The sequence below is a fragment of the Dipteris shenzhenensis genome, chromosome 32 (genome assembly GCF_047967505.1).
Source record: "Dipteris shenzhenensis isolate YYH24624 ecotype China chromosome 32, Dip_SZ_1.0, whole genome shotgun sequence".
Taxonomy (NCBI): domain Eukaryota; kingdom Viridiplantae; phylum Streptophyta; class Polypodiopsida; order Gleicheniales; family Dipteridaceae; genus Dipteris; species Dipteris shenzhenensis.
The window spans coordinates 44,324,550-44,396,638 of NC_141627.1; the positions used below are offsets into that span (position 1 = coordinate 44,324,550).

A 72,089-nucleotide genomic window follows, 5' to 3' on the forward strand; every position below is an offset into this window, starting at 1 on the left:
ACACTACTTGATCTCCCCTTTGGTTGTAACCACCTTGGATTTCTTGATTTCAAAAAGTTTATTGGTTTTCAGAGAGGTCCCACCCTTGTCTATTTGTTGAGGTCCATCTCCTTTCTTTGTGGTCCACCTACTTTCTTTTGTGATGATGTAAGATATTAAGCTTCGTTGAATAGCTTCTGCTTCCTTGGCTCCATGCAGAATATCCTTCTCTTACAGGTGCAAGGTGAATCTATGGAAAAATACAAACCGCCTTGGAATGTCCCCTTGCATGTTCTCCCAACGCATGTCAGTGTCCTATGCTACTTCATGGTCCATTCTAGTTTCCAAAATGAGGGCACCTTTTGGCAGTGAACTCTCAAAGAAACACTCTCCTCACAGTCAGTCACTTCTCTACCTGTCTTGTCACAATTGTGACATCAATTACATTCCTCTCACCTTCAAGCCCTTCCCTCATCCTTGCATCATCCAGCTTATCCCTTCCAAACCCGTCGCTCATTTTCAAAGCCATCTCCAACATCGTACCACCTGCTTTGTGCAAAATGCTTTATGTTTTTGAAGTGCCTAAGCTGTTCTAACAACATCTGATGGGAACTATATTCCCTATCAAGAAAAAGTAATAGACATTTGTTGACCTAACCAACGATATCAGTTCTAGCAACATCTGATGGGAGCCAAATTCCCTATCAAGACAGATCGACAAAGTAAACATTTGTTGACCTAATTATCGATACCAGCACATAGACACATCAAATGGGTAGATTTATACAAAGCTACTAGCCGATGATTCAACATTAGTTAAGTAAAATGAATGTAGTTGCTAATGCTCTAACAGGAAACCAAGTATTAATTACATTGTTGCTTCAAAAATTTGGCCATTCAAAAACATGAAGAACCTTTCTCAAGAGAATCCATATTTTTTTTATACATGAACAATTGGAATCCTATGTCATAATATCCATACAATGATGGATACCTCTTTTATGAAAAGAAATTTCACTTGATCCTTTACACAAATAGTGATGGAAGAAATGCATCAACCATAATATATGGGACATAATGGAGAGATTACCATTCTACAACTGATAGAAATGGAATTCTATTGGCCTACTATCAAGAAAGATGTGGCAAGATTTGTTGTGGAATGCATACTTATCTAAAAGTGAAAAGTTATGTACCCATTCCTACTCAATCTTGGGAGCAAAATTCCATGGACTTTATTACAGGCATGTTTACCATTGTGACTCAAAATGATGTGATATGGACTATAGTAGACTGTTTCTAGTAAGCAAGAATGCTTTATCCCGAGAAAAAAAGAGTCTATTCACTCAGTAAGCTGCACATATTTTTATCAAGATGATCTTTGTTCATCATCATGGCCAGCTGAAAATAATAGTTCAAAACCATGATTATATTTTTGTAGTAACTTTTGGACTGCATTATTTGAGAATCGACTAGATTAGACTTCTCTTCAACATCCAGAATCAAATGCACAACCTGAAGTAATTTTTGGATATGTTGAAAGATTATGCAAGACATCACCCCAAAACTTGGGATTCTAACTATATTCATCTCTTATAGTTTATGTACAATAATACTCCTCATTCGACGCTGTGGGAGTGCACCATTTGAGATTATCTATGGGAGAGTTCTCCCTATACCTATCACTAGATTGACCCATAGAGTTGATGAATTTACCCACAATTGTGACAATAATTGGAAAGAGGTATAGTGAACAAGCCAATAAAAATATCAAGGTTAAGATGGGATTTGGAAGAAACACCTGCAAGACATGGTAGGGGGGATAAAAATTGAGAAGGAAGAGCTACAACAAACTCTAAATAGCTTGGAAAAAGACGATCCTATTTAGAAGAGCGAGAGAAAATACACCTCCAAATGCACTAGCAACATGAGAAAGATGGTCTAGTTGATGCACAGACTAGCTTCCAGCAATCAACTTGACTAACCAAAAAATAGATGGGGAAGGTGGCATGGATGAAAACAAGATTTGTAGCATAAAAGTAGACCTTAAAAAAGGAAATTTTTCACCCACAAGGGTCATTTGCATGGGCTATGAAGGTTAATAGCAAGTTTTACATTGAAATTGGTGAGTGTAGTCTTGCAAATTGAGTAGAGAATGAAAAACAATGCATGCAATCACTGACAAGCATTCCAAGAAGGAAAAAGATAAAGGATTGATGTAACTAAAGTCTAGTGTTCAAACATTAGCGAAGCCTAGAAATATCTAGTCCTCTCATGTCCCACACCAAGTACCTTGACTACCAACCTTTGACCATTTCATTCACTACGAATACAAAGCAACAAACCTTGGTTCACTAATTATATACTCTTATATACATTAATATTTTATGGTCTCTCTAGAGACTATTGTCTGCCAATTCATCCAAGGTCCTACTGTATTTTCACTAGAATTGTAACGCAACTGAGTATCACTAGAGTATATTCTTTTTTCTGTTTCAATAACGATACAAACCTTTATTTAACAAAATTCCGTCTTTTCACAAGTGTACCCATCTAATAGATACTAGTGGAGACCATGCCACTAGTAAATCATACAATGTCAATAGCTTATACCCAAGGTACAAATACTCATCTATTTAGTTATTGAGCCAATATATAGTCTATGTATTTACTCAGCCCCATCTGGGTTCTCAAGTTTGATGTGAGTCAATTCCCTCAGAAGAGATACTCTCTATTGTGCGATAATAATACCCATAACTCCATTGCTAGGCTCAATCAACTAGTACATGTCTGCATGGTAAGGTAAAAACTTGATTTCAATGGAGATCAAACATTCATACTAGATCCTCTTTAGATAGATCCTTATGCTTCTTGGATCTTGATTTAGCAAGTCGTCTTCTACTTTTCAAACCTTGACCAAGAAAGCCCTCTCTTGCTCCTTGTGACATAAATCTTTGCCATGGTCTATCCAAGGAGCATTTCTTCTCAAAGTCGTGCTTCCTTGCTTTTCCCACATGAGCAACTCTAGTCTTTTCTTACAAAGAAAAAAGCTATAATCATTTATATAAGATTAGTCATCTAACTATGACAAAGGATGTCCTTGTCACATCTTATAGAAGTCTATTTCAAAATCTTTCAAACTATGCCAAAACATCAAACCATTTGACATCTTTAAGACTTTAATTATTCATAGGCATGTGATCTAGGCAATATATTACCTCTAGGTATGATCAAGACCTAGGTATCTTTTCTTGTAACCATATTGGCTCTTGGGATTGGGATAATATTGTCATTGGTTTGAAAGAGGTCTATTCTCCGAGACTTAGTAGAAAATACCTACTACTAAGACCTTCAAAGATCTTCTCTTAAAACAGTTTTTTCTTACAATAAGGGGACACAATACCATGGCATCTTAAGTAAATGTTGTGATACCAATGTAGTTTCCTAGTACCCTTATGATCTTCTTAATTATCGCCTTGTTGAACACTAGACAAACTCGAGATGCGCAAAACAAAATCTCGACTATGTAAAATGCATAGCGAAATTCAACACAATAGAACTTGAAATTAAACATCCTCCGAGATACCACTGGAGGCCTTTTAAATTGTACAAGGAATGCTTTATGGAGGAGCCAATATAAGAGATCATATCCCCTCATTTGCACTCATACATTAGTTGGAATCCCACAATGACTCTCTTTTACATATACTAAGAAACTTTCTTAGAAACATTCTTCAAGGCTTCATAGGAACTCTAATGAGTTAACAATCCTTCTCCAAATCTTTTGAACTCAACCTTCATCTTCCAAATGTAATCTTTCTTTTCCATGCACACATAGAAAAAGACCACAAAATTAGAATATAAATTTTCACTACAAATTTGAAATAACATTGTAGATGGACATAAACTCATAGTTGATCATATGGCTCTTCTTCCAAACAAGGCTAGACTTCAAAGACACTAACCTTTATAATTCTCAAACTTAAGGGAAGAAATGCAACATATTTGCATGGGTTAAGAACAAGAAAACCACAAGATGCTTATATCAAACCGTTTCTACTATTTAATATTATAATCTTAACTTCATGCTCTAAAAGGTCTCTCCAACCCTAAAATTGAAGTGGCCTACACCTCATTTATTGTTGCCATGCACACATAGAAAAAGACCACAAGATTAGATATTCACTATGAAATATGAAAAAACATTGTAGATGGACATAAACTCTAGTTAGTCATATGGCTCTTCCAACAATGACACATCAAGGCTAGACTTCAAAGACACTAACCTTTATAATGAGGGAAGAAAACCAACATATTTGCACGGGTTAAGAACTAGAAAACCACAAGATGCTTCTATCAAACCTTTTCTACTATTAATCGATAAAACTTACAAGATAGATATTATAAGCTTAGCTTCATGCTTTCCAAGGTCTCTCCAACCCTAAAAAGGAAGTGGCATGCACCTCATTTATTGTTGCCATGCATTAGCAATGGTAAATCCATACATTTATACACTATTCATTTACCATCCTACTGGTACAAAACCAAAGAATACAACTCAAAGAAAAGTAAATGCAAGAGTACACGAACTCCATGGCATTTATTGAATGTATATCTCAACCACCACCTTGAATTCCCTACAAACTAGTTCCATTCAAGCTGCGCATGATAAGTTAGCATGTAAGCTAATGTCAAACAAGCATGATGGCTGATACTCACCAAGTGTAGAAGCTTACGCCAACCAAGCATGATAACCAATGCTTACTAAGCATATCAGCTGATACAACTGGACATTAATTGACATTGATAGGACATGCTAACTGATGCAAACTAAAGCAAACTGAGCATTTTATCTAATGCAAACTTTGCATATAGGCTGCTACTAACTTGGCGCTATTTTTAATGCTCTGTATGCATATAACTTGGCATTGTAATTGATGCTCACACTGTGCACTGATCAGATGGCAACGAACGCATGCTAACTGTTGCCAACTGTGCATATCTACTAATGCTGATTGAGAAAACTAATTGGCATTGATTGTGCACATAACTGAGGCTAATTGATGCTAACTGTGCACCTAGCTGAGACTGTTCCAGCACACAACTGAAGCTAGCTATGAACAAAGCTTATGCGAACCCAACAAATAAGTGGAAGCTAGCTGTGTACCAAGCTGATGCAAATCAAGCATACAAACTGAAACCAACTAATGCTAGCTGAGCATTAACAGAACTTGGAAGCTACTGCAAGCTGAGGCAGAACTGAGCATGGCTAAAGGCTAATTGAGCTTAGGAGGTACTACAAACTCAAGGCTAGCTTAGCATGTACTTGGGTTTAGCTGAGCTAAGGAGTAAGAAGTTTTTCTGGCCACAAGTTTGCAACGTCATACAGAGTACGAGAAATATCGTCAAATGTGCCAAAAAGTAAAGGTCCCTCGTGAGAAGTTGCCTGGTTTACTCTAGCCCCTTGACATTCCAGCCCAGCCCTTCAAATAGATCACCATTAATTCCATGTGCTTGACAATTTTTGACAGATGCAATAAATTCATCATGTCGACCCCATGCAAGAGCATGATATAACACGCCCAATTGTTTCTTCAATGGTGGTATCCTATATGCCAGTGTGTCAAACCGAGACTCCAATTTACCAGTCAATTTTGGAGAGCTTTGTTTGACAACTTTGGTACAAACAAGCCAACAAACGCACCAGTGAGATGTTGCATACAATTGATTTATCTTCACATTCAAAAGAAAACACTAACAGATTGGGAAGGACTACACAAAGCTTTCGCATAGCAGCTTTGGACCCTTTCTAATCATACAATTGATGTGTCCATAAAGTTGCAGTTACCCACAACATGGACCATGAATCCAGCTTTTCATGTGCCTTGGCTCAAGTGTTATGACTGACAGTTCTTCCAGATATGAGCCCGAGATTGTGGATGAGGTAGAAACTTTTGAGCCTGATAAGATTTGTTCAAGAAAGATACAAACAACTGCCAGCACTTGCAGTCAAGTTCAAGCATCCGGGCTTCCACATGGGTCGATGGGATTTTTTTGCCGATCATCCTCACCTCCTTACGTCATACAAGGAGGCTTTTCATCTTCCCTAGTTTTAGTTTCACCTGAAGGGGGTGTCATGGGAATCTAAGGCCCATGGCGCTATCTCTGTGGCAGCCACACATCGAGCAGCCAGAGCAGTCCATGGGCATATGCAGCAGTCACAGCGCTGGCTCCAGGACGAAGCATCAGCAACAATACAGGCAGGGCAGAGTACCAGGCAGGAGGGCACTCCCCAAGCCTGCTTAGTGCATGTGGATCCAACTGAAGAGATCCTCCGCCAAGGATGTGTATAGTGCAGCTTGCTAATTTCCCCAGAGACATCTAAGTATGCAAGGATCTCCTCTGAAGGGGGTGCGGATATCAATTTTCTTGGACACTCAGATATACGAACAGCAGGGGGAGATTCTGATGCTAGGGGTTTTCACTGCCGGACTTACACCCTGCAGGCAGAGTTCTTAAATCTCCAGGCAGATGCATTAAGAAGATATTATGCATAGCTTTCACCGTATATTTGAGGATACACATGAGCAGGCCACAATTGCAGAGTATGGACAATACTTGCTGGACATCTGCACCTAACCCTGATTGGCCAGATCAGTCTCATAGGCCAGGGGTTACATATACCTTTGTACAACTAGAATATATATACCTTGGAGAGTTATCATTACTATCTAGAGGATTGTGGAGGTTTCCCCTAAAACTTGGTGACACTTGAAACCCATAACCGACAAACTTGCATTTATATCTGTCTATCAAAGACACCATCTTTATTAGTGCTGATTCAAAATTCTACTTATGAACAGTTTCTGAGATATTTCACAAAGCTCCAACATTGAAATGTAATGAAGTAAGATTGTCTCATCCTTTCTGGCAGTTTCATTTTCCACCATTCATTTGCATCTTCAAAGCTTCACGTAAGCGCATCAATAGAGCAACCAAACATCTTCGTTAGTTACTTCCACATGTAAGGATGCGTTCCCAATTTTTGGGTCTCTCGACGATTCTGATATCTATAAATGCAAAACATTGCAACGTGGAACCTCATAACTAGCAGATTTACAAACCATCACGAATAATAGAGACTAGCTACTATAACATACATAACAAAGGTCTCTATACTTAGCTTTTGTCAAGGAAAGCAAACTGATTTTCCATACCAAAGTTTTCCATAAATGCAGCACAACTACAAAGTTGATTTCCTAGCTAATAAAGACTATGGGGTCAAATATTAGAACCATAGGTTTGGCTGGCATACGGCTGCCAAATCAGATTTGTCCTACTAAGTTAGCTAATGCTTTTATGTCAGGGTGCTTTAAGCAACCTGCAGGGGAATTTCGGCATATTTTGCAGCCTGTTACGCCCCTCTATCGCTGGAATATTTCTCCAGCAAAGTGCACTCTGACATACCAATGAAGTTTCACTACATCTCATAATTTCTAACTTGATTTTGGAAACTTCTTGTACATGTCCTCTCATATATGCTCTTATCCCTCTCAATATATAAAAAGGTATGCTACTTTTCCATCCAAAAATGCGTGTGCACTTTCATTCAAAAGCATGTGCAAAACACACAAATTAGATGTCCCAAAATCTATCAAGACACAGAAAATCAGCCCAGCTTGAAAGTTCCTGTTAATGCCATTAGTGGGGCAGCAGATATCTTCCATCACCAATGCTCTCATCTCTCCATTTCCACCCTTGGGGACAACAAACGATGGACGCAATCAGCATAACTTGCCTGAATCTGACTAAATCCATGTTCCCACAATAAAAAACCGTTCCTCTTTTTGAAAATAATAGACATTTTAAGGATTCCATTAATTACTCGGAAGCATGAACCTTTCACAATGCATCATCTATGATACAAAGCCAACTTGTGGCATATATCCTAACATTTGCACATTTAGTACTTTCAGCTTTGCATAAATATCAACACTTTGAGGATGGCTTTTGTCCCCCACAACAAAATTGTGTACCTTGTTGTCAACCTCAATCAAAGCCCTCCCAGGCTCCTTCCATACGTCTGCACAATTTCTAAGGTCTTGTATTTTGACTACATCCTCCCACCTCCCAGAATCTGCATAAATGTTCAACATAAGCACATAAACGGCAGCATCTCTGCCATTCATTGCAACAATATGATTGAAACATTGCCTTCCTAGCTCCACATTGCCATAGATTCTGCAATAGCCGAGCAAAGAAGTCCACCCAGAATTACTGTCCCCGAATGGCATAGTTCGGAGGAGCGCTTCTGCCTTACTCAAGTGACCTGCATGACCAAAAATGTGAGCCATGCAGTCATAATGGTCAAGAGTGGGTGAAATGCCATGGGCTTCTCTCATTGACTTGAAAAGTTTACAGCCTTCATCCACTAGGCCCATATGACTGCAAGCAGATAAAACACAAACATATGCCACATCATCTGGCTTCAGACCTTTTTGCTGCATGTCTTCAAAACACAACAAAGCCAACTTATGATTGTAATTCTCAATGTATCCTGCAATCATAGCAGTCCAAGTCACTACATCTGGATTAGGCAACATGACAAATACTTTATGTGCATCCTCTACATTCCCACCTGTGCTATAGAAATCGACAAGGGCACTCCCAACGTTGACATCTAACTCAAAGCCAATTTCTACCAATTGAGCATGGATTAATTTCCCCTGATCTAAAGCAGTTATGCTAGAACATGCCTTCAAGATGTTCACATAGGTTACACTGTCAGGTTTCATTCCCTCCTGTTGCATGCTTTGAAAAAGACGAAGAGCCTCCAGACTATGCCCATACTGGACAAAGTTTGAGATCATTACAGTCCAAGTCACCACACTTCGTGTTGACAATTTGTTAAACACACTGTATGCATCCTCAAGACTCCCGCAGTTAGCATACATATTAATCAGAGTACTGCCAACATGGATATCTGACTCAAACCCAGTTTCTGTGATGTGTGTATGAAGCAGCTTGCAATGATTGAGATCTGCTATCTTGGTAAAGGCTTTAACAATACTCAGAAACATTACACTATCTGGCTTTATGCCCCCCTCTTCCATTTGCTTGAGAAGTTGAACGGCCTCTGTACCATGCCTGTGATGGGCATATCCTGTAATGATTATGGTCCAGCTTACCACATTTCGCTGTGCCAGTTTGTCAAACGCTCTTCTTGCATCTCTAAGGCTGCCACATTTGGCATACATGTTAATGAGGATGTTGCCTATCACAACAGCTGGCCCACAATAGTTTTTTACGATCACAGCATGGATCATCTTGCCCTGATCTAGGGCTGCTATGCTGGCACAAGCTCTCAGGATGCTGAAATATGTGACATGATTCGGCTCTATTCCCTCCTGTTCCATCTGCCGAAAGAGTCGCAGGGCCTCATGCCCCAGTCTTAGCTGTGCATACCCTGCAATCATTGTTGACCAAGTCACAACATTTCGATCTGGCAACTCGTTAAATACTCTGCATGCATCCTCAATGCTTAGGCATTTGACATACATATCAATGAGGGCATTGGCTACAATAATCATAGACTGAAAGCCACTTTTGACAACATAGTCATGAATTGACTTGCCCTGGGTCAGGGCTGAGTTGCTTGCACATCCTTTAAGCAGAGAGGTAAAAGCATATTCATTTGGTTTGACACTTGACTGCCTCATCTGATTGTATAGCCAGACAGCCCGATTGACTTGCTCAAAGTAAGCTGAAATCGTGACACACCAGGCAAAGACATTTGGATGGGCAACTACGAAATACTTGATTTACCTCAAACAACTCCCACACAAGTCAAATGTTCCCAGAAAGTCATCCGTCTCAAATCCACATCTGATGAGATGATGCAGTTCCATATCTATTTTCAGCTCTTTCTAGCTAATACACTCCTAAGTTAGAAAATGGAGAATGTCACAGGAAACACGGATTCCCTCCTGGTGCATAACATCCACAGGTGGCATTGCCTCTTGAAGGTGTCCTTTTTTCAAGTATACTTATCAAGAATGAATACTCACAAAGATATCTAACTGGACAACCCTGCTAACAAATTTATTCACCACAAGCTTAGCCATTATATCAGTTATTGAAATCCAACAAGCTTCTGAGTATAAGACTGACGCCTATAGGTCCCCCAACTTGAGGAATATGCTAAAATCAATTAATTAGCATATGTGTCTAGATGTGAGGTTGTAGGATGGCGATTGACCTATAATAGGTTTGCACGCTCCCTCTTCTCCTTCCAGGCAAATCTCTCCTTCCTTGCTCAGATCTTCCTCCTTTCGTTCCTCCATCATCTTCATTTTCTTTCACATATGCTTCCCTCTCCTTTCCTTAGGTATTCATGCCCCCCTTAGCATCGATGGACCCCTACTGGCCATATCGTCATAGAGCTTTAAAGATCGCTGAGATCTTTTGGGATCTCTGCACTTAGTGAGAAAGAATCGAAAAGACAGCCCCATTTGCAAAGTGCGTGTCTTGATCTCGAAGAGACAACAGATGATCACAGAGAGGACATTTTTTCTTCACGTTGATTGAAGACTACAATCGTAAGCACTGCACAATTTTCAAGTGCCTATCACGTCTAAACTGAAGAATTGACGATCAATGCAAGTAAATACGCGATTGGTAGAGGAATATCCACTTTCAAGAATTCGGGTTTGTACAGATAAGCAGTAATTTTGCTAGAAGTGACAATGTGCTCCTCTTTGCTTTCATCTGAGACTCGCTGGACTTTGCAGTTCGCATGTACCACCCTCGCTGAAGCAGAAACGCCCGAAACCAATCTGCATAGATCTACTAAGTCCCCTGACATTGAAAATGGGAAAATTAGTAGTGGAGAAAATAAGAGTGAAAAGAAAAAGGGCAGGTCCAATGTTCATACAATATGCTTTCATTCCATGTAGAAGAATTCTTTCGATCGCTAGTTTCATACGATGTAGAAGAATTCTTCTTTTATGGCTAGTTTCATAGAATATGCTTTCATTCAATGTAGAAGAATTGCCATGTGATTTTTCTTAGCTCTCTATTTGACCTAATGAATTCCTAAATTCTATATCTCCTAATCTAAGCACCAATTTCCCATGGGACTTTTTGCATTGTCATCGTAATTTTGAGTACTAACCAATTCCCACATTGAAGTTGAGATTAAAACTAAAGGCAAGAAGAGATTTGCAGCTTTTGGCCAAAAAAATCTTTTATTTCATAGCATAATTTGTTACATAAGGAAGATAGGCTCAAGGGATGGTGAATTTTTTTTCAAATTTATTAAAAGTTTTTTTTTTAATTTCAAAAGCTCGCTCAGCCACCTTCCTCCCCTTCCCCAAATTCCCGATTGACCCCTCCACCTACTACCCCCCACCCCTCCGCCTCGTCACCCACCCCCTACCTCCTTGCAGTTGCAACTGCCTCTACCTCGCCGCCCCCCCTCCCTCTCTTCCCATGTCCTGTGCAAAACTGCCTCGCGCCCCCCCCCCTCTCTTCCCCTGTCTTGCGCTTAGTCCCAGTCCCTCCGCCTCGCCGTCCATTAGCTAACCAATGTTCCATGTCTCCTATTTGTCCGTGAAGCTTCTCGACAAAGGCCAAGAGTGTGCGGTGAATCCAAATATTTCTGCTGTGAATTGCCTCAAGGATGGCGAAGGGCAAATCGTTCACTGTAAGTACCATGCAGAGAAACTCACCATGCAAGAGAAACTCACCATGCAAAGAACACCACATAGAGGAAGACGAGGTAGAGCAGGATCTATGATGGGAGAGGGTAGAGTAGGGATGCCGAAGCATTGGATGCGGAAGGCAGGGTAGCTCATTTCGTTGTTGACGTTCAGCTGTGGAGGGAGAGGGCAAAAGAGGCTCTATTTATAGCAATGCCATGGTGGTTTCAAAAAATCTGAAGTAGCGACACATGGCCTCCCCCTAAGTTCTCTCTTTCCCCCCCATAGCCCCCTTCACCCCCTCCCCCATGAGCTAATTGAATTTTTTCTGTCATAGCCCCCCTCTTGTGATAAGCCATACTAATTTATACATATTGAGTGTAAGAATGATGCCTAGCCTTTGCTCTACAATCCACACAAAGACCTTGCGGGTGTGCTTCTTGAGTTGCAACGCAGCCACAGACGATGGCTACATAATTGACTCTACTTTCTTCTAAAATCTATATATAATGCTATAGGCTTGATTCCAAGCCCAATATTTTTCTAATTTCCTCTAGAAAATACACAAACCCTAGTACAAGATTTGCTAACCTAAGCTCGCCTAAACTAACCTAAGTGTGTAATTCAGCCTAACCCAGCAATGCAGTTTAGCCTAATAGGAGAGGACAAGGGAGGGAAAGGAGAGGGGGAAAGAGAGGCATAGCGAGGGCAGGTGTCCTAACCTGAAATAAATACTCTCTCACTATTCTGCCTCCTGGATAACTACCCTTTAACTCTCAAAATTTTACGAACTCATGAACTACCACAAGCTCTTTTAGACTACCACGGGCACTTAGACTACCACCCTTGGACTCTTAGATTACCATGGGCTCTAAGATTGTGCCACGTGCCACCCTTGGATACTTGGACTATCACTACCTCTTGGATTATTGCCCTTCGACTCTTGTACTATCATTACCTCTTAGATTACCACCCTTGGACTCTTGGACTTTTATGGACTCATGAACCACCACAAGCTCTTGCACTACCACCCTTGGACTCCTAGACTACCATGGGCTCTTGGACTACCACCCTTGGACTCTTAGACTACCATAGACTTCTTGTCCTTAGTTGTGAATCCTTTCTAGATTGTAGAAAACAAATAACTTGGTGTCTCTTTAATTGCTTGTTGTGCTAACCAAACAAATCAATGACACCTACTTTTGTACATTCTGTCAAGGCAGACTAGAGTGACATGTTCATGTCTTTCAGGATTGCATAACAACAAAAGCAATATAGAACAAAATAAAGAGTGGGTTAGAGCCGAGCAATATCAAATGGAATAAAGAGATATTTAAGACAAGCTAATCTACACACAAAGCTGAACTGGAAGCATTCTCTATTAATAAATGTTTCCACAGCATAATAATGCCCTTCACTATATAAGGATACCTATTATTTAAAAGGGATTGTAGTGAGTAAGATCAATGTACTTAGAAATGGTTAACCATTACATATATTAAAGCAAAGCTCGTATTGAAGACCAAAACATGGACAATGCATGGATCGAGTTCATGATCATTCACCAGGTGGCAACCACTTATTATCCACGTTGCAATGGCCAAGCCAGGTCGACCAATAAGGTTATCATAAATTCTCACCAAGATGGTCAACATGCATCATCGAGATTGGGATACCAAGTTGAATGTGACACTATGGGCATACAAGATAGCTTACAAGGTCTCCACGAACCTGGCCCATGTAGGATCGATTATGGCTTGGAAGCCGTGGTCCCGTTGGAATTCCTAGTACCAGCCCTCCGAGTAGTAGCTAAGCATCATATAATATAATATCGATAGAACTCTAATGTGGGTTTCCCTAAGTCGATAAGGATTATTTACCCCTAGACTTAGATCCCCATCAAGAGTTCTCCACATTCATAACCATCTACCCCATGTATACCACATATGCATGCATATCGCACCATATGTACATGGATGATGACCATACTTCAAGACTTCCTATCATTGAATGGTTTCTATATCACTTAGACATAGGTAATTTTCTAGCTTTTCAAACATGAGACAAGGATTTCATGAACATCTCTGCTACCTAGTCCTCGTAGAAATATTGAGCTAGTTGAATAGTTTTGTCTTCCACAAATTGTTGGATGAAGTGATAGCGAATGTCCATGTGATTTGACCTTTCATGATCTTTTGGATTCTTTCCTACTCAACAAAACTCTAATTATCCCCAAATATCACAATAGCACCCACTTGGACTACATCCCTATTCCCTAAGAGCCATTGAAGCCAAATTGCTTCACATGCACATCGAGCAACAAAGCTATACATAGCCTCTAATGTAAATAATTCCATGGTGGCCTGTTTCTTGCTAGACCTCAATACACATTGAGAATTTGGCATGAATGTGTATCCTAAAAGAGACTTGCAACCGGGACCACCTCCCAATCTATGTCATAGAACCCTTCAAGCTATGTTTTTATGCATATGGTCTCTCTTCTAGATATGCCAACCTATGATTGACTAAGGTGCTAAACATCTGCCTCACTTGATTCCAATGGTGGACATACGAGCTTTTCCATAAATTCTCACACGTCTCACTACATAGAAAATATCAATCCATCTCAATCTCATCAAATAGATGACATTACTAACAGCTTGTTGGAATAATGGGACCGAAAAATGGAGTGCTTCCTAACTTTTGTGTTTTGTGCCTAGTCTCAATAGGTTTACTCAATCTTATGAACTCAGGAGGTCCTAAAAAATCTATGTTGCTCATCATTCGCACTCCGGTGGAGTTTACAAACAACTCTGTTTCCAAAAACGTATTTTAGTCCATGTGTTGGACCCAGTGATTGAGACCACGGTTTCCAAAACCGTCTGTCCCATTGCATTCCGGACGCCCAAAAACCCCTACCTATCAGTTCTTGCATGATTTGGTGGAGTATTTTTAGAGTTATAGATCTCTCTGTATTTGATTTCATCTCTCTGTTATGCATTTTTCATTCTAAGGTTTTGAAACCTTAGATTTATGCCACATGGCAGTGGATAAGTGTTGACTCCCATTTCTCATGCATCGGTTGGGATTTTGGAGTTCCGGCAGAAGAGAGATATTTGCAGATTTTCTTGCTGAGTCCAATTATGCAATGGCGCCCATGTTTTGAGGCATCTCAGGTTCTATTTTCAGAAGCGGTCTTTTCTATAGGACCATGATTTCTTGAGCATACCTTATGTAGATCACTCTAGTTGCAGTTTGAGCCATGTGTGCTCATTTGTGGTGTGTGTTGGATTGCAGTGGATGATTTATAGGCCATTTGGATGTATTGCGATCCTTATTAAATGCGCTGATAGGCCCAGATTGCCTTATGGGATGCTATTTTTATGGATACTTTACACATGGATGCTATTTTATGCTGAGGGACAGCTTTGACACATTGCAGGTGATGCACTGATAGTGTTATGCTCTCTTGGATGAGATATTGCATATGCCCATGGACGGCGTTTATGCTTGAGCCATTTGGCACTTATTGGCATTTTGGATTGCCATTGCAATTGGCATTTTCTTTTGGGCCAGATTTGCTCATATGGATCCATAGTACATGCACACGAGTCAGGTGTATCTTTTGATGCTTTGAGCTTTGAGTTTTGGTGATATTTCACTCTATTGTGGCATACACATTTGGGTGCACCTAGTATTTAGTGTGATTCTCTCTTGCAAGCACTAGCATTTGGGATTTTGCTTTATTTGCATCATGGCATCCTCTTCCATGTCTGAAAAGGAGTTTTTCAACATTAAAAAGTTTGATGGGACAAACTTTTCTTTGTGGAAAGAACAGATAAGGGATGTGCTTATTCAAAAGAAGCAGATTAAACCCTTGGCAGGGATTAAAGCTAAGCCTGCAAATATGTCTGAGGATGATTAGAATGAGTTGGATGCATTAGCAAAGTCTACTATTAGACTTCATCTTGCAGAGTCAGTTTATTTCACAATAGTAAATGAGTAGACTATGGAAGATTTGTGGAAGAAACTGTGTGCCACTTATGAGAAGGAAACTGCCTCTAATAAATTTTACCACATGAAGAGGTTGTTTGAGCTGCAGATGAAGGAAGGGGTCTCCATTGCTTCTCACTTGAATGAATTCAATATTCTTTTCAGCCAGCTTCAGGCTCAAAAGGTGAATTTTGATGCAGAGACTAAGGCAATATTTCTCTTATGTTCATTGCCATCCTCATGGGATACCTTCCGTATAGCTGTCAATAACTCTGCACCTAGTGGAGTACTAAAATTTGATGATGTTGTGGGTAGCTTGTTGGCCGAGGAGATTAGACAGAAGTCTATGGACGGCAACAAGCAGGATGCAGCCTTAAATGTGCAAAGGGGCAGATCACAGTTCAGGGGGAAGTCCCAAGAAAGAGGGAAGTCTCGTAGCAAATCCAGGGCACAGAACATTGAGTGTTACCACTGTGGCAAGAAGAGTCATATGAAAAAGGATTGCTACAAAAAGAAGAGAGCAAAAGGATAAGAAAAAGAATGCAAATTGGGGTGCATCAAAAGGAGGAGAGTCCAAGGGAGGACAAAGGAAAAGTGAAGATCTAGGAGATCAATGCAGTCACACATAATAGTGACAATGACATTCTCTTCATGTCTAGTTTATCTGCAGAGTTGCTTACCACTTCAGATGATGCATATTCCCAGGATTGGATTTTGGATTCTAGTGCTTCATTTCATGTTACTCCCCATAGGGAATGGTTCTCCACTTATAACAGTGGAAAGACAAGTTAAGTGCATCTTGGAAATGACTATGCATGTGACATAGTGGGAGTAGGTGACAAAGTTTTCTTTTGCAAATGGGTCTGCATTTGTTTTGAAACATGTGAGACATGTGCCTAAGTTGACCAAGAGTCTTATTTCAGTGGGTCAGCTAGATGATGCTAGTTTTCACACCACTTTTGGCTTTCAGAGTTGGAAAATTCACAAGGGCTCTATGCTTTTGGCCAGGGGTGCCAAGTGTGGGACTTTGTATCCCTTACATGTATTAGGGGTATTTGATCATGTTGTTGCAATAATCGAGCAGCCAAGCACTTCTCTGTGGCATTGCAGGTTGGGGCACATGAGCCAAAATGGAATGAAAGTCTTATGCCGTTTGGGTTGTGTACCGTATTTGAGTTTCTCTGATTTTGAATTTTGTGAGCACTGTCTCTATGGAAAGGAGACTAAATCAGCCCATAAAAGAAGGGGAAAGAAAGAGTTTGAAAAGCTTGATTTGGTGCATTCAGACGTATGTGGTCCCATGCTACACGGTCATTAGGCGGGGCTGAATACTATGTGACATTCATTGATGATGCAACTAGGAAGGTGTGGGCTTATGCTATAGCTCGGAAGAGTGATCTGTTCCAGGTATTTTAGAAATGGCTAGCCTTGGTTGAGAATCAGTCAGGTAGAATGCTTAAATGCCTACGGACCAACAATGGTGGAGAGTATCTCTCTCATGACTTTCAGCATTTCTGTGATACACGTGGGATTAAGAGGGAGCTCACATCCCCTCGTACTCTAGAGCAAAATCCAATTGCAGAAAAGATGAATCGTACCATTCAAGAAAGGTTGCAATGCATGCTTTCCAATGCAATTCTTTTTGGTGGTTTTTGGGCTGAGGCAATGAAGACTGCAATGCATGTGATGAATAGATCACCTAGTAAGAGTTTGGATGGTGGTATTCCTGAAGAGGCATGGAGTGGCAAGAAGCCCTCTTACTCTCATTTACGTATATTTAGGTGTGAGGCATATGCACATGTGCCAAAAGAGCCTCGAAAGAAGCTAGATCCTAAGTCTAGGAAATGCATCTTTCTAGGTTATGGTGAAAGTGGAGAGATGGGCTATCATCTCTGGGATCCAGAAGCAAAGAAGATCATATGCAGCCATGATGTAGTCTTCAATGAGAAGAAGATGCATAAGGCACCCATGAGGGATGTTGAAATGAGGAGAATCACTTTTCAGGATGTGAATCCACCTGCATATGTTAATAGACAGCAAGTTGTCCATGCACCAAATGTGCAAGAAATGGTACCACCAAATACTCCCACAGGTATACAATCAAGGGTAGATGATGGATCATCTATTGGTGGAAATGATGAGCCAAATGTGGCTGATATGCAGGTGGGACAGCAAGCTGAAATGCCCTTGAGAAGATCATCTAGAGTGTCTAGACCACCTGATAGGTTTGTTCCAGGGGTAGACTATGTGATGCTTACTGATTGCGGGGAGCCTTCTTGCTACAGAGAGGCTATGATGCACAAGGATCAACGCAAGTGGGAGTATGCTATGCAATCAAAGATGAGTTCACTTATGAAGAATAAGACTTGGTACTTATAAGAATAAGTCTTATGAAGAATATGACTTGGGACTTGGGACATGGAAAGAAAGCATTGCCATGTAAATGGGTCTACAAGATGAAGGTCACAGGTGATGATGTGCCTAGGTACAAGGCCTGTTTGGTCGCTAAAGGGTTCAAGCAAGAGAAGGGTGTGGAATTTGATGAGATATTCTCTCCGGTTGTGAAGATGACCACACTTAGATGCATGCTTGGACTAGTGGCAGCAGAGGATATGGGGCTTATGCAGATGGACATCAAGACAGCTTTCTTACATGGGGATTTGCATGAGGAAATTTACATGGTGCAGTTGGAAGGCTTTGAAGAAAAGGGCAAAGAACATTTAGTTTGCAAGCTGAAGAAGAGTCTCTATGGTCTTAAGCAAGTGCCTAGAGAATGGTATCAGAAGTTTGATGCTTTCATTCGGTCCCAGGGTTCTAGAAGGAGTGAAATTGATCACTGCCTCTACACTAAAAGGGCTAAGGATAATAGCCTAATAATCATGGCACTATATGTGGATGATATGCTATTGGCTAGCAAGAATACTTATGAGCTAGATGCATTAAAGGCCAAGTTGCATGAGGCCTTTCATATGAAGGATTTGGGACTTGTAGGTCATATTCTTGGTATGCGCATCACGCGTGATCGGAGTAGGAAACTCCTTTGGCTTTCACAGAAGGAGTATGTTACAAAAGTATTGTAGCATTTCAATATGGAGGGAGGGAAGGCAATGAGTACTCCATTGCCTCCATATGTGAAACTAAGTCATACAGACAGTCCCAAATCAGATGAGGAAAGGGCCATGATGGCCAAGGTTCCTTATGCATCAGCAGTTGGGAGTCTTATGTATGCTATGATAGCTACTAGACCAGACATTGCATTTGCAGTGGGAGTTGTTAGCCGGTATATGGCTAATCCAGGAAAGAGGCATTGTGAGGCAGTTAAGTGCATCATGAGGTACATGAAGGGTACCAAGGAGATGTGCATCTGCTTTGGTAAAGGAGACATGCGTGTACTTGGGTACACAGATTCAGACTATGTAAGGCATGTGGATAGTAGGAGATCCACTTCTGGTTATGTGTTCACCTCTGTAGGTGGTGCAGTGTCGTGGATGTCTCGTGCATAGAAGTGCATTGCTTTGTCTACCACAGAGGCTGAGTATGTTGCAGCCATAGAGGGTTGCAAGGAGGCTATATGGCTTGATCGGCTAGTGGGAGATTTGGGAATTCATACAGGTGTACCGACATTGCATAGTGATTCCATGAGTGCTATTCAGCTAGCATGGAATCCGGTCTTTCATGCAAAGACCAAACACATTGAGGTTAGGTACCATTTCATCAAGGAGGTACTTGAGGACAAGCGCATAGAGCTTGTCAAGGTTCATACAGATGATAACCCTGCAGATATGCTGACGAAGAGTCTACCTAGTCAGCCGTTTGAGTATTGTCGTGTATTGATGGGCATTGGATAGTATGCTCACTGGTTGTTCTCCCTTAAAGCCACATTTTCCTTTAAGTGGGAGGTTGTGGGGGTTAAAGGTCACTGTGCCTTTACCCTGGTTATGTACAATACTCAAATGCATATATAAATGAATGAAAAAGAAGATTAGGGTGTTCTGCACCCACCAAAACTTGCATGGCTCTCTGTTTCTCTCTCTCCCTCTTCCGTTCTTGCTTCCATTGAGAGCACTCTCAATGGCATCTATCATTCTAAATTGCTCCAACATAGACTCAATGTACCTTATTTGGCTTAAAAAAATGTCTCCTCTATTTGTTCTATCTCAACATTCAAAATATAATGCAAGAAGACCAAATCATGCAGAGATTGGCCTTGATGTTGACCTTTTTTATTAGCCATTGTCACCTATTATGATCCAGTCATCCATATAGAGCACACGAGCATCTACATTTATCTTCACATATGGTCCATGATCAGGTTTATTTCTTATGAAGCCTTACTATACCAACAATATTTGTCAATCTTACTAATACCATGGGGCTTACTTTCAAGAGCATAAAGTTAATTTTCAACCTACACACTCAAATCATTTTTCCTCCATGAATCACATTGGATATGATTTATACACCTCCCCATATAGTTCTCCATTGAGGAATAGAGATCAACATCCATTAGATGCAAGTATAACCCCATACTACATGCAAGAGAGAGAATAAAGTAGATTATCTTCATCTTATGATCGATTGCAAAAATCTCCTCATAGCCAATGCCCTCCTATTGAGCATATCCTTTTTCCACACTCTTGCTTGATCTTTATTTGCACTCCCATCAGCTTTGTGCTTGACCCATTTCCCCTAAGTGCTTTCACCAAGTTCCAAATATCATCTTGTAGAATACCATTATATTTTTCTTTTGTGGCATTGATCCATTCCTTGCATTAAACTTCCTCTCAAACTTGATAGGTTTTGCCATACAACACCTAAATACTATTGAGAATGGTGTAAACCACACCATTGATATAGAGTTCAATCGTCCCCTTCTTTTGCCTCCGTGTCTCATCATCTCCTTGACTAGTGCCAAGGTAGTTATTTTGCTTTGGTTAGTATTAGTTAAGGAGGGATTACCGACTCTAAAAACCTTAAGCAATCAGAGACCCATTTCTTAAATAGTTAGGCATGCGCTTGTGTACGGTCTCAATGAAGTGAGCTCTAATGAAACCAAACATAAATTTGTTAGAAATCATGGCAATGTCTCAAGCTTACAGGTCATAGAGAAATATATTGATCATGCGATTGGTACTATTTGGGGCAAAATTCAAAGTCTTTTTTTGTTATCACTATCGAGCATGTCTCAAGGTCCAAATATAGTGTCGCGACAATAAGAAAAGCTTGTACACGATGAAGAAAAGCTCATCTCTTTTTGAAATCCTCATAAAGGCAAGGGTGTTATGGATTGGGTGTGGCAGGCCACAAACACTAAAGGGTAAGAGAACTATAGTTGAATTTATGGTAAAGCAGGGTCTCTTCTACCAAAGCTTAAAGAGAGAGAGTAAACGATGTGCAGCCAAGTCCCCAAGATCTAAAGACCATCGTTGCAAGATATAGACATTATACTTCGTAAGGATCAACCTTTCAATGCATCATGGATGTCTATATAGCATATGAAACAATAAAGATATCCAACGAGGGACTACAGCATACATTAGATCAAAAGAATGTCGTAATAAAACAGGGGATCGTTAAGGTTCATTCTAGATAAAATAGCATAGGACATATGCCTGAAGATCCTTAATGGTGGCTGCTTCTTTGGAAAGAGGAGGAAGCATAGCCACTTGGATGAAATGGTCACCCAAATGGTCACAGGTGAAGCTGCTCTCTTGGCATTAAGGTTTTACTGACTTCAGATGAGAAGTTAGCCAATAAAACAATAAATATGGATAAGAAAAAAGAATGTAGGCTTGATCAAATGCTTGATAAGTCTTGGGATGCAAAATGGGTAAAATCCTCAGATGCTAATGCAACACCAACAAAGGATCTAAGAGCAAAAATGCAAAAGGTTATAAAGCTAGAGTATGCAAAGATAAGAAGAAGACCTTGGAGCATAGTGTGCAGGGTACAACAACTTTTTTTGCCTTTAGCTTCTAATAGGGTTATCTTATTGTCAAAGAATGATACAAAATCGGCACACATCATTGGCAATGATACAAAGTTCTCCATGATAAATACCACTTACGATTGGGAGAAGCATGTATTTTTAATTGAGTTACAAGATCTTGGAGTGTCGAGGATAGTCAATCTTGTACAATCTGTGTTGATGTAAATATCATTGATACTAAACATCACGTGGACTACTTTGAGACATACTAGGTTGCACTATGTTCTTTGAAGATAAAATTGTTGAAGAGGATAAAGAAGATACTCATTCAAAGAATGCTACCTCTAGCTCAAGTGATAAGGATACAACGCTACATCCAATGAGGACCAAAGAGAAGAAATGCAGACGAAGATGCATGGGGATCAGTATCACAAAGAGTCAAGGAGGTTCTACTCGTCATACAAAAAGGGAAGAGAAAAGAAGTAATCCATCATGTCAAAGGAAAGGGAAAGCTACAAGCCACCCCAAGTGTCTTTTGAAGTAGGGGAAAGTGGAGAAGGTGGGGCAAGGAAGGAAGCCTTATCTGTAGTAGGAGGCAATGATGTGCTAGAATCTCAAAGGTTAAAGACTAATCTAAAGGATCTTAGCAAGGGAGAGTTATGAGGAGGCAATGATGAGCATGCACCACAAACCACGTAGATTGGTCCAATCGGACTACTAATCAAAATATTGGTAGTCAAGTGTTACCAAGAGGTAGTGGTCAAGAGCAGCCTACTCATCAAGACCGTGGTAGTCAAGACCATGGTAATCAAGGACCTAGTATTGAAGAAGTTAGTGCTCAAGAACACAATAGTTAAGAGCTTTTATACTCAATGCAAAATAAATATTGGAATAAAGAAATCTACCTTTTGGCTTTCATTAATGTGAACGATCAAGGACATTGTTTTAGGTTTGTCTTGATGTCTTTAATCCCATTAACATTAAGACACATTGTTGATGGGTTTGATTTTATGATTTTGTGTTTACAAGTTTGATTTTATACTTAAAGGGTGTATAAGAATGTCTCTTCCATGTTTTCTAATTATATATTAGTCTTTTGATGAGAATATAATAATCATATCATTCCTATCTCCAAGAACTTTATTTCAAATCTTTTACTTTATTTTAAAAGAGAGACCAAGAACCATTGACACAGGACAAGAGAAAAGAGCTTGCTGTGCAAAAGTGTCAAGAGAAGGAGGAGCTCGAGAAGGTAAGAGAGAGTAGATCATAACTACAAAAAGTGCATTCAACTAGAGAAGATCTAAAGTTATCTACTAAGATGCCTTATAGAAGAGCTCATTACATGCCATATCCAATAGACCAAGAGTAAGTGATTAGGAACAGAAAATCCACTTTGCAAGAAAAAATCTATAATTGTAATTCTTTGGTCCTCTTCTATTATTATAATTACATTAGCATAGTATTTATCATAGGAATTATTTTAGTAATCTCTTCAAGTATTTGGGTTTTCACTAACCTCAAAAGTTAGCTTTAAAATTTGCATTACCATAGTATCCATCATTTTAAGACTTCTCTTTAGTCCATTTTTCAAATTGAACTTTACACAAGTCCAAAAATTTTCAATAGTGTGTTTAAAGCACCCAAGTTTCAAAGTGACTTGGCCCGAGCTGGGTGAACTAATCATTTGCAAAACCATCCAACGTAGGTGGAAAGATTCAGATTCAAAGTTTTTTTAGATTTGTACCCTACTTATGGCTAGTGAATTAAACGTGTTAATGTGCACATCGGATTCCTCCCCTCTCCCCTTTAAAACAATATAATGAGACGTAGAATGATGTTAGCCATGGCTAATGGCTAGTGTGGTATCACTAGCACTCATGCTAATATTGAAGGTTTTAGGCCTAAATCTCCTTTACAAACTTTACCCACTTGTGTGTAACTCCTTTGAATAAACGATCTCTATCATATTCCTAGTTTGGTTATTTCTAAATTGATTTCTTCTTGGGACTTCGTGTCATCCTCCCAGTGCCCATGGCAGCCACGTCTAGGCATGTCACTTAGTGCCCATACTTGGGCACTTGGTCTCCAAAGTCCTTCAACATAGTTTAACCCCTTGTAGTTGGTCCTCTATGTGTGTACATGTGGGGAAAAAATATATATGGGTATTGATAATGGGACCTTTTTTTATTCTAGTACATTGCTAACAAAACACAAAATCTTTAGCAGATTAATATCCTATCAAATTTTATAATTAATTGGTTCTGTATACTAAATGTATAAATCTTAGTCCTTGACATAAAGAGCAGAGCAATTATAGCTAAAATTACATTAAATGCCAGTTCACCCTTTAATGGAGTGCCCCTTCCCCTTTAACACCTCCACATGCTACTATCGTTGAACTCAATAGTGTCTCAATATTGTAGGTGCCCTCCTTTTGAATAAAGCAAACCAGAAAACCCCTATTGTATGTATCTCAAGTTGTGGCCAAGATGGTGATAGAGTCTCACATAAGTCCTGAGTACAAGAGACACTCACAAAATGTGGGTGGGTTCCTCTTCTCTCTTGGGTGTCGAAGAGAAGACTCTAAGCACTAGTTCTCTAGTTGCCAAGAGATGACTTAGCCCACCCCCTTGAACTCAACTACTAATCTCTGAAAGTAGCAATTACTACAAAATGGAGGGCTAGTTTATTGTTTCTCCATGGGGACATGCTAACAACACTTGGCTCTAATCTCTTGATCCTCAACTACATCATACCATATGACCCACCCCAACCACCTTCCAATGCTCCATCATGTGTTATCAGTTGTGCTTCTTGGCTGTAGAGATTGTGACTTCATCCCTCTAGTGAGCCTTCTACTCCTCTCTTTCCATATTTGATGATGCCTAGCTCTCGTGTACAAGAAAGGCTTCTTTTAGTAGGTGGATGTAGAGTCACAAGTCAGTTGTAACGTCTCTGCCTCTTAACCTTGAGGACATCATATCAATGCTAATTTAAGGAGCCATGACCATGAATGAGGAAGAAACATTGTCAACTATTAGTTTACAATATTCAATCAAAAGTTGATACACATTCCATGAAAATGAACATTGACACCTTATGGATTCCTAGCATGGTCCCTTTTAGAATATGGAACATAATATAAAACAAAAGAGCATAAAGGGGATTCTATATATTGGTGAATTTACATGCCATTTACATATAAAAGGGGATTATACAAGTACATATCCCATTTGAGTAACTTACTTGAATATGTAAAATGGTAATTTCCAAGTTGACAACTAAACAAGTGTTCTTATGACAAAAGCAGGGATGAAATAAGTAGAATATGTAACATAAAACACTTGTGCATAAATGGGATTTTATATTTTCATGGACTTACATGCCATTTACACACAATATATAATTGTGTATCACAAGTGAGTCACTTACGTGAATACATACAAGGTACTTTCCAAGTCGACAAGCAAAAAAGTATTCTTACAGAAGTGAGGATGAAAATATGTATAGTTTCTAAAATATAGGGTATTTACAATGCATACTTGTGTGCATATGTTCTATGGGTTTAAAAATTTGGTCCATAAGTAATATGCTTTGAAAACAACAACATCCATCATGGTAAGACACATATATGGGAACAACCTTGATGCAATAGCTCATCACCCCTAATGTGCCCCATTCTATACATGCCATCAAAATCCTTAGCTCCCAAATGAATCCTTCAAGTATTTTGGAATCAATGTGCTAGAATATGAAACTGGACCTACCTGTACAACAAGTACTTTCTCTTTGAAATGGAGTGTGTGGGTTGCAATGATGTGGGGACTAGGCTCCTCCGACGTTAGTACCTCCAAGCTCAACTATCTCAATAAGTACCCAAGCACAAGATGCCTACTTTTACTTCACACTACCATCACCTTCTATAATAATTCATGCTTAAACCCTGAGACTGAATGAAAGCATCAAACTTCTAATACCATTCTCTAGGCGCTTGCCTAAGACCATAGAGACTCTTCTTTAGCTTGCAAACTAAATGCTCTTTGCCCTTTTCTTCAAAGCCTTTCGGCTGCACCATGTAAATTTCCTCATGCAGATCCCCATGCAAGAAAGCTGTCTTGACATCCATCTGCATAAGCTCCATATCCTCTGCTCCCACTAGTCCAAGCATGCATCTAAGTGTGGTCATCTTCACAACCGGAGAGAATATCTCATCAAAGTCCACACCCTTCTCTTGCTTGAACCCTTTAGCGACCAAACGGGCCTTGTACCTAGGCACATCATCACGTGTGACCTTCATCTTGTAGACCCATTTACATGGCAATGCTTTCTTTCCATGTGGCAAATGTGGGCATCACATGAATCAAACCCCAAAAAGAACATTTCTCTTCTCTCCATATTGTGTACATTCACACATTTTTTCCTTCTCAAACATTGAATGACCAAAGCATAAACACGAGTGGGGAGGAGGGCATATAAGGAAGATATCGCATAAACATGAGTGGGGAGGAGGGCATATAAGCAAGATAGAGCATCATCCTCTTAGGATGTTCAAACAAAGAAACTCGTCTTCAATCTTGGGTTCATAAATTTCAAACATATGTCTACAACAAGGGAATACTAAGTAATTCAAAGAAAGATTTGCATTGAAGGAATTTCGCTAAGGGCAACCTCCACAATAATACTCGATAGAAACTAAATGAGAAAGGAACAAAAGGACAAAGATATCATTATGAATCTGACACAATATGACAAGTCAAGCATCACAAGCCACCTGGTGAAATAAAGTTTAAAAGGTTTACTATACTATAACAACATAATTTGATATTAAATCACATGCATACTTTATGATGTTGTAATAAGGAATTTTGTGAGGGTTCATAAGTGTATTGCATGTAAGCAACCTACAGGAGCCATAATTTTAAATGCATACTTTGGAAGAATGTAACAAATATATGTCCATGAATAACATTTTCATGTAATCATGATCCTTTTTCACGTGATTTACATACATGAACATCATTTTTAAGCAATGATACTACATGCAATCAAAGATAAACCTTCTTGGTTTGAGAAACTTGCAAAACTATCATCGATACTAGACAAATATCATTGTCAAATGTCTACTACCATTGGTACTTCCACTTTTATCGATATTAGACAAATATCATTGTCAAAAGTCTACTACCATCGGTACTCCTACTTCAATCGATGATAGCAATCTTGTTAACACCGATAACATGGGTAATACTATCGGTATTAATGGTGACATTCAACACTAGTGGTATAATTCATGTAACCATTAGAAGTAGCTAATGTTACTACAAGTAAATGCCATACTACGTACCATAACTGTGTTTATCCTATGGTAGTTCTCCTACTACTATCATTGCAGCATAGCTCATAACTCAATCCATTCAAATCACCCACAACACACAGCATAGATAGAACCACAAGCAACACCATGATGCAATCGCATAACTCATGCACCACGCACACAAGCAACCAAGTATCAAAACACAATGCTCTCACAATGCAATACAAGCAACACACAACAATTGTACACACAACCATACATAGCCAAGCCACAAACACAAAGCACTAAACACACACACACATGAGCATGCACACCTACATGCATGCAAGCATGGCAATGCACACAAGCAATGTGCACAAGCAACCCACGATGCCACAAGCAACCCACAATGCACAACAACAAACACCACACAAACATAGCAAGTAAACGGCCACATACACATTACAAACTCACACATAGGCAAGTCACATAGGGGTGGTTGCAAGCTAAGGTTGCCCACTTTCCCTAACTATTTTGAAGGAAAAAACCTCCACTTTAGCACACTAAGTGGCTAATCTCACCTAGTTCCTAAGGACTTTATGGTCTTTTAATGAAACATCATATCTTCTTATTCACACAAGGATATGGTATGGCTAAAGATTAAAGATATATAAGTCCTCGTTTCCCCTATGTACAGTTAGTCTGTCTCATATTTTAACAAGTAGACTTTAGGATATTAAATCAATATGTCTCCCTCTTGAAAGAGGAGAATTTGGGCTACCAAGATGGTGTAAAGTCTTCCCATAAAACACGCTACAATGCCGCATCCACTATTTTACTGTGATCCTTGTAACACAATTGGTTTTTGTCTTCTTTAGGAACTTTATGGAGGATGTGATGGGAGGAATGGACATCAGTGATATCGACACATCATACCCTTTAAAAGATTTATTAATGCCTTCTCATGTCCTTGAAATGCTAAAGGACCTAAGTCATGAAGGCCTGCATATGCGAGTATCTGAGGAGGTGATAAAGGACTTCAAAAGCATTGTGGATGCAAAGGAAATGCTTGTAGCCTGTGTTGCTACATTTGTATGCACAAGTTATTGCATTGCCTTTCTTCCTCTTAGAGCTTCTCACATAAAACTTTTGCACTAGCTTGGAGCTTCTCATATAAAAGTTTTGCACTAGCTTGGAGTTCCTGAATGGCTTTTACATCATAGGAATCTAAAACCTTACAAAATGATGATGTGAATCATTGAAGTTAATGCGATTGCAATAATAACAAATCCTCAACAAACATCTCCCACATATTGAAGCGCATTTTGAAATTTGGGGGGAAGATCATTTTAATAGAGTGCACCATCACCATGGTCAACATGCTCTTCCCCTCTCATAAGCAAATCACTGTGACATTGTCCACTCTATTGGGTTAGTGCTATGCACATATGATCACATGATGTTGAGTATGGTCTCTAAACAGCATGTGTCTCCTTTACCTCTTCCTAGATGACACCTTGTGCCACATCATTACTATGATTCATTACCAAACCCCTTGCATGTCAATGAAATCCCATGTCATCAAATTTATTTCAGGCTTCATGTTTATTTCTAATTTTCATGATTATCTAACAAGACGTTAGTGGGTGGGTGGACAAAGCTGATTTGAGACGTAGATCAGTCTAGAGATTAAATTCTACCTAATAGACCAATTCGAACATCATTATCAAGGAGACCTTTTGATCTAAGTGCTAGTGTAGTTGCCCAAATTGGTCTATTTTTGAAGCCTACAAGTACCCAAATATAGCTATTATGTCTAGGTATCTAAACCCTATTTAAACTTCATTTTGAGTGTCATTCCAAGCCAAACTCCAAGCATAAAAAAAGCAACATCTTGGCATTAATGCTATTTTGGCAACTTTGGATCTTATTATAAAGCTCAATTCAAGCATATATTAGGAACACTTCTATAGTTCTAAGTTCACCAGCATGTTCAAAATGCTTAAGGCAATTTTAGAGCCATTTGTGAGATTTTGGCAATTTTATCAAAAGTATGTCTCAAAGCATCAAATTTTGTCCTATTTCACTTGTAGCTTAATCGATTGAAATTAAAATCAAATCATCAACAAGCAACACCAACCTATAGTCTTTAGCAAATCTAAACAACTCAAGCTATGACACATGGAAGTATTGAATGGAAACAATATTTGTTCTACATGATGGATGGGAATATGTATATGGTACATTCCTCAAACCACCTAGTGATGTACTAAACGTTATTGCCAAAGAACAATCAAACTTTTAGTCATAAACGTTATTTCCAAAGAATAGTCAAAAGGGGACAAAAGGAACAAATATGCACATCATCTGATAAAGCAAAATGTACAAAATGTTTATACTTGGTCAGTTGAACACAGCAAAAACGTCAAGAGAAGCTTTGGAAAAGTTTGTAACTTTGTAGGACAATCAAAGCTCCTATCGTAGCAATAAAACTTCTTTCATAGTGCAAGCAATTAGATATAGACAGTCCGCTTTGCAAGAAAGAATCTCAAATTTTTTGGTCCTAGAGATGGTGGAGTGCAAATTTGAGTGAAGGACGTACACTTTTGGCGATGGGGTTCCCAATAAAAGGGTTGAGGGACCTCTCAAGGCCTTCTTGGTCCCTAATCAATCCATTCCTTTTGACGCCCTAGATCTCCCCTAATACTTTTCAATGTAAATTTGTTCAAAAGCCAACTGTCTTTATTTTAGATTTTCAAACTCCCTAATCACACCAAATCCTAATACTTTTCAGTGTAAATTCGTTCAAAAGCCAACTGCCTTTATTTTGGATCTTCAAACTCCCTAATCCTTACAACCATGACATCTATGCATTATCGAGACATGCACCTTCAATGTCCTTATGTTATTACCTACAAGAAGACTTTGCAAAATGTCTATAGTGTCGAGGCACTCTAGATGCTTGTGAAAAGAGAGAAGAGAAGTAGCATGGTAGGAAGCAAGGCGGCCCAATCTCAAGAAAACGTTTGATAACAACGAAAAAAAATAGAGGGAGGTCATAACAAGAGAAGAAAATAGAGGTAGGCCATATATCATCTTCTTAGAGGATGAGTGGAAGCTTGCCATGCTCAATGAATGGTGTTGGGGACACGGCTAGGCCAAAAAAACTTACAAAAAGAGAACAAGTGAGGAAGCGAAGGGTTAAGAGAGAGGAGTTTCCTTTCCCAAGAAATGCCAAATTTTGTCGGAAGATAAGAAAAGTTGAAATCTCTCAAGGGCCTTCTCTTTGGAGACGCAGAGAATGGCAAAATGAATCACATGGAAAAGCAACTCACAGAAGGCAGTTACACTAGGCAAAAGTGATCCTAAAAACACGGACCAAACAAGTGCTAAAGTCAGAGAGAGTAGAGTATTTATAGCATACAACAAAAAATGTATGAAACAAACAACAAAAGCCTTCAAATCTCAAGGATATCAAGATCTCTAAAAAGGATGTGTAGCCATGCTAAGACAACCACAGGACTGGCAATAGATAAAACAAAGGATACAATATAGTTTTGTTTTCATATTCAAGGATACAAATGAGTTACATCTGCTTTGCCTCGCTAGACCACATAGACATGAAGGATCCAAATGTTAGTTGTTAACAAGGAACACGACGACACAGAAAAGTAATGGGAGGAGATTAGATTTTTGCGAGAAAGAGATGTTATATTAATATTGTAAATATCATCAAAAAGTCCATTGAGGGGGCACTCCAAGCACTCTTGGGAGAAGGTTTAATATCTTCATGAGTTCATATGAAATCAACTATGATTAACGAAATCACCAAGGACATGGACTTGTTTGAAAGACTAGCAATACCAATTACTTAAAATAAGCGGCAAAACTAACAAGAACCACACCAAGAAAGAATAAGATCATCTCAAATCTTATTAATGTAGAACATGCCCAACAACCTCTAACAAATATGAAAACTCCTGCAGTTGTTGAAACTATTCAAGAACTCAAAGAAGCACATGGTCTCAATGAAAAGTATTAGCAAGCATAGGTCATCTTTATGCTTTGTTAAAGGACCTAGGCTTATGTGCGGTATCAATTGATTTATAGGTATAACAAGAGAGCACTTGATGTGCTCAACAATGCTTCCTTCATTATTTGGATTCTTCTAACTTTTGTGGAGTATATCAATAATTGCTGTGAGGGAAAGGGGGAGGGAGAGGAGAGAGCTCGAGTTGACGCAGAAGCAAAATGAGAATAGAAAGGAGTGAATGGAGGCATGGACATGGGATGAGTGTCCAAAATTGAATAGAAGGACATCGTTGCCTGAAGGCAACGCTAACAAAGCATAGACCCTCTTTATGCATTAAACAAGATTCTAGCCATTTGATGTAATCTTCGCTTAGACTAGTTATGTAACATGCAACAATAGCTCAACCAGCAAGGAGCTAGTGGGAAACCCATTGGCCCTAATGGCAACCAAGTATGTAGTCTTCTTCTGTTTTGTTGGTAATTAGAAACATGCATGCCAAAGTAACGAGATGAAACCTTGTAATGTAGGAGTGCAAAAGATGTCCATCTTAAAAAAAGCACTTCATGCATTCAGTGTATTTTCAAAAGTCACTGCTCAAACCCTAAACTTGTTGTGGGAGTCTACTTGTCCACGTGCAGCTCGATAAAGACTTACTTATCCTTCTACTTTAGCTTCTCCTCTTTGTCTCTCTTCTTCTATTCTTTGCTCCTCTTTCCTCTCTCCTCTTTCTATTCCCTCCCCCTTCCCCCCAATCCTTTTTATCTAATATGGCTCTGAGCCACTAGGAAAAGCCTCTAATCATAATAGTATGTGAACAATGTAAGAAACTGTGTCTCTTTGTGGTTTGAATCTTTATTTAGACTCCATACATATACCTAGATGAGTCCAGGAACATGCCCAAACTTATCCTCTAAAAACACAACATAGTGCAGTTTCAATCTCATGATAGTCGAGTCATAAGGTTGAAAACCTTAAACTCCATCGCGCATAGCAAGGACTAGCTACTATGACATCCCCAGTGACATCATCAATGCCCAACAACGGGTGTAGACCATAGTATAAGCGGGTGTAGACCATAGTATAAACATATGCTCTCACACATACAAATCCACACACCCACACATACTTGAGCATCCATGTATACAAAGTCTTCGTACTGAGTTTTCTGTCCACACTCCGGAGGTGAAGGGCAACTCAGCCATGATGAAGGCTAGCACTAAAGGAGAAGGCTAATCAAAAGGTAGTCCAAAATCTCTTCATTCAAGCTACAATTGCTTGTGAAGACTAGACGATTTCATTTGTCTCTCCCAAACGATCATCTAAATCTTTACATGATCATACACCTGCAATAGAACTACCGCAGAAATTCAAAGGTAATTCTTGTTGATGAAAATATATTTGACCAAAGCCATGAGTCTTGATTCTCTATGAAACCAACCAACCAAGGGGAAATTTGAAGATGTAATTTAAGGTAGTTGAAGCTTGAGGCCACTTGTTTAATGCTCCTAAGTTTTAATGCTCCCTAGATTGCAGATTCACAGTTTGAAACAGTGGCAGCACTCCCATGTTGCAAATTAGGGTCCATTGTCCCACTTATAAGCCCCCAAATGAAGAGAGCACAGGGACATGGTACCAAGATAAGATTAGAGGGTTCTAGAGTCTGCTGTGTGTGCATCAAGTTTAGATGTCACATGGGCAGATCTACGTGGAAGGAGCCACCCAGGATACGACCACGTGGACAGCACTGTACGCTGCCACATAGGCTGCCCGGTTGAGGTGGGAAGAAGCTCAGGTAGAAGGCTAATCTGTGAATAGCAAGCAGGAAAAACAGTGCGCTTGGTACAGCAGCAAGTACAGGTTGTACGTCGGCAGTCGCAGGTCTTCTTGAAGCATTCAGTAGGGTTGTGGAACTCCTGCAAACAGGCATGGCTGCTGTGCAGATGTAGGTGCTGCCAAAAGCTTTCTAGATGGAAAGAATGGACTATTGCAGGACCCGGACGACTACAGCAGGCTGGTCTACAGATTACCAGGGCCGGAAAGGCTGCAGCAGGGCTGGAGCAGGAGCCAGCAGCCAGGGCAGTGGACTGCTGCCGGTTTTGGGATCTCCTGTGAAGCTTTCTGTCAATGTGTTTTGACTCAGATTTGTGCTATATATATTCTGAGGCAATCTGTCAACTGCTCTATCATTGTCTATCTCTTGGGTTTGGTGTTTGTGGGTTTTATTTTGTGGACACGTAAAGTTTTGAATTACAGCATTCCTTATCCATCTTCTATTTCCGCTGTGTGGACAAACTAGCCATATGGACTAGGTTTTTCTGACATCCTAACAGAAGAATTAGTATTCACGGTCCTACCAGAAAGTAGCATTGGGGAGAGGAGAGAAAAGAGTGAGGAGGATAAGAGAAAAGGAGGAAGAGAAGGGGAGAAAAGGAGAAAAGAAGAAGATATATTGCTGCATTATTTCCCAACTGTATGCATTACAGCAGCAGCAAATGCATCCCTTCTTGTACAAGGATGAGGAGAAGAAAAGCAGAGGAAAGTATATTATTTCCCAACTGTATGAACCAGTGCTTGTACTGTGCTTAGCTGCATTTCAGATTATTGAAAATCAATAAAGCAGCCTCAATCTCTTACCTTAACAAGAGATTTGCTCTGTTCCTCGTAACTGAAAATGAGAACCAAAGCCAAAAGAAACTCAAACTAATAGATCCAGTTCCACCAAAGCAGACACATTACCATCAAAAAACAGTGTCATTTGTGAGGAGGGGTTTTAAGGTGGAGGTGGATGTATTGGTATGGGTTTAACCAGACCCAAAATTTTAACCACCTTTGAAGAGCCTTAATTTGCCATATGGATGCACAAAAACAGCTTCCAATTGTCTCTCTTGTACAGTCAAATCGCAAAAAAAACTACTACTCTATGGCAAACAACTACACTCTTGCTCTTTTATTGGTACAAGATGGGCACTTGTACTGTTTTATGTTCTGTGCTCTTGCAGGTGTAATCTTCACACACTTGCCATGAAACCATGTTTCACATATATCACAGCAGATCCAAAACTCGTCAACTGTATAACTCTTCCCACAACTTCCACAAGCTGTCTCACTATGCTCTTCGTCATCATCATCATCAGGAGACTCTTCATCTCCTTCTTCTGGAGAAGGTGGTGGCCTGAAATTTCTCATATCCACCTCGGTCATGCGTTGTTGTCGTTGCACCTTCAAAATTCGAAGGGCCACATATGTATAATTGGTTACTCATACGTGTACAAAAAGTTCATTAAAGGCGACAGATTCACTTGCATTCTCAACAGATATTAAATTCAAAAGTTAAAGGGCATTCAACTTACAGGTTTTCCGATTCCTTTGGTCTTGCTAGTGTTATTGTTAGCACTACCCTTCTCTTTAATAGATTTCCTTCCAGTCACGATGTCGAAAACCGTAGGAATGTCATTGATCATGTTGAAAAGCTGCTTCCTGCATATCCAGACAGGCTTTGGTATAATTCCGTCACACAGTAAACAGATAATTGATGGCCAATTATCACATAAAAGATGTCCATTAGTTCTAGGAGATAAAGAACACACGTGTTACGAAAGTTATTTTTTTCTAAAATCTAAAGCTCATTAGCATCATAATTTCACTCCTAGAGTACAAGCACGCAATTTTTTTAAGACAGCAGCATAGCAACTCCATTGCAAGTCAAATGAATGAAGATGCATAACAGAATTCCACACCATTTTCAATATCCACAGATACACACACCCATCCCCGCCCCCCCCACAAACACACACATTTGTTCATGTATACGCATGTGCCCATAAGTGCACATTGAGCACATATACACTACACATGCACACCCACATAGAAATGTGTGGGCGTGTGTGTGGAGATGGAAATGAAATGCTAGTTTGGTTAGGTTAAGACTAAGTCCGTGTCCTAACTGTTGCAGCTGCCCTAGGTTAGTGTACTAACAGTCCTAGGTGACTTAGGGAACCCCCCCCCCCCCCCCAAAAAAAAAAAAAAAGAAGAGGCAAAAACTCAGAATTTTCCAGCCTCTTTTAGGGGCTTTCCACAGCCCTATTTTGGCTCATTCGGGCCCCATCTTCGACTACCTTTCTCCCGAGCCTCTCCATCGACCTTTTCGTGGTTCCACACACTATCTAAGGTGCTCATTACAGCAGGGAATTGCTGTAGCAGGGGGACATGATGACCAGGCACTTCTTTCAGACTATCGGACCTCGCTCAGCAAGGACACAGCTTCAGAGACTACGGGATGCACTCGGATCCTCGAGATCCTAGAGATGACCACGGACCTATCGACAGTTGTTTCAGGAGGAAGAGTCCCCTGCGACCCTGATAGCATGTGAGGCAATTTGGGAGCAGGTGCCTACAGTGGTCACGTCCAGTCTGAGCAGATGTCTGGAGGCTCCTTTCACAGATCAGGAGCTCAAGGAGGCCCTCCCCCCCCCAGAAGTGCCCAGGGGTGGATGGCATGACCCCAACATTCTTCCTGAGAAAGTCTGCAGGAGACCCGTCAGAATCTATGGGGGTGGGAAAAAAAGCAAGTACAAGATACAAGGTCCACAGAGTTCTAGACATAACTGCACTGGAAAAGAAAAACAACAATCTGCACTAGGGTAAGTAAACCAACCCAGCTCAGCCAAAAGTTACTGAGACATAATACAAAATTACAAATGTGTAGAACATAAAAATGAGAAAACTAGTAACAGAGAGTATGGACATATATGGTCCTGGAGAGGACTGCATATCCCTGCAAGCCAGCCAGTCTCCAGTGAAAGACTGTAGAGGGTAGAGAGTGGGTCTCCCCCAGTGGTGGTCAGTGCTTGTTCCTAGATGCCAGGAGTGTCTTCCTATGCATTGCCATCTGGATCAATGTAGCTCCAACCTGTCGTGCTAAGAGGGAGAGAAAGGTCAATAGATACTATAGTACCACCATCTTCATATCCTGTGCTGACCTGATCGCAGAGTATTCTTGACGCTGGCATATAAAGTGATGCCCGTCCTCACTCAAACTATCCTTAACACAGATTTTACAGAGCCTCTCCTACCAAGAGGTGTCCATCTACCGGTCTCTACCTCGGAGCTGACTCTAAATCTGCAAATAGCTTGTCTCTTGTACATGGAGATATTGTCGTTGATGTAGTATTGCTCATTTATGTTAACATGGGGCTGATCTCTTTCTTGTAGAGAGAGAGAGAGAGAGAGAGAGAGAGAGAGAGAGAGTGTGTGTGTGATATATGCATGATACATACACGTGTGTGTACACCCACATTCACCCATGCCCACGCATTCACAGGTGTTTGGATGGAGCAATGGGTTACATGCTATGTGATATCCAAGAGGATGAAGGGGAAATCAGATACCAAGCTAGTCATGCAGAAAATGCTGCAAAACCTAATGGCAAGACCCAAGCATGTATCAGAATCAGAAACTTGACAATTAAAAAATCGTGACATCAGAAGCTTGCATTATTATCAAGAGCCTTCTCATCAAAAAAGTGTTGACCATGCCATCGGTGATCTCTTCTTGTAATGCACCATGTCTCCTGAAAACTGCTGAGCTGCACAAATCGGAAGAATTTAAAATAGTCAGAGGTAGTACAAACACGCAAGACAGGTCAAGATATACCACACACATGTAACCAAACATAACAATTCAAGGGTGTTAAACCCTGAACCATTAAGGTTTTCCCATCAGACTGTATGATATAATTGTAAGGTATGAGCAGTTGCAAAATGTGTATCATGGCCCTGAAACGCATCCACCAGAAAGGCATGGACTGAAAAAATAGACTGCATGTAGAACACCAATCGACACTCGATTTGCCACCCTAATGTCTGCTGGCATGCAATGAGTTGACAACCTACGGTTATGAGTACTAAAACCCAAGTCAAAGCATCCAAGCAGTTCAACCCAGTCGGGACTCCAATGTATAGGGAGCCAATTAAGTGGATCATACTTTTTGGTCTGCTGCACTTGGCACTAGGGAGGGCCTTACCTTTCAGTTCAGCTTTCTTCATTGCTTTCTAGGAGGATCTTGGTGATCATATCACTTCTACTCTACAAAGCATTTGGGACTCTGATGTTATGCATGCTCCACTTACTAAGGGTCTCATCCATCTTATCCCTAAGGGGAGTGCATAATTTTAACAAATCAATGGAGGCCGATTAAACTTTTGGGCACTGCATATAAGATTCTAGCAAAGGCAATCAGCCTTTGTTTACAACCTCTACTTCATGACTTAATACATGACTAGCTCTCATCAGTACCCAAGCATAAGCTGCCATCTAGGTTTGGAAAAATATGTGTGCATGTATGTGTGTGTGTGCGCATGCACGCAATGACTATGTGGGCAGCCTATGTGTGCAAGCTACACTGGGCAAGCTGTCCTCTCATTACAGGTTGCTAAAGCCTTTGATACGATACAATGGGATTTCATCTCACAGCCTGAAATCTCTGGGATTTGGGGAAAAATACAGCATGTTATTTATTGGTTATATCAAGGCAATAAATCTGGGCATTCTAAAAAGTGATATTACGGATCTATGAGGTTTTTGTGTTCCGTGCGGCAGGGCTGTCCTCTCAGTGCTTTCTTTTATGACATAGCTACTCACGAGTCACCCCATGCTTCGATACATGGAACATTTAGTAGCTACACGTGCTTTGCATGGTCTGGAGATACATGGCAGCAGGCCGTTGATTGCGCAGGCATATGCTGATAAATCCTTTTTCTTGCCCCAAAACACAATGGGATCTTTCATGCCTCATGTGTGCTTTAGCTTTATACGGTATGGTTGCTGGTCTGCAAGTATATTTCAGAAATCTAAACTTCTTCCTCTCCATGAGAAAGCTTGGCATCATATCTTACAGCAAGGAGACATAGTTTTACCCACGCAGCTCGTACGTCATCTTGATTACCCTTTGGGATGTCCGTCACTCGTCATCAGCAAATGGACTGGCTGCTTGACATTGCTTAAGAAGAAACTGGAATATTGGAAGTTGGCCACCTGGCCATTGCATGTCTGCTATCGCATAGTTCAATTAATTCTGGTTGCCTATATCCAGTTTTATTTGCCCTTGATGATGTTTGCCAAGCAAGACAGCTCCTGTTTTACATCTAATATCATGGAGCTTTCTTGGCAGTCATGCTATCGAAGGAAAGCCCTTAGGCTGCTTTCAATGGATCACCTTTGCTCACCTAAAATGCATGGAGGACTGAGTATCCTCAATATTCACATGCATATTCTAACACACAAGGGAAAAATGATGCTGCACTTCATGCAGGGTAATTAGCCATGGATATAAAAGTTGGACATTTGATTTTGTACTTGTCTTTTGCAGCCTTTGGTCGTCGGCAGCTTACCCAATGGGACTTGCTTCTGGGTCACATTGATGGAAGAGGGAAGGGATGCCCTTTTGTCGCTTGCTTCTAATTGGAAGCACATACTCTCCCACATTAAATGGAATCACAGGGATACTCTTGCAGGAAACTCTTTGCATGCCAAGAGCCTTTATTGGTTAAGGGTGTTCATTCCTCCGTTGGCTTTGCAGGAACCTCGCCACTATGATTTTCTTTGGTCCAAAGGTATTTGCCTTGTGGATGATGCTCGTATAGTGATCTCTTTTCCTGCAACTGTCAGACAATATGCTTTGGGACAGCATTATAGGCCCCTATAGTATATATTGTCACATATGCTCCATGACTTTCAGCGAGTATCTCGTCTTGAGATTCTTAGCCGACTGAAAGACTGAGTTCTGCAATCGGATGATCATGTTTGCCATGCACTACTGTTAGCTGATATCACGGTTCCATCTTTGTATAAGGCTTTGCTGCCTCCTCCTTGGGTTTTTCTCTTCATGCAAATCACATCTGGTGTATGATACGCTGTCACGAGGACGTGAAAAGTGATGTAAAGTATCTTCGTAACTCAACCTACGCTTAACCCGAGGTTAACCATGGTTAAGTGTTGTAATGGTTTGGCCGTGAGGGACTGGCTAAAGGAAGTGCACACTTCCTAGAAGTTCCTAAGGGCAAAGTCTAGGTGCACCACTAGGTCCTAGGGGCAAGGCAAAGGCTTTAAAAGAGGGGTCTAAAAGTTGGGCCCAAGGACAACCAACGTTGTCCTTGGTATGGGGGTTAGGACTTTAATGAAGGGGCAAATGGCAAGGAGGAGGTGCCATTTGTCAAGCATGTGTATGCATGCCCTTCCCCCACCTTCCATCTCTCTCCCCTCACTCTCCCACAGGTGTAGGACGTTTTCAGTTGTTCTTGTGCAGTTTTTGAGCTGTTTGAGCTGTTTCAAGCCTGTTTTCAACCGTTTTAACATTGTTTTGAATGTTCCAAGGCTGTACGGAATCCATACAGACGTGTTCAGCTGCCTCCATCAGGTTGCCCGGGGTTGTCTTTTGCTGTGCTGGACCTTTGTGCATATGTTTTTGGCTGCGTGGTGGCTTCTGGAGCCGTTTTGGACCAGTGCAAGCTGCAGGAGGAACTTTCCCTGTTGCTTTTGGCACCTTCTCTTAGGAGGACTCAGGCAATGATCCCAAGGCAATCATTTCGGGGCAGATCTGTGAACCATCTTTCCTCTACAGCTCTTTCTTGTTCACCCTCCGCTCTCTACCTTCATTTCTCTCTCTTCTCCTGATTGCTGGAAGACACCTGCACCCTGTGGGGAGCTTGGACAGAGGATAGGTGCGAGGAAGGAGCTCGCCCCTCTGCCACAAACAGCGGGAGTTGGTTCCATGTTCGGTATTTTCCTTGTTCTTTCTTGCTTTGCAGCTTTTTGCAGTGCATGCGTGTTGTGTGCAGTCCTTTTAGGACTCCAACAGGTTCTAGTAAGCACCCAAAGGCCAGGGTGAGCCTCTGGAAGGCCTAAGGACAGTGTGGATGCATGTGATAGCCTTGAGGCTGCCTTAAGCTCAGTTTGCCAGTGGTTTGGATGCCTGAATGCCTCTAAGTTGTGTCAGATCAGAAGTGAATGCCTGAGTATGCCTTGCCAGTGGGAATTCTAGCGGTGCACTGGGATTAGATGCCTTGAAGACAAGTAGAGTATTTGCATAGAGGAACAGTGCAAGGTTGAACCCTTGTAAAGCATTTCCATTCAGAAGCATTAAATAAATACCTTAAGGGGCGCCAAGGCATTTGGGGCTAGTGGGTGCACTATGTACTATTTTCATTGAGCAGGGGCATTCTAGCCTCACCTTTGTTGTTGTTGAAGCTTGTTTCTAAGTTGTGCTAAGTGAAATATTTAAGTGACTGAAGCTTGCATTGTGGCTATTTATGAAGGTTATGACTGAGTAGAAGAAGATCACTGCCCTTTTGTTTATCGAAGGCCGGTTTTAGTGGTTCCATTGCCAGGATCGTCACCCTCTTCCTACAAAGGTGCGCCCTATCACACCGTGAGAGGTCATTGACCATTTCAGAGCAGGACGGACAGGACGAAAACAAAGCATCAGAGAGCTTTGAAGAGGAGCACAGTACCAGCAGGGGTGATGACCAACAGGACAGTGGGACTCATCCAGTCTCTCCTGAGCATGCCACGGAGGACTCACAGGATGAGATAGATGAGGCAGAGGAGCTTGATCCCAATGCACTTTTTCAGCTACGAATGCAAAGTGTAGCGGGAGCCCTGTCGCAGTTGCAACATGCTGTCACGGAGATTATGCAAGCTCCTCCCCCTATGGTGCTTCCCCTGGAAGCAAAAAGTCATCTCAAAAGAAACATAAGAAGCATAAGAAGACCCCTAGGCATGTTTCTTTCAGTGGATAGCCGTCAGAGATGCCCTCGATCACCCCTGTAGCGGGTAATGCCAATAACTTCCATTCAGTCAATCAGGGACAGCAAGCCCTTCCTCAGCCCATGATGCATCCATGATATTTCGGAGGGGGATCAGTTTTTCAGGCAATGGTGGCACCATCCGCAGAGGCACCCGGAATGCCAGGTAGCTTTATGGGCAGCACGCAGCTGGGAATGCAGAATTTCCAGCAACCTATGATGGATGGAATGCCCCTTGCAAATGCCAATATGATGTACTCAAACATTGGGATGCAGCCTAGAATGCAGACAGGAATGCCTGGGACAATGGGCAATACTTGGAATATGCCACACATGCAGGGAGTGGGACCTGGAATGCCAAACCCCACCATGGGTACAGTTGGAATGGCTCAAAATGCGGGAACAGTGATGCCCCCACCGTTTTTACAGGCCCCCGTTTATGACAATCTCACCCCTAAAGGCAAATTGAAAGATTACAAGGAGGGAGGGGCAACTATCAAGTTTGAGACTTTCAATGGGATGCAGGACAGATTGAAGGCTTTGACATTCGTGCAACAGTTTGATGCTGCCTACTCAGGTGGACACTTCACAGAATCCTCCAAAGGCAGCCACCTTTTTGAAGGGCAATGCGCTCCAATGGTGGACCAACCTCCTCTTGCAAGGCAGAGCACCTACCACTTGGGTCAAATTCAAGCAGGTCTTCTCAGCAGCATGGCTCACTACCACTTTTGAGGTGGATATCATGACCGCCTGGTACAGGTTGGATGCTGCAAATTGCAGAAATTTGGAGGACTACAATAAGAAGTTTTGGGAAGCCCTACTGCCAGTGAATTCTTACAAACATGTGCCGCTGTCCGAGCAAATTGAAAGATATTGCTGCGGGTTGCCAAAGGAGATTCGGGACTATTGCACGAAGACAAGGGTTTCCAATATGTCTTAGTTGGTTGAGAATGCCACTACAGCTTATGCACTAATGAAAGGGAAAGTTTCTGGGTTCAAAGGAAGCTCAAAGGAGACATCAAGGCCAAAGGGCAGCAAGACGGAATCCCCTAAGAAGTTCAAAAAGTTTTCGCAGCCCATGAAGGCAAAGTTTGTTGGAGGACAGAGGTAAGTACTGACCCGCATGTCTGATGAGGAAAAGCAAATTCTCTATGATGCCAACAAGTGTTATATTTGCAAGGAGGAAGGCCACAGGGCTTTTGAATGCCCACATAAGAAGCGGAAGTTCCCTCCTTCTGAGTAGAGTGAGCACAAGGAGGAAAAGAGGACTGATCAGAAGAATAAAAAGCCCAAGCCCACTGCTGGTCTTTTGCAGACTTGATTGGGGCTGTTCAGAATACAGATGCTACAGAGTTATGCCGGGCATGGGGCAAGATAAGAGACCAAACAGCTCTGACGTTTTTCGATCCGGGAGCCAAGACCAATTTCATCTCTCCAGAGCTGGCTGGAAAGTTAGGAATAAGGGCAGAAGAGATGGGTCCTTTCTGTGATGCAGATATGGCATGTCCGGGACTCAGCCAGTCAGTTACTCCGGTGATAGGCAAGCTGCGGATGCATATTCAGAGCTACGTGGACACAGAAGAGTTCTATTTTATGCCGTTGAATGGTTGTGATGTGTTACTGGGGATACCTTGGCACTTTCGTGTTGGGGCTGTTTTGGATACAAAGAATAAAACAATCACAATCACTCACCGTGGCAAGACCCACGTTCTGGATGCTAAATTGAAGGTAGCTTTCTGGGCTTGTGCTCGTACTACAGGAGGTTCATTCGGTATTTTGAAAAGATTGCATCTCCTTTACATGCCTTACAGAAGAAAGGGGTCACTTTCAGATGGGGTCCCAAAGAAACTGCAGCTTTTGACCTACTAAAGGAGCGACACTGCTCAAATCCTGTGATTATTTTGCCAGATCTTCGCAAACCGTTCGCTGTCCAAGCAGATGCATGTGGGAACAGCGTAGGAGGGGTACTTATGCAGGATGGAAGAGTCGTGGCATATGAGAGTAGAGTGCTCCACGATGCTGAAATGAATCTTGGCATCTATGAGAAATAGATGTTGGTTGTCATACATGCTCTTTCGACCTGGAAGCATTATCTTTTGGGTGCTGATTTTCATGTTCAGACCGATCATCAATCACTGCGGTACTTTCTCACTCAGAGAAAGTTGTCTGAGAAGCATATGAGGTGGGCAAATTTTCTTTCTATGTTTCATTTTCAGATTGTGCATGTGCATGGGAAGAAGAATGTTGTTGCAGATGCACTCTCACGCAAGCCCACTCCAGATGCAGTGTCTGTTAAGCCACAAGTTTCAGCAGTGACCATTGCATATCATGATGAGCTTGATGCCATGAAGGATCAATATGCCAATGATGCTGATTTTTCATGGATTTATGATCAGTTGGTTGAAGGACATAGCATGAGCACTATACTCTCAAAGATGGATTTCTGATGATGCATGGCAGAGTGTGTGTCACAAGGCCACCATCAAAGCTGTGGAGCACTATTTCTTTTGGCCATCATTGAGGAAATATGTCGAGGCATATGTCAGGACATGCATCACCTACCAAAAGGTGAAATATGACAGGCAGAAGCCGGCTGGACTGCTGCAGCCTCTACCTATTCCCGATCAACCTTGGCAGAGCATTGCCATGGATTTGATCTTTGATCTTCCTCATACACCATCTGGACATGATGGGATATGGACCATTATTTGCAGATTCAGCAAGCAGGCCCACTTCATTCCCGTCAGAAAGAAAATTACAGCAGACCAGATGGCGAGACTCTTTATGTCGCATGTGTTTAAACATCACGAGATGCCTCAATCAATTGTCAGTGATAGAGACCCGCGGATGACAAGTCTTTTCTGGAGAGGTATCTTTGAGCATATGGGTACCACGCTGAATTTCTCATCCTCTTTCCATCCTAAATCTGATGGGCAGTCTGAAGAAGCCAATTCCACTGCCCTTGATCTTCTCAAATGCTATGTTTCGGATCAGCAATCGAAATGGGAGCAATTTCTGCCACTTATTGAGTTTGCGTACAACAACACTGTACACTCATCCACGGGGAAAGCCCCCTTTGAAATTGTGGCAGGAGAACGGAAGGTACCTCCCATTCTCCATACATAAGAGGATTTTTGAATTTCTCATCCTCTTTCCATCCTAAATCTGATGGGCAGTCTGAAGAAGCCAATTCCACTGCCCTTGATCTTCTCAAATGCTATGTTTCAGATCAGCAATCGAAATGGGAGCAATTTTTGCCACTTATTGAGTTCGCGTACAACAACACTGTACACTCATCCACGGGGAAAGCCCCCTTTGAAATTGTGGCAGGAGAACGGAAGGTACCTCCCATTCTCCATACATAAGAGGATTTTTGAAGCGGACAGATTTGTGGAAAGTTTGGATGTTGCTTACCAGAAGGTCAAAAAAGCCCTCCAGAAAAGCCAAGAGAAGCACAAACGAGCAGCCGATAAGCATCGCCGCGAGTTGCTCTTGAAAGAGGGCGATTGGGTGCTGCTGCGTTTTCAAAAAGCACGACTCAGGAAGATGAAAGGCAAGACGAAAGTGTACACAAAGCTGAAGATGCAGTATTATGGTCCTTTTCATATTTTTGAACGCATTAATGACGTAGCTTACAGGCTGAAGCTACCTGCCACTTGGACCATACACAATGCCTTTCATGTGAGTTTATTGAAGCCTTTCCATGGTGATGTGCCTGTTGACCTGCTGCATGAGGATCAGCCCGAGGTGGAAGAGTTGGATGAAATCTTGGTTCCGGAACAGATTTTGGCACATACGGAAAGAAAAGTAAAAGGTAGAGTTTCCCGTCGCTATCTGGTGAAGTTCAAGAATTATCCTACACTAGATGCGAGGTGGATGGAGGAGGGTGACCTGGCAGACTCACCTCAGATTTTGCAGCTCTACCTCGGCGCATTTCAGCTTGCACCAACCACGGTACAGGCTGCTACAAGTTCAGCAAAGCAGAGATCTGGAGCATTGCCTGGTGCTCAAGAGGAGGATAGCACCTCCCCTTCCTTGATTCAAGCTGCTCATATATCTGGAGATCGCTTGGTGGCACCGATTGTCTCACCCGAGATGCTGCTTGCTGACAATATTTTTGCCGTGAGGTCTCCATGATGGGTGTTCGCGACACTCGACATAGAGGATGCATTGATGTATGGATGGACTCTCGAGCTCTCCTAGCCCATACTATCATTGCAGGTTGTATCTTACAGATGATGTATATTCTGGTATGGGCTATTTCTGCCTATTTGTACTTTTTCAACAGCAACCTAGGTAGTTTGCTATTTTAAGAGGAGGGTATGTCACGAGGACGTGAAAAGAGGATGTGAAAACTGATGTAAAGTATCTTCGTAACTCAACCTACGCTTAACCCGGGGTTAACCATGGTTAAGTGTTGTAATGGTTTGGCCGTGAGGGACTGGCTAGAGGAAGTGCACACTTCCTAGAAGTTCCTAAGGGCAAAGTCTAGGTGCACAACTAGGTCCTAGGGGCAAGGCAAAGGCTTTATGGCCGTGAGGGACTGGCTAGAGGAAGTGCACACTTCCTAGAAGTTCCTAAGGGCAAAGTCTAGATGCACCACTAGGTCCTAGGGGCAAGGCAAAGGCTTTAAAAGAGGGGTCTAAAAGTTGGGCCCAAAAACAACCAACGTTGTCCTTGGTATGGGGGTTAGGACTTTAATGAAGGGGCAAATGGCAAGGAGGAGGTGCCATTTGTCAAGCATGCGTATGCATGCCCTTCCCCCACCTTCCATCTCTCTCCCCTCACTCTCCCAGAGGTGTAGGACGTTTTCAGTTGTTCTTGTGCAGTTTTTGAGCTGTTTGAGCTGTTTCAAGCCTGTTTTCAGCCGTTTTAACACTGTTTTGACTGTTCTAAGGCTAGTATGCACTGTTTTTTACTGTTCTAGGAAGTGCCAGAGCTCATTTTTGGACTTTCAGAAAATTTTCGTACAGACTGTACGGACGTCCGTACAGACGTGTTCAGCTGCCTCCAGCAGGTTGCCCGGGGTTGTCTTTTGCTGTGCTGGACCTTTGTGCACATGTTTTTGGCTGCGTGGTGGCTTCTAGAGCTGTTCTGGAGCTGTTTTGGACCAATGCAGGCTGCAAGAGGAACTTTCCCTGTTGCTTTTGGCACCTTCTCTTAGGAGGACTCGGGCACAGATCTCGAGGCAATCATTTCGGGGCAGATCTGTGAACCATCTTTCCTCTACAGCTCTTTCTTGTTCACCCGCCGCTCTCTACCTTCATTTCTCTCTCTTCTCCTGATTGCTGGAAGACACCTGCACCCGGCGGGGAGCTTAGACACAGGATAGGTGCGAGGAAGGAGCTCGCCCCCTCTGCCATAGACAACAGGAGTTGGTTCCACGTTCGGTTTTTTCCTTGTTCTTTCTTGCTTTGCAGCTTTTTGCAGTGCATGCGTGTTGGGTGCAGTCCTTTCAGGACTCCAACAGGTCCCAAAGGCCAGGGTGATCCCATGGAAGGCCTAAGGACAGTGTGGATGCATGTGATAGCCTTGAGGCTGCCTTGAGCTCAGTTTGCCAGTGGTTTGGATGCCTAAATGCCTCTAAGTTGTGTCAGATCAGAAGTGAATGCCTGAGTATGCCTTGCCAGTGGGAATTCTAGTGGTGCACTGGGATTAGATGCCTTGAAGACAAGTAGAGGATTTGCACAGAGGAACAGTGCAAGGTTGAACCCTTGTTGTAAAGCATTTCCATTCAGAAGCATTAAATAAATACCATAAGGGGCACCAAGGCATTTGGGGCCAGTGGGTGCACTGTGTACTATTTTCATTGAGCAGGGGCATTCTAGCCTCACCTTTGTAGTTGTTGAAGCTTGTTTCTAAGTTGTGCTAAGTGATTTAAGTGACTGAAGCTTGCATTGTGGCTATTTATTAAGTTTATGACACAGTAGAAGAAGTTCACTACCCTTTTGTTTATCGAAGGCCGGTTTCATACGCACCCCTCGATGATGTGGAAAAGATTGCAGCACCTTTGGGCTTCAAAACTCCCTCTTCAACATAAGTTTTTCTTATGGAGAGTTTTCTTTGGGGTTCTTCCATTTGCACACATCTTGGCTAGTCGTCATATTGCTCCTTGCCACTTGTCGACAATGTCTGTACTTGCAGGATCCTATGGCTCATTCTGGCATTGCCCTGAATCTCATGATTTATTGCTCTTACTACAGCAACGGCTTCAAGCTCGTTTCCCCAATGCTTGCTTTGGCAAGCAATTCTGGTTGTTTGGTTAAGGCAAGGATATGATATTCTTTTATTGGCTTTGTTATTGGGCACTATGGACCCTATGGAAGGACTGCAACAATCGAGTCTTTGGTGATCCCTCCCTAGCTAAGTATCAATTCTTCCGCGCATCTCTACAGCAACCATTTGCATCTCTACAGCAACCATTTTATGATTACCTACATGCGCAAGATTTTTGCAATCTTTGTTGTTCTTACAACAATGCATCTGTTTGTCACTTCACAATCTCACATGTTTTTTTCCATAGCAATTTGCAATGGGCACGTCAAGGGACATGGAGCAGATCCATGTGCAAGTTATTCAGCCTATTGGATATGGAATCAAGCAGCTGCAATTGCTATGCAGTACGAGGGACAATCATCCATGGGAGGTGTCTGTTGCAGGCTGCTGCCACACCTTTTCCAATGCCGCTACAGGCTTTGAATCACAGCCAAGGCCAACGCCTATCAAGAAGGCATGGAACAACTATCACATACGTAAGGCCAAATGTCATGTTGCACAATGTTGTGAGAGTACATATTTCCTGGATATGGTACGGGTCCATTTGTAGAGGCTCGGCCTTCTTTCAATCCCTCCTATGAGACTCTATGCACGAAGTAGCTGAGGAGGAGGTTGAAAGCCTTGATGCCGAGTTGGAACGCGTGAGGGAGAAGTGGGGCAGGTATGGATGCACCATCATATGCAATAGTTGGTCAGATGTGAGGAGAGGCCCATATAAATTTCCTAGCAACTCCAATTGATGGAAATGTGTTCAAACTCTGTGGACAATGGATACCAGCAGCTACTATAAATCGGGGGAATTTACTTACTTGCATTTGAAATAAGTTATAGATAAGTGGCCAAAATGAACATACATACTAGATTCCCTGTTCAACGTCTGAAACGTTAAATGTAGCCTTGTATTATGTAATATGCTGCCTTGACAACAAAAACAGTAACAGTACATGGCTGAGGCTGCAAAATGGAGGTAGCTAGCACTTCTTCTGAGCAAAGGTAGCCTACAGCAATGTTTGGGCTGCAATTTACATAGCCCACCATTGTTTCAAACCTAACCCCTTCTGCTCACGTTTGCAAACTGCAAACGTTTGCTTGCAGCTACGGACACGCACACACGTGTGTGTGTGTGTGTGTGTGTGTGTGTGTGTGTGCGCGTGCGTGCACGCACATGCAAGTCATGTGCTCCATTGCCACTAGGCTACTGCCTCAAAGGTGTGTGCATATATGTATACATGCACAATGCGAGCGTGTCTATGCAAATAGGTCATGGTTCCACCCATTAGCCATCCTTGAGGGTACAATGTAACCTGAAAGGTCTACCCATCCAGAAATTTTGTCTCTAAAATGCAGGGGAAGAAAAAAGAGAAGCAATTAGAGCAACTCCATCAGCTTAGATGGAACCTAAATAATTTCTTCAATGAATTACATTCAAAGAAGACGTGAAAGGGGGAAGGCAAATTGAGAAAAGATGGTATAAAAGAGTTGAAGCAGGCAATAATCAACAACAAAAATTTAATAAAGAGTTTAAAAACAGAAAATTTTAGACAAGATATAGCAAGAATCATCGGAGAAAATGGCATTTTCTACATGAAAAAGATCAACCCTATGCTAACCTATACTAGACAAGACTATCTTGGAGAATACATTTCTCTCTTCAAGATACACCAAACATGTAAAATGAAAACAAGATTTGATATCATAGGAGTGGAAGACATCCCAATGGAATTAGGAAATGCAAACTTTTGCTCACCAGGAGACATTGAAGAAGGGCACCAGATGTTTTGGTTCATCAGGCATACCAATCCATCCAAGAGAGAGAGAATATAGAGACATCGATGCCCAAAATCTGCATAATCTCTTTTAACAAACATCAAAAGGAAAGGCACTGTACTTTTAGAAGAATTACAGGAAAAAGGCCTAGCCGAAACTCCCTCAGTTGTTGTCAGTCATCTATAAGACTGCAACTTGTATTTAGCTGGTTGTATCTTCTTGTCCCATATACAATACTAATCTCTAGCCCCACCCCACCAACCTTGGTCTGTTTCCCTTGCTCCCTCTCCTCCCCCTCCCCCTCCCCCCCCCCCCCTCTCTCTCTCTCTCTCTCTCTCTCTCTCTCTCTCTCTCACACACACACACTCTAGGGGAGATTGAGACAGAGGAGCATTTCTTACGTGTCTGCCCAACCTAGCCTATGAGATCCGGGGGCGATACCACTGCCTCTTTCAAGAGGGACACGGCTTTGGTTCCACTTCCACGACTGATCCATTTCTAGGACCAGGTCTGCATTGGGCTCTATCTCATTGAGATGAGACGGCACAGAGATACTGAAACTGGCCTTCAGTAAACTAAAGGGCAGTAAACTGTAACTAGCTTACCATCCATGTCGTTCACAGCCACATTGCATATCTTTCAACCACTTCATTAAGTACAAAACCACTTAGAAACAACTTTGAGAAAGAAACTGGATGGAGGCTAGAGTGCCCCTGCAATGAAATCAAATATGAGACACCATTCTGGCCTCAAATACCTTGGGAAACATGAAAGTGAAAGGAGCAGCCAAAAAATCCCGTACCAAAGCTTTGGGATAAGAAAAGGGTGGATAGGTTTGCATGAGGAATTGCCACGTGGCTCCTCATTATAGCTCTAACCCTTTCAAACCAATGGAACATTGGTTTGCCCCCACATTAAAGTCCTAACCCTCTCCAACCAATGGAACATTGGTTTTCCTTGGGCCCAACTTTTGGACCCCTCTTAGCCTTGCCTTGCCCCAGCGCTTGGGCCGAGTGGGTGCTCTAGGAATCGAACTAGGGACCTCTAGGAAGTTGACGCTTCCTCTAGGCCAGTCCCCGCGGCCAGCAGGGAATTCTAGGAAGTAGACACTTCCTCAACCACATTCATGAGTACCAGCAATGTAGCTAAATACTCGTGCAACAGCCCGCTAGTGGTTCTCCCTGCTACAAAGCTGATGCTGGGTCTTCTGTTGGACATACTTGAGACTGCCAATGATCTCGAATACCGCATGACGTCTGCCAAAGGGGACATATAATCTCAATACCAAGACAGTAATATAAGATATGATGTATATACCCTAATGTTATCCAAGAACTTGCCCAAACTCATCCTCTTGAAACAACACAGTGTGCAGTTTCAATATCATGACAATCATTCACCAGGTTGGAAACCATAAACTCCATCTTGCATTGCAGGGAATAGCTACTATGGCATCCCCAATGACGTCATCAACACCCAATAGTGGATATAGACCATAGTATAAACATATGCTCTCACACATACATATCCACACACCCACACATAATTCAGCATCCATTTATAAAAAGGTCATTGTACTGAGTTTCTGTCTGCACTCTGGAGGTGAAGGCATATTCAGCCGTGACAAAGGCTAGCACTAAAGAGAAGGCTTAATAAAAAAGTAACCCACATTCTCTACATTCAGGCTAGAACTGCTTGTAAAGACTATATGATTTCATTATAGTCTCTCCCAAATGAGCATTTCTAAGTAAAAGATGTTTGGACAATCCAGCTAATGCAATAGCTTAAGGTTAGTCACCTATATGGTCTTCTCACGGTTGCATAGAGTGCTTGTGAGGTCTGCACACTTTGTTTCCTAGGACATTTTGAATGTTATTTGAGACATGCCTTGGACTGAGTTTTAGACATAGTCTTGGGGGGGCTATAACAAGGACTTGAGGATCACAGAAATGCAGAACTTGAAGAAAAGCAAGCCGAGGAGGTAGAGCCCGTGTGACCCATTGAGTACCAAAGACACCAATGGTATAAGAGGACTTTGGAGGAGTCTTGGGCATCAACTGATGGCCTTCTCTCATAGTTCACATCTAGCTAGAATAGGTATCCCTTACAGAGCTTCGGTGCCTAATCTGCTTGTCAATTTAGGATAAGCAGAAGATCCAAGAAGAGTTTTTGTCTAAAGGAGTCCAAAAGAAATCCACCACTTTTGCAATAACCTTTCTTGCAAAATCAATTGACAGCACTAACAACTTTTAGAGCAGTCTGGGCTTTTGAAGAAGTAATAAAAATAGAATTGGTAAGCACGATCACAAACTTAGACAAATTTTCAAAGAAAACTTTAATGCTTGGATAAAATTGTGAGCAATACTCGCACCAGTGAGTTTCTTTAACCTGAATTTGCATTTTGTCGCCGAAATCCAATATGAAAAATTTACCTGCATTTCTAATAATTGTCCTGTTTAAGAGGCATTGCATAGACAAACCGCTTCAATCAGCAACCCTGATACGATTGTGTATAGAATATCACATTAAGTAGTAATATGAGAATCATTTGTTGAGTTCGAGTTAAGTTGCTTGTTGTGCCATGATGCCGCCTGCTAAGCCATATGCCACAAAGGCACAAAGGCCACAGCATGAGTTCACTCTAGTCCTCAATATCACTTAGGAAGGCCCGGCTACTTTTCTTTTGTATATAAAGTCAATACTCTTACAAGCTTTTTCTTTCCAAAGAGAAACTTTCCCACAAAAGCGACGAGCTATTGTAACGTCTAGCGACTCTGATCTTAACAGTCACTCAGCTACCCTACGCCGACCCACAGTGACGGCCTTCGCTCACAATGAAAGAGAACGAGACAAAAAGATCACCTTTCCACTTTGTCAAACCGCGCTCCAAAATAGTATGCAACCGCCAAGAGCCAAGCGTCACTATGAACAGCGACCAGAGATAGCCAATCCTTCCTTTGCATGCCATCTCTTGCAAAGTTAATACCAAGTGCTGGTTCGGGAAGCTCTGGTGGAATCTCGTCTGCGGGTAAGTTGACTTCCCAAGTTCCATCTGGATAACCGTACAGGCACAGATTCTCTTTGTCTGTAAATAATTGCCCACAAACCTCAGATTCGCGAGAAAAACAGTTTCTTCAATGTATCGACGCATTTTTCAAATTCACCAGAAAATGAAGCAAAACAGCCAATGTGCAACAATTCAGATCTGAAATTCTGCGTCACAGAAGATCATTCGGTCAATCTCTACCAGTTTTTAAACACATGCCAGGCATAAGCCTCACATCTGAATTACCAAAACTCAGAAATGACCCTCTGCAAGAACATGATCTAATCAAAGCATGGAGGCCCGAAAGAATGATGGGAGTAACTCAAACAAAGCATGTTACTGTTTCCTTGAGACACGGGCCATCGCAAATGAAAAGAGATCTGCAACTTTATGGAAGGGCAAGCTTACCAGGGTCACAAAGCTGATAGAAGTCCTCGACCTCTGCAAAGCCAAAATTCCAACGTCAGAAGGCAACGATCTGCGCATTCCGTGGTGCATATGAAGGAGATAGCAAAGGCCAGAAAAGGGGAAAAGAAACAAAAGGGGACACCAGAAGTGAGAGCCTTGAGGAGGCCTGATCGACGTCCCTGGTAATCTCTGAAGATTTCCTCGACGGTACGGGGGTTAGAGGCCATGGGAACACCTTCCATTACCCGCAAAGGTTGAGCTGCAAAGAAGGATCGAGAAGGTGCATGTGCAGGAAATCTTCAGGTCGCATAGTAATAGTAGCAATGGAATGAACGAGCAGACACCTCCGAGGGAGGAGCAGAGCGCATGCTACCACCAACGTACTCGACTCATAAGCCTCTACACTAATCAATCATAATTCCCTATTCATATACTGTCCCCCCGTCTTCTCGTCAAACTTCCTCGTTGACCTCGCTCATGCTCTTATTTGCTCCTTTTGGCCTCAAGAGACAAGAGCCATGTCACCAAGGGTGGTTGCACGTGCCTCCAACCCTAGCAGCTTTGGTTAATACAGAGGAGAGATACGAGCATCGGCACACAAAATCGTTTACCCGCAATCCATTCATGTGCAGACTTTTGTGTCTCTTGCACAATGGACAAGCAACCAAGGCAACCATTTCCCAAGGAATCTACATTTAGGGCCAATGATGTCCTCTAACTTTTACACTCAAATCTTTGTAGAGGCATGTCCACAATCCCAGCAACGTTGGAGAACAAAATTGAAAAGATACTAAAAACTCTACGAACAAATAGGGGAGGAGAATTTCCTATCAACATAGTTCAACTAGTCAACATGAGGTTAAATTCCTGCCTTGTAGAGGTTGTTTGGGACATTAATTAATTTTTTCAATTTGTCTTAAGGTTGTTGAATTTCATTTTGCTATTGCTTTATTTTACTTTTCCATGCACATGTGGTGTTTGTGCCTATTGTTTGACGATGAGGACATGCATCCACCAGTATGTCAAAATACAATGCAAGTACTATCACAAGTTTGGGCATATGAAAGAGATTGCCACAAGTACAAGGCTCGAATAAGTATGACCAAGGAGATTAATCTAATAGGATTCCCATGGTGGAAGAGATAATTATCATGGTGGGCGTCATAGTCATAGTCATCGATGAAGCTAACAGGATGTGTCATGTCATCAAGGGTGTGCAAATCATGCTAAGCAAGCACATCAAGCTCCACGGTACATTGATAACGACGCATCATCTCATATGATAGGAGAAAGACATGACATCAAGGATGGTTTATAAAAATCAAAACATTAGAGGGTTCCAAGAATGTAATGTACACTACATATAACACACCAAATCTAGTGCAAGGGAAAAGCATAGTCCCTATGAATAATTTTACTAGTACAAAAGAATGAGTGTGACTGATGTACTTTATGTTCCCAAACTTAGCAATAAATTGTTGTTAATTAGACAAATGATGGGGAACATAACTATAGAACTATATTTGATGGAGATGAATGCACAATTATAGATAAAGCTAGAGAAAATTAGCTAGTTGGAAAAGTAGTCAAAGAAGGATGCCTATTTAGAATGCCAACTTCGGCACCAGAATATCAACTAAACATCGGTCAATTAGAGATAAAGCTAGAGGTTATTAGCTAGTTGGAGAAGCATTCAAAGAAGCATGCCTATTTAGAAGCATGCCTATTTAGAATGCCACCTTCAGTACCAGACTATTATGCCATGTCAAATGAACATCAATCAATGCCACATTTTATAATAGGGTGTAAGAGCTATGGTTGTGGAAGCTTTAGAAGTTTTATGCTAGGGTGACCACCCATGATGTAGGAACCGAGTCCAATCCACATCCACGAATCACATGGATGTGGATTTATACCATTCCAATCAAAATTGATATATAAATCTCAACGCTTCCCCTCAATATAAAATGAGTGAAGTATTGCACTAACATCGGTTGATATCAACTAAGGGGGAAGCCTTTATCAATTATAGGCTCATGACAAAGGTTTCTGGAAATTAAAGAAGACGTGGTGTTAATTGACATAACTCACTACATAAGGAGAGTAGTGTGTTGATAAATAAACATGACTCTCTAAAGCTACTTGACCCACAAAACTCTACGTGTGTTATACCTTGATCATCCTCACACAATGATTGCACATGGATATGAATGGCCTTACACAAACATGCTTGGATTTTCTCTACATACTAACCTTCCTCTAATCGAAGAGGATTGCAACACCTCCTCCAAATGGCACTCACAGCATTTCTCTCAAACATGGGTGGAAGTATATGAAAGAAGGAGGGTCTTACTGCTTGCCTTTCCCAAAGGTCAAGAGCATTTTCTTTCCCTTTAACAAAACATGTTGAGAAATAAAAAGCATGTCGCATCAAAACACCAAATTAAAACGAGGGTGCAAGCATAAAGTAGAGTTAAAAAAATGTAGTCACTATATTGGTGACCTCTCCATGTCCCATAAATGATTTGCTATTGAGACGCCACCAAAACAATCACTAAGTTTATAAAGCAAAGAGAAGGCATGGGCACAAACTAGACTCTCTAGATGGATGGTTCTCCCATTGAGATATGGCAAAAAACAACTCTTGACTATCAAGAGATAGATAAGTGTTTGCCATGCGAAATAACTTGCAACTAGTTTTTTTGAAATCTTCACTTCGAGGAGAGCAATGAAGACTGAGGACGATGGTGATGGAGACAAAGGTGGAGCTTTGGAGGGTGATGTCCAATCTAGTCACCCTCACTCCTCAACTCCCATCAATCCTCTAGACATCCCTTTCCATCTGAATGCATCGCCTGACTTCCTGATTGAACTCCCACGAGCTTTTCTGGATTGTGCGCCTTTTTGACTGATAAAGGAATTGGATTTTGCTGACGAACTCCATTTTCCTACCTTGTCGCCAAGCCTCTTGGAGGACCGTTCGGCCCCTCCACTGAGATATGGAACTTTTATTAGCACTCGCGGAGGTAGAGGAGGAAGAGGAAGAGGCATTGTGCCCCCCTCTTATGCGCATGTAGCTCAAAAGCCATGGGGGGGCTTCTTTAGCTTCCCCCTAGGATCGGGTTTTGCTCCTAGCTATTCCGGTTCAGATGGGCCCATGGCCACAGGAGTGGTATTCAAAGCCACCGCAGCTTCTTCTTCCTAGCACAGAGATGAGACTGGAAGAATCAGTGAAGACCAAGCTCTTTCAGGAGCCCTTAGAAGGACAACTACTCCGCATGCAGCTGAGCAGTGCATGGAACCCTCTTCAACCAGTGAAGGAGGAAATAAAATGAGAGATAAAGTGAGAGCCCCTAGAGGACATGCAGACTTGGGTAGAACCAGACCTCCCATAGTTAGTGGAGATACGCCAAGAAAAGATGAACGAGCAAATCACTTCTATCTTGCGCATACTCTGCAAGAGCTGGGGCTCTCCACGCCTAGCAAAAGGAGAAAGCTGAAGGTGTCATGCCACCAATAATCTCGAAACCTAGACATGCTACACAACAAGATGCTGGTAGAGCACAATAGCTTGATGGAGAGGGTCAAGCAACTAGAACAGGTACAATAACGGCCTTCCTAGATGACTCTATGCTACATGATTCTGTGATATGGTTGCACCCACATGCTTTAGTTGGTTTTTTGCCTGGAATCAGACCCCCTTTAGCCTTTATTGAGTCTTGGATCAAAACAAACTAGGTTAGAAAGGGTATGAATGTCCCTTGAATGTCCTAAATGTAAGGTTCTTAAAGAAGGGCTTCTTTGTCTTTCTTTTTGAGAAGCCTGAGATGACTGCTAGAGAGCTATGCAACATGGTCTATGGACCATTAGAAATCAACCTCTATATCTAGAGTGGTGGACTAAAGAATTCTCTCCTCGTGCCCCTAGATCTACTAGAATTCCTATGTGGGTGGAACTCCCTAACCTACCCTTGTATTTGTGCAATCAACTTCCCTTTCTTTGCTATGGTTTGGGAGTAGAACAACAAAATTTCATTAATCCCAGAGGTAATCCTCATATTTGTATTAAGATGGATAAAACTGAGGAGATGCCCAAGACTCTTACCATTCTCAATAGAAATGGTAGCATATATAGGGAGCATCCTTTGACATATAAGAACCTCCCCTAGTCTTGTTTTTTGTGTGGTCTTTCCACTCATGTGGTCATAAATTGTCCCTTGAAGAGGGGCAAGGCCAAAGAGATTATTCACTAGAGGGCTTTGAGCTGTAGGGACCCACCTTTCAAGAAGGGCAGCTTGCTTGACAGTAGGGGGATGAAGATCAGGATGTCATCAGAAATAGTGGGACAGGCAAGGGTTCTAGTGTGCCAGAATCAGCAAACAAAAATCCTTTTGAACCTCTCAGAGATAAAGATGATGCCATAGAAAATAGCAACAAAATCAATCAAGAGGTCAATATGGTGATAGAAGTTGGGTGGTCAAAAGAAATTGAAGAAGATGTTAACAGAGAGGATGCCATGGAAGAAGTAGAAGGGAGTGAAGAGGAATTAGAAGAAGATCAAGTGACTCCTGTCAGCTCAATTAATCAAGATGACTCTAGCCAAGGTAAGGCTTGTAGGGATACTCTAGAAAATAGACTGAAAACTATAGATAAAATAAGAGTTTTATTTTATACTTCACATGAGGAGGGTAAAGGTGGTATAGCCATTGGAGTCTTATCTCACTACAAGGATGGTATCACATGTCATTTTAGATGACCACAACAGATGGCTAATGTTGAAATGTCTCATCAAGGAAATTAATTTCTCAGTCATCTCTCTCTATGCCCCTAATTGAGCAATGGAAAGAAAAGGATTATGGGAATCTTTACAATGTGCAGATGGTAACTGTATTACTATGGGGGACTTTAATATGGTGGAATGCAAGGTAGATAGGTGGCTTGAAAAGGGGACATGCATAAGAGGTATTGAACTACTATCTTGGGAGGAGTGCAAGGAGCACTGGCAATGGGTAGATGTGGGATAGATGGTGGTGATTTCACTTGGTGCAACAATCAAGTAGGTGATAATAGAAGGGAGGTCAGACTAGACAAGTTCTATGTTTCTCAGGGTTTGTTGAATAGTCATTTATCCTTAAAACTAGAAACCTTCTCTTCTCTAAGTTTGTCAGACCATAAACCTGTCTCACTCAAATGTGACTTTGGGTCTGGGGAGAGGGGCTCCTCTTGGTCTAAAGATGACCCAAAGCTTATCCTGTTAAAGAGTGTTCAATTTCTAATTGGAAAGGCTTGGCAAAATGCTTTTTCCAAGCACACTTTTCCTACGGAAGCTTGGGCTTTGGCTGTCCATGATACTCAAATCATTATAAAAATAGCTAGAAAGAGAAGGGCTAAGATCAGAGGGCTTAGAGAATGGATATAATATAGAATAATGTCAAAGTCCTAGAACAGAAGGCAAAACTGGAGATACAGATGCCCAAAAAGACTTGGTTAGTGCTAAAAAGGATCTCAGGAGGCAGGAACAGATCACGTTAAATGACTCCAAGATTTACTTTAGAGATTGGTGGGCAAGGAGGGTAGACAAACCCACTAAGGAAACCTTTAAACTAATCAGAAGATATAAAATACATGACGAGATCCCTCTTCTTAAAAGAGCAGATGGCTCTTATTCTGCAACTATAGAAGAGAATATAGAGTTCATTCAACAACATTTGTAGAATTTACTTTCAACTGTAGTTACTCTAAATGAGGACACCCAGAGAGCTAGACACTTATGCCTAATTATCAGAGAGAAAGCTATCAAACAGTTTGATCTTCCCTATTTGGAGAGGCCTTTTACATTAGAGGAGTTGAAGGAAGCAGTTTCAATTATGGCAAATGGTAAGACTTCTGGTGAAGATGGGATGCCTATTGAGTTTTATAAGCCTTTCTTGGAACTAGTTGTCGCTTATCTTTTACTACTATGGCAAGAAAGTTTGGTGAAAGGAGCTCTCCCCCTTCATATCAATGGGGGCATTATTAAACTGATCCTGAAAGTGGGCCACAAGGATGAGCTTAAAAATTGGAGACCTTTAACAATGCTAAACTGCAGTTACAAGATATTTGCAAAAGCTCTTGCTCTTAGATTACAAAGAAAGATGAAAGAGTGGATTCTCTTTGAACAAAATGGATCACTAAAGGAAGTCACCTTCTTGAATCCATAATTAACATCTGGGAAGGGTGTGAGTTTGCTAAAGAAAGTAGATAGGATATATGCTTTCTTAAGGTTGACTTAATAAGGCTTATGATAGGTTGGAAGGTGATTTCTTAATCCAATCTTTACAAGACATGGGTCTGGGTCCTTCCTTTGTTTCAAATGTCAAGCTTCTTCTCACCAATGCTTCAGCTAAGGTTAATGTTAATGGGAAGATGAGTGATCCTTTCTTTTTGAAAAGATCAATTAGACAAGGGTGCCCCTTGGCTCCTCTTCTATTTGCTATGGTAGCAAATGCTCTTGGTTGGCTCCTTAGAAGCCAAATCTAAGAGGGAAGTCTCCAAGGGATTGAGCTTATGAATGGTAAACAGCTTGTCTATCAACAGTTTGCAGATGACACTACACTGACCCCTAAAAATAATGAGCAGGATGTCAGCTGTGTGATGGATTGCCTTGATGTTTTCTGTAAAGCTTTAGGATCTTCAATTAACCATTCCAAAACAGTGTATGATACTCTCAGTGGTGTGGCAAGGAACAAGGGATTCTTCAGTAGTTGGGTTGTCTCAAAATTCAAAAGGGCACAATCTTTAAACTTTTGGGCATTCCAATGGGTTTTGATGTCACAATGAAGCAAAGGTGGGATTGGGTCTTGGACAGATTTCAAAAGAAGTTAGATAAGTGTAAAAGCTTTCAGGCTAACTTGGCTGGAAGGAGACTGGTACTTAACCATTGTCTTTACCCCATAGCTATATTCTATCTTTCTTACTCATCTCCATCTAAAACAAGTCTTAACAGATTCATCAGATTATGCATATCATTTTTGTGGGGAGGAATTAACAAAATATCTAAGGTAAGATGGGGTTACTGTATCAAGCCAAGGGAAGAAGGGGGGCTAGGGGTGTGAGATATTTCAGCTGCTACCAAAAAACTTTCAGGTACTTGGATAATCAAAGCTCTACTCTATCTAGATGATGACTGTGGGCTCAGATCTTAATGAGAAATATGAGACACATTAGACCCTGTAGGGCTCCCAAATATAGAAATCACCATCTTACTTCAGCTATATTCAAACCTGAACTCTGCAAGATTAAGGGCAACAGCCCTTTGTGGAAGTCTATTTGGGGTGCCTTTGAAGATATAAAAGCCTTTTTGCAATTCTCTAGTAAAGGGGCCTTCATGGCCATTAACTCAATATGGGTGTCAACAATATTCAGAAGTTGCACACTGACAAATGAATAGTTTACTGTGGCAGCTGGTCTTTTTAAGAAGGGGATTCAACCTTGGGGGCAGTTGTGGAACAGAGAACTCTTCAAATGGAAGACATGGCAAGAAGGGAATTTTCCATCACCAATCAAAATCAGGGATTGGTCATGGGGAGGTTGGACTTATGGAAGGGAGAAATGAGTTGGAAAGGAGGCTTGTGCTGGCATAAAGAATTCAGTTGGTTAGGATATTCTTCCTTACTTCCAATACCAACTCCTACTACTAACATGGATGATCTCTTTAGAACCCTCAATGTCAGATGGAAATTGAAAGATGATAGAGCTGTTTGGTATGCCAGGTTTAACAAAATATGGGTCAAAAGTGTTCATGAAAAGATGTCATGCCTTACTTGGCTTATTCTCCATAAAGCACTTTCGACTAATGCTAGAGGATTCAGAATGGGAAAGGGACATGGCAAGTTTCTGAGATGTCTGGACTCCATGGTAGATACTTTTTCATTTATTTGTTACTTGCCCTCATGCCATAAGAGTTTGGAGATTTATTTAGATATAGTGTGGAGAACCTGTGAATTGGAAAGCTATTCTACTAGGTGATGCTTGCAAAATAAGGCATGAGCCTTGGTTCCAAATAAGAGCTCATGCTCTTTGGTTCATTTGGATCTCTAGAAATAATTTTCAGTTTAATCATAAAGAGTTTTGTACTGATGTCTTGTTTGCTTCATGGTGGGACAGGAAAAAATACGTCTTTATTTCTTCATTAGTGCCTACAATCTTGAATACTGAAGATTGAATGTAGATATCTCAAGACATAAACGCTATTGTTTTACCTCTGATTGATCACACCAAGCTGCCTAACTTCATGCAGAGGAGAACTACCACAGTTGGTCCTTCAACTCAGGCTCCCTTTGCTACTACTGGCACCTCCACTTAGCCTCGTTCTGATGGCCTCTTCACTCATGTTCCCTCTGCTTCTACTGGCCCCTTAGCCTAGGTTCCTTCTGCTATTGCTTGTCCTTATACCCAGAGTCCCTTTGTTGCCCCTTCAACCCAAGTTACCCTCTATTGTTGTTGGCCCCTCTATGTAGCCTCATTTGGTTGGTCTCTTCACTCAGTCTCCCCCTGAAGGTGTGGACCCCTCAGCTCAGTTGCCTCTTGCTACTTCTGGCCCCTGCACTCAGATTCCCTTTGTTGGCCTCTCCACTCAGATACCTTTTGGTGTTTCTATCCCTTCCTTTCAAACTCAGAGACTTGCTGATGTTATGCTACCTGATCACCTATAGGATATGGATGAGATGTCTATTGACCCTATTCAAGGTGTTTCTGTTGTTCTTGTTGAAAATTTTTATGATGTTACTTACTGGTGCTACTGCTGATGCCTCAATACACACCATTGACTCCAAGGAGGAATCCTCTAGCTTCTCCTTGCATATTTGAGAAGCTCCTTTCAATATCTATTGAGAAAACTACTGGTTTTGGTTCTTATCACTCTTGTAGTAAGAGAGGAAGGTCATTTTTGAATAGCACTCCTTTTTTGGATCAGACTTGAAGATGTACAAAAATGTTTTGACTTAATATAATCACTCGTTTTTTGCCCAAAAAAAAAGAAGAAGAAATAACTTGCAACTAAAAATGCCTTTGGCCATTGGAACCCAAGAGGGGAAAAAAAAAGTCAACAACAAATTATGGTGCGAAGAAAATTTGTAAAGGTCATCAATGTTTGACTCTTGGGCTTAAAAAGAGAACCTTAGTTCTAGGGATTAAAAACTACTACCACAGGTCAAGCATAGATGTCAGCCAAAACTTTGGTAAAACCTTAGCAAAACAGAAATGCTAACTTTATGGGTAGTTTGCTTAATGGGATTGTTTCAAAACAAATGAACAATAGATTCACAAGATAGTTTAAAGGCTTTATTTCAATAAATGAGATAAGGAATCATGAGACATAAAGTGAAACATGTAAATGATCCCCAAAAACAAAAGAAAAAGAACACCCATTGTTCCTCTTTTGAGAGCTGGCTTTGCTGTGTGAGGCACTTACATTGTTTCTGCTATGGCCTTTGAGACTAGCAACAAGACATTGCAAGAAGTGAAATTTAGCTTCATGGATAGTTTTCTTGATGGGACTGTGGGGTTAAAGGTGCCTGTGCCTAACCCCAATTATGTATACTCCAACTATGTATATATGGATATACTAAAGATTAGGGTGTTGAAGCACCCATCAAAACTTGTCTCTCAGGCTCCCTCTCCCTCTTAGCTTCCATTGTTTCCTCACAACTAGTATCAGAGCTAGAAGATAAGGCCATCGCCAACTCACAAGAGGAAGCTGCAAAAGACAATCTATTTTAGATATGAGAGTCTTGTGATGAAGATACCCTTCCCTAGAAGCTGAATCTCGACCTGAGATCAAAAGCAAAGTTGTAGAAGACTTTGAGTACTTCATTTTTTGTTTGGACATCTATTCATTTGAGTTTTCAGTGAAAAGTTACGGCTCCTGTAAAAAGTGATGAAATTTGTTCTTACGCGGATTTCGTGTGTTGGATCTCCATATCTAGGCCATCATATGCAATTTTGACACTCCCGGTGGATCTAGAGCAGGTCCAAGACTTCTACTTGTGAAGCTGCTTCCAATTGTATGAACTTCTAAGCTGTGATGAAGCTTGTCTACTCTGACGTCTTCATTTCATCATTTCCTGTGTGAGTGGGATCTCAACATTTGGACCTCCATCTGCAAAGTTGTCTATCCCATTGGATCTGGGACTGCCTGAAACATCTGTCTGCAAAGTTATTTGCCATTCCGTGAAGAATCGAAGGAGTTGTGATTCTCTGTGTTTTTCTGTCGTCTCTTTGCAAGAAATTTCTCAAAGTTTCCAAGACCTTCTCATTGATTGCCACATGGCAGATAAGGGTATCCCTTGCATTTTACTTTGCCTAAGGTTCATTTTTACAAGTAAATGCAAGCGTTGACTGGCTCTTACTCCATCCTCGGATGAGATTTTGAAGTTGCGACAGAAGAGAGATATTTGTAGATTGCTTTTCTGAGTTTGGATATGCATGACATCCGTGTTCTGAGGCACCTTAGATTTGCTTTGCAGTATCGGCCATTGCCTTAAGGCCATGATTTTTGGAACATACCTTATGCAGATTACTATGGTTGCAGTCTGAGCCATATATGCACTCATTCGTGATTTGCATTGGGTTGCAGTGGATGCTTTACATGCCATTTGAATGCATTGCAATCCTTGTTAGATGCGCTGATAGGCCCAGATTGCTCGTGGGATGCTTTATTGATGGACATTTAGCACACAGATGCTATTTAATGATGAGGGACAGCTTTGACACATTGTAGTTGATGCATTGATTGTGCTATGCTTTGACACATTGCAGTTGATGCATTGATTGTGCTATGCTTTCTTAGATGAAACATTGATGATGCTTATGCCCATGGACAGTGTTATGCTTAAGGCATTTGGCTCTTATTAGCATTGAGTTTACCATTGTTTTGTCATTGCAAATTGGCATTTTCTTTTGGGCCAAATTTACTCATATGGATGCATAGTATATGCACATGAGTTAGATGCATTTTGATGCTTTGAGATTTGAGTTTTTTGGTGATATTACCCTCCATTATGGCATACATATTTGGGTGCACATGGTATTTGGTGTGATTCTTTCTTGTAGGTACTAGCATTTGGGGTACCATTTCATGAGGGAGGTACTTTAGGACAAGCCCATAGAGCTTGTCAAGGTTCATATAGATGATAACCCTATTTCATCATTTTCCATGTCTAAAATGAGTTTTTCAGCGTTGTTTGATGGGATAAACTTTTCTTTGTGGTAAGAACAGATAAGGGATGTGCTTATCCAAAAGAACCAGATTAAACCCTTGGAAGGGATTGTCGCTAAGCCTACAGCTATGTCTGAGGATGATTGGAATGAGTCGGATGCATTAGCAAATTCTTAGACTTCACCCTGCAGAGTCAATTTATTTTCATAGTAGTAAATGAGTAGACTACGAAAGATTTGTGGAAGAAATTATGTGCCACTTATGAGAAGGAAACTGCCTCTACTAAAGTTTACCTCATAAAGAGGTTGTTTTGCACTGCAGATGAAGGAATGGGTCTCCATTGCTTCTCATTTGAATCAATTCAATATTATTTTTAGCCAGGAAGCTGAATATTGAAGTGGAGACTAAGGCAATATTCCTCTTGTCTCATTGCCATCCTCATGGGATACCTTCCGTACAGCTGTCAGTATTGCACCTAGTGGAGTACTAAAGTTTGATAATGTTGTGGGCAACTTGTTGGCCGAGGAGATTATATGAAAGTCTATGGATGGCAACAAGCAGGATGCAAACTTAAATGTGCAAAAGGGGCAGATCACAATTCAGAAGGAAGTCCTAAGAAAGTGGGAAGTCTCATAGCAAATGTAGGGCACGGAACATTGAGTCTTACCATTGTGGCAAGAAGGGCCACATGAAAATAGATTACTACAAGCTAAAAAGGGAGAAAAAGGATAAGAAAAAGAATGCAAATTGGGATGCAAATAAGAAGGAAGAGAGCCCAAAGGAGGAAAAAGGAAAGGTGAAGATCGAGGAGATCAATGCAGTTATTGATAATAGTGACAATGGCATTCTCTTCGTGTCTACTATACCTGCAAAGTTGCTTACCACTTCAGATGATGCATATTCCCAGGATTGGATTTTGGATTCTGATACTTCATTCCATGTTACTCTCCATAGGAAATGGTTCTCCCCTTATGATAGTGGAAAGACAAGTTGTGTGCATCTTGGAAATAACTATGCATGTGACAGTGGGAGAAGGTGACAAAAAGTTTTCTTTTGCAAATAGGTCTGCATTTATTTTGAAAAATGTGAGACATGTGCCTAAGCTGACCAAGAGTCTCATTTTAGCGGGTCAACTAGGTGATGCTTGCTTTTAGACCCACCTTTGGCTTTTCAAGTTGGAAAATTCAAAAGGGCTCTATGGTTTAGGCAAGAGGTGCCAAGTGTGGGACATTGTACCCCTCTTACATGTATCGGGCTCCCTCTCCCTCTTCGCTTCCATTGTGTCCTCACAGGGACTATCCCTCAGAATGTATCTTCTATGTTTTCGTTATCTAAAATTCTAGCAAAGTGGCCAAAAAATGGCTCTATTAACAAAAACTTCCTTTAAGTCATACTTTAAAAAGGAGCTTGCTTGTGCCAAAGAAGATGCTAGAGAGGTTACTTACACTAGATGTGCCACGAAAGAGATATAAGAACAAGTACCTTACGAGAGAACATAATGGATATGGTAATTAGCTAAGGTGTGTGACATAGATGTTGCCAAAGAGGTTGTTGGGGCTAGAGAGGTAGTAGACAAATACAATGGAGATGGCAAAGGGTGATGCAAAGAGTCAAGCGAGGAGAAAGAACTCGAAGGAGAATCTTAAAAAAAGAAGTGAGGTTAAAATCATGATCTTGAGAAATCCAAAGTGTTTTTGAGGCAATCAAACCAAAAATCTAACAACGTAGGATAAATTTTGACTATTTGTCCTTGCTAGACAATAAAGTTTAGGGACATAGTATTTATTTGACTCAACAAGACAATAAATGCCTTATCCATGCAATATTGGAAATTTCTTGAGCCTTTTTATAAAGAGAAATGTGGATGCCCATGAATACTTAAGAAAACATATTAAGAATAATGAGAATCTAATTGAAGCTTGTTTGGTGTGTAACAGTTCTCCAAGACATTTGTATTAAATGGGCAGCTCACTAATCTACAAATGGCTTAAAGGAGGAGTGGGAGAAGAGCACAAGGCTCCAATATAATGTTGCATTTAGGAAGGCCATGCTTAAGAATGGAAACACTCACAAGAGGGATGGAGATAGATGGAGGATCACATTAGAAATAGAGCAAGAGGGATGAAGGATCACACAAGAAGTAGATCCAATCAAATGGGATTACCTATCACCATAAGGTTAAGAATGATCCACACCATCCATAGAAGGGGAGTTGACCACCCATTATGTAGGAACCAAGTCCTCATCATCTAATCCAAAACTTATCCAAGATCCACATCCACCAATCACATGGATGTGGATTTGTACCACTCCAATCAAATTGATGTATAAATCTCAACAATATAGTGATGAGGGCAAAACATACAACTTGTATGATCCCATCGACCAAAAAGTCATAACCTCCAAAGACGTAGTGCTTGATAGAATCAAAATGGAAGACATCAAATACACAAGACAGAGTCACACTGACTACTCAATCACATAGAAAAAAGGTCTAACAAGAAGAGCAAGCATTGCCAAAAGATCCCCTATAAGAGCAACTACTCAAGCTAGATATTTGTTATGCAAGTATATCGTTAGCACAATTTATGGCAATCCAAAATGATCTCACTAGAATGCAACCAAGAGAGTCTCAAGGCACATCAAGTTACAAGAAAGTCTGGAATAAAATACAAAGTAAGTCATCCAAGATTTCATGGATACTTTGAAAATGACTATGGTATATCATGGTTATCAAAGAAGCGGTCAACAATTTCTTTATCTTCAATGAAAAAATGTAGAGCAATCACAACAGGTGCATGTGAGGCTATATAGCTCAGTAAAAGATAGATTACTTCTTTTCTCAAACTAGGCGTATGTCAGGAGTAACCTGCTTAGAGGGTGAGAGCAACTTTTGAAAGTGATTAGTAATGAACTCCAAATTCTCAGTATCTTAACCCACTGAGACTCGCGGCAACTTCCAAAAAGGGGATGTCCTCATGGGACCTCTTTCTTCTAATCAGATTAAATACTTCCTCTTTCCTCACGGGACCTCTTTCTTATTTCTTCTGATTAGATTAAAAACTTCCTTGGTTGGCCCGTCAATGTTGCCAACCCACCAGTCCCTTAAATAAATCCGAGCTTCTCGCAGTCTAGCCCTTTCCAATTTTAGCAAGTCAACCTTAGCTTGTACTAGTTCTACTTGAGCACTATTGCATCCTTGTCTTGCCCTCAATTCTAGCGCCTCCATAGTCTCCTTGATTATATCCAACCTCATGGCCCTTATTAATGCTCTATTTTTTCTTGCATTCTTTAAAATTTGTTGTGCGTCCTTCACAACACTACCAAAAGGAAGATGCATTTTGTCCACAGTCCTAATTGCTCCCTACCTAAGAGATCTAGCACTAAACTGACTTAAACCGAAAAAGGCTAAGGTCAGCCTTGAACCATGACGAGGATTTTTGAACTTGACCAAAATCGTAGCTAAGCATAACTGGTTTGTGGCAAAAAGAGGAAGGGTAGAAAAGTTTGTACAACTTTGGAGGTGTTGAGCAATAAATGGTGAGATATGTAGAATCTATCAAGACAGGCTTCTCCTCTATATTCTCCAATCTGTCGATTAGTCCAAGTGAACTAACCCGCAGAGTCAGGGTCTATAAGCTGAAAGGCATTTTTAAGCTCCTCCCAAGCATGCAATTCAACATCCTTAGCATGGTGCCCTTGCCCATCCATCTATCCCTTCTAAATTCCACCATGTTAAAGTCCCCCATCAAAAAAACATTTCCATCTAACCCCTCCATCAACTACCAAGTAATCACTCGATCAAGAGAGCTAGTAGGAGCATAAATTGACACAACCCAAAAAATAACACCATTCTCAAGGCAATGTAATGCATCCATCTATGGCTTACATATGAAACATCATTCTTAAAAATTTGTTCATAATATGATAGAATACCAATGGTTGTACCTCCCTTCCCTGCCTCATGATCAGTAAAAAACCCTTTTCTTCTCTTGTTAATCGACATCATCCTAAATTCAAGATCATCTTTGGTACATTTGACTTCTTGAATTGATTAAAAGCTGGGAGAAAGGTATTGTTCTTTCAGCCCACCTAGAGATGACACCCCTCTAGTGGGGTCTGTTAATCCACTCACACTAAGTGTGAGGAAAGACATGGGCTTACCTAACATGTTCCTTTTGCCCCTTCTTAGCCCTGGAGGTTGGGGCACTTTGGCAAGACAATAGGATCCTTAGCATGGGAAAGCCTTCTTTTAGCATGAGATTGAACCACTGCTTTTTATTTGACCACTGTGTCTTTCTCGACACTAGGGTGGAGAGGAGCTCCTCTTCTAAATCTGCCTCCTCCGAGAGCAAATCGTCACTTTTTAGGACCTCATCTTCAAAGTATTTGGACCAAACCTCCTCCATCTCACTCTTGGGTTTCTCAATAATCATATCCTTTGATGGAGAGTCAGCCAGAGCGTTAAAAGAGTTATTAACAGGAAAAACAGGAGCACTATTGTCAGCAGGGCTGCTCTTATCAAAGGGAGGGTCAGCCTTAGTGGGAGGGACCAAGAAGATCTTGAGTGGGTGGGGCGGGGGGGGGGGGGGGAGTGGTGTCCTTCGGTACCCACTTCTCTCTGGTAGCAGTCTGGTGGATTGGCAAGTGTTTTAAGCTTGGATTTCTTGGGTGGGTAACTTTTAACTGTATGGCTCTATAGACCACAAAGAAAGCATGAGTAAGGGAGATTGTTATAAATGAGGGGTTGCTCCCTAACAACGTCCCCTCTCCTGTTGAGAAGTAATACCATCTCAGGGAGGTCTTCAGCAAGGTCAAGTTACACACAGACCTGAGGGTTACCCCTTGTGTTGATTCAACAACTCTCTTTTGACACTCAAGACTTTGCCCAAGGACCCGCATAATGATGCTGCTCGATGAAAAGGAGACAGAGGTAAATTAGGAAGTCCAACCCACATTGGAAGCTTGGTAGACCAAGGCATGTCGCATCTGGAAATAGAGAGGGGCATTTCTTATGGTCCACACCATGTGGGAGGACCTTAGAAGTGGCTTTAGGGCTATCAAAAAGGAAGATGGAGTACCACCTTGCAGGAAGTGCACGCTGACAATATATCAATCTCATTTTCACGCAACTGTCATGGCACCAACTTTTTAAGTATGCTACTAGTGGGCGAGGGCCATGGAGGAACCCCAGCACCCTCGAGATCATCCTCGTCAATGACTGCAGCAATAGTCTTACCTATTTGATGAGCTTTTTCCGCTTCGGGAGCTGTGTCACTTCGTGCATGAGTTGCTCGTGGGTTCTCAGGCGCATTCTCTCCTCTGTTGGAGTTGTGGGAGCCTACTAGTTGTTCGTCGGCCGCGTTGCTTAGTGCACCATTCTTTTTTTTTAACTCCTTAGGGCTGACATGTGGATCCTCCTGCTGAAGCTTGGGTCTCTCTTCCGATAGCTTCTGTGGTTCGGCAACTGCCATAAGAGAGCGCCTTCGAGGGGATGCAGAAAAAACTTCCCTTTGTCTGCTATAGCACCCCCGGGTGAGAGGCACAAGGATTAACGCTTTGGCTTCTCTTGTTGGAAGTGCTCTAGTGAGTTCACGATTGCCTCTCAATTTACTTCCGCCTGTAAAGCTTCCGGGCTCCTCTTTGACTTATGTCTTGGGTATTGAGGAAGGGGGGGCCCACGGGTGTCGCTCCTATGCAAGAAGACAAAGGTTGCTGTTGTAGATCAGAGCGTTAGTTGAGAGGCGAGAACTCTGTGATAAAAGTCAATATAGGCTCTATCCCAACTGAAAGGGATGGGAGTGGTAGTCACAAGATTTGGGAGGGAGATTTGTAGAGGGACATCATAGTTGATCTCCATCTCCTCCTCGCTCAAGCCACCAAGTCAAGTCTTCTCATTACTCCCATTTTTAGTCCAAACCATTCTCTTAAAAAGGAAAGCTCTATCTTGAAACCATCAAGCTCACTAAGGGAGCATTACATTGAAGCGATTCAGTCCAAGTACAACCCAAAAAGGACTCCACGAACTCCTCCCCCCCCCCCAAAAAAAAAATCATTGACATGAGATGAGTTGGGTACAAGGAGAAGATGCTCCACACATGGAAGATCTTTAAAGTAAGCCAGGACAAGCTATTTCACAATATACAATAGGAGGTGGTCCCAAGGTGTTGGCACTCACAAGGCTCAGAGGGGATCCTTTTTAATCACCAAAGGCCAATTGAAGTAGAGTATAGTTTCATTCATGTCTGATAATGGATGTCAAAAGAATTTGATCAATTGAAGCAGTGTCTAGTTTCATTCATGTCTGATAATGGAAGTCAAAAGAATTTGATCTTGCCAAGAAGCTCCAGCTACCTACTCAAGCTCATCCACATCATACACTCTCTTATGGATGAACAAAGGTCAATCTTTGAAAGTTACTTAGCAATGTCTTGTAAAATTACTATTGCAGGCTAGAGAGAACATGTGCAAGTTGGTTAAATATGGAAGGACATTCACCTTCCAACCCAACAATGTACTAACCACATTCAGAGAGTAGGGACATTCCATATCTTTCTACTCTATCTTAAAGCTCTCCTTTCGACATGAGTTCACCCTCAACCTCTATCGCACTTACTTTTGTGGATTCAACATGTATCCCAGTTGGTCCAGCCTCTGTTCCAGCTCCTCCCCCATTTAGTATATTCTCTACTATTACATTTGCTACAGTCACATACGTGGTTTGTTATTGTTACATCTGTTGCCTTTCAATCTGCTACTACAACATCTCCTATCCCATATGTGGCTATTCTATTCACCGCTCCCACATCTATTACAACATTTGTTGTTGCATCTACTACTTCTTTTTCATCTCATGAAACATGTTGTAGCAACCCCTCCTTCAGGATCACTTCCAAATGCACACAATATGTTGATGTAAAAACGTCCCTCGATTTGGCAACCTCCTCTATCCTATCAAGTCAATGGAGCATGTGATTGATTTAGTTCGAGGCTCTTTTGTTTCAAATACACCTCTCTACAAAAGCAGGCCCTAGAGAATGAAGAAATCAAGAGGCAACTCCAAGAACTACAAATCTTGGATATATCAACCCTTTCTCCTCTCCATGTGCCTCTCCAATCGTCTTGGTTCCCAAGTATGATGGATCTTATATATTGTACATTGACTATAGAACCTTGAACAAGTATACTATGAAGAATAGGTATCCTCTTCCTAGGACTGATGATTTATTCGATCAACTATAGGGAGCAAGGTTATTCACCATGCTTGACCTTGAGAGTGGGTACCATCAAGTGAGAATCAAGGAAGTTGATACATGAAAGACAGCCTTCATGACAAAACAAGGGCTTTATGAATGGGTTGGTCACAACTCAAAATAGAGAGCCTTTTTTGGATTACATAGTCAAACAGTCCTATCTCTATAAATTGGACGAACCGTGTGACCCCAAGGATCTTAGAGACTATCTCATCAAGGAACATTGCTCCTCTTTCACTACTAGACACTTTGGAAGTAATGCATTTATAGAGACACTTTATTGGTCACATCTTAGGCATGATATGGAGAAACTCATTAAAAGAACATAAAGTTAATCATGGGCTCTCTAGGTTCCCTCCATACCTTGAGAACATACTTCAATGGTTTCTCTCTATACTTCCCACAACTAAAAGGGACATGAATGCATCTATGTGGTATGGATAGATTTTAGAATGCTCTGTACATTTTGGGCTACACTCTTCTATTGGGTTTGATAGAGATTCCAAATTTCTCCACATACTAGACCACTTTGTGATAGTCTATGGACACACACCTTAAATGTTTATAGCCTTGCATTCCACACTAATGGCCAAATGGAATTGGCCAGATTATAGAATCTATAGCCAACTTAAGCTCAAGAGTTGGGACTCATATCTTGGCCATGCAACATGCTTATAAAAGATTTCTTTGAAGTGTGCCATGGAGTTTAGCCAACTCTCCCCATGGACTTGGCTTTGTAGGCTCCTCAATTCAAAGCCTCTTCTTCCAAGGCAACCAGAGATATTGCTAAAGTAGAGACTTTTTTCCAAATATCTCCAGGATCTCCATCAGTCTTGTTGGTCCATCATCATTTGGAGCAAAACCTAAGCCAAATACAGGGACCAAGATGACAAGCATAGGCAGCCTTGGAGTTTTGAAGAAGGTGACATGGTATACAACATCTTTCTAAGGAGAGATTGTAGCATAGTCCCAATGTTAAGTTCTATCCTTTGAGATATGGGCCTTTCAACGTTATAAATGCAGTTCATAAAAATGTCCACTCTCTTGGTGTCTTTCTCCATCCAGCCTTCAATGCATAATTTTTGAAGTTGTATTATCCACCTCTCCTCTTTTATTGGAATCACATTAAAGGGAAGAGTTAGATGGTTTGGTTAACTAGCTGTAGAGTCCATAGCTAGTTCTAGGGAATGTTAGATCAATAGTTACATCATGCGTCTAAGCATAATAAGGTTACTCAAGTTAGGTGGTCTAGTTAGCTAGCTATAATTCCTCTATAGGCCCTCGCATAATGGGTCCTTGCCGCATGGCCATGATGATGATCAAGGACACACCAATTTAATGATAGGTTTTCCATGATGTGAAGATTTGGTAGGTAAGAGCACTTGACATTGGAGACTTCCCGCTTCCTAGGAGT

General features: G+C 41.4%; 2 protein-coding genes and 1 pseudogene across 3 annotated transcripts; 1 reads left to right on the forward strand and 2 right to left on the reverse strand.

Annotated features, from left to right (window-relative positions):
- Positions 1 to 7,658: 7,658 nt before the first annotated feature.
- LOC147880823 (pentatricopeptide repeat-containing protein At2g03880, mitochondrial-like) lies at positions 7,659 to 11,847 on the reverse strand. The gene is made up of 3 exons (XM_087370877.1): positions 11,709 to 11,847; positions 10,695 to 10,836; positions 7,659 to 9,445 (listed from the first exon to the last, which is right to left on the reverse strand). The coding sequence occupies exons 2-3, from the start codon at positions 10,774 to 10,776 to the stop codon at positions 7,896 to 7,898; spliced, it is 1,632 nt and encodes a 543-aa protein (XP_087227003.1). The 5' UTR covers positions 10,777 to 10,836; positions 11,709 to 11,847; the 3' UTR covers positions 7,659 to 7,895.
- Positions 11,848 to 33,433: 21,586 nt separating this feature from the next.
- Positions 33,434 to 52,689, reverse strand: LOC147880824 (PHD finger protein ALFIN-LIKE 1-like). Of its 2 annotated transcripts, XM_087371298.1 has the most exons (6): positions 52,369 to 52,689; positions 52,227 to 52,259; positions 51,635 to 51,857; positions 36,436 to 36,513; positions 34,280 to 34,406; positions 33,434 to 34,148 (listed from the first exon to the last, which is right to left on the reverse strand). In XM_087371298.1, exons 1-6 carry the CDS (start codon positions 52,466 to 52,468, stop codon positions 33,861 to 33,863), a joined length of 849 nt encoding a protein of 282 aa, XP_087227424.1. In that variant the 5' UTR covers positions 52,469 to 52,689; the 3' UTR covers positions 33,434 to 33,860. The 2 variants fall into 2 exon arrangements, with proteins under 2 accessions (XP_087227424.1, XP_087227425.1); XM_087371299.1 differs by lacking the exon at positions 36,436 to 36,513 and having other exon boundaries at positions 33,445 to 34,148; positions 52,369 to 52,679.
- On the forward strand, positions 41,472 to 44,866 carry LOC147880825 (uncharacterized; annotated as a pseudogene).
- Positions 52,690 to 72,089: the final 19,400 nt, after the last annotated feature.

What these genes read in the sequence shown, in the direction of transcription:
- LOC147880823 (XM_087370877.1), bottom strand. Translation starts at nt 10,776, where the DNA reads ATGCGAACTGCAAAGTCCAGCGAGTCTCAGATGAAAGCAAAGAGGAGC. An exon ending in AGCAAAATTACTGCTTATCT is followed by an intron (nt 9,446 to 10,694) that starts GTACAAACCCGA and finishes CAATGATTGCAG; the next exon opens with GGTATGCACAGCTAAGACTG.
- LOC147880824 (XM_087371298.1), bottom strand. Translation starts at nt 52,468, where the DNA reads ATGGAAGGTGTTCCCATGGCCTCTAACCCCCGTACCGTCGAGGAAATC. An exon ending in CCTCAAGGCTCTCACTTCTG is followed by an intron (nt 52,260 to 52,368) that starts GTGTCCCCTTTT and finishes TTGGCTTTGCAG; the next exon opens with AGGTCGAGGACTTCTATCAG. An exon ending in CCAAAGGAATCGGAAAACCT is followed by an intron (nt 34,149 to 34,279) that starts GTAAGTTGAATG and finishes CGAATTTTGAAG; the next exon opens with GTGCAACGACAACAACGCAT.